General features: G+C 44.8%; 4 protein-coding genes and 1 long non-coding RNA gene across 12 annotated transcripts; 2 read left to right on the plus strand and 3 right to left on the minus strand.

Annotated features, from left to right (window-relative positions):
• Window positions 1–238: 238 nt before the first annotated feature.
• Window positions 239–9,356, minus strand: FAM167B (family with sequence similarity 167 member B). The gene is made up of 2 exons (XM_081334443.1): window positions 9,000–9,356; window positions 239–1,469 (listed from the first exon to the last, which is right to left on the minus strand). The coding sequence occupies exons 1-2, from the start codon at window positions 9,306–9,308 to the stop codon at window positions 1,206–1,208; spliced, it is 573 nt and encodes a 190-aa protein (XP_081190569.1). The 5' UTR covers window positions 9,309–9,356; the 3' UTR covers window positions 239–1,205.
• A 10,335-nt stretch (window positions 9,357–19,691) lies between these two features.
• LOC308672396 (myotubularin-related protein 9-like) lies at window positions 19,692–37,669 on the plus strand. 5 transcript variants are annotated; one of them, XM_081335314.1, is made up of 12 exons: window positions 19,692–19,864; window positions 21,445–21,661; window positions 22,545–22,604; window positions 24,393–24,501; window positions 26,426–26,551; window positions 28,554–28,727; window positions 30,598–30,815; window positions 32,618–32,779; window positions 32,934–33,075; window positions 33,748–33,968; window positions 35,518–35,660; window positions 37,035–37,669. In XM_081335314.1, the coding sequence occupies exons 2-12, from the start codon at window positions 21,465–21,467 to the stop codon at window positions 37,241–37,243; spliced, it is 1,761 nt and encodes a 586-aa protein (XP_081191440.1). In that variant the 5' UTR covers window positions 19,692–19,864; window positions 21,445–21,464; the 3' UTR covers window positions 37,244–37,669. The 5 variants fall into 5 exon arrangements, with proteins under 5 accessions (XP_081191440.1, XP_081191443.1, XP_081191441.1 ...); XM_081335317.1 differs by lacking the exon at window positions 22,545–22,604; XM_081335315.1 differs by lacking the exon at window positions 19,692–19,864 and having other exon boundaries at window positions 21,389–21,661.
• Window positions 28,360–33,040, minus strand: LOC308672400. Of its 3 annotated transcripts, XR_014027410.1 has the most exons (4): window positions 32,947–33,040; window positions 31,880–32,171; window positions 31,628–31,758; window positions 28,360–28,705 (listed from the first exon to the last, which is right to left on the minus strand). It is a non-coding gene; the product is annotated as an uncharacterized lncRNA (long non-coding RNA). The 3 variants fall into 3 exon arrangements; XR_014027411.1 differs by lacking the exon at window positions 32,947–33,040 and having other exon boundaries at window positions 31,880–32,773; XR_014027412.1 differs by lacking the exon at window positions 32,947–33,040 and having other exon boundaries at window positions 28,360–28,702; window positions 31,880–32,768.
• Window positions 37,670–37,802: 133 nt separating the features above from the next.
• EIF3I (eukaryotic translation initiation factor 3 subunit I) lies at window positions 37,803–47,164 on the minus strand (the record flags this gene model as incomplete). Its single annotated transcript, XM_081335320.1, has 11 exons — window positions 37,803–38,120; window positions 38,212–38,304; window positions 38,489–38,562; window positions 39,031–39,120; window positions 40,321–40,431; window positions 42,624–42,751; window positions 42,847–42,996; window positions 44,378–44,443; window positions 45,097–45,184; window positions 45,867–45,959; window positions 47,090–47,164. 11 exons carry the CDS (start codon window positions 47,162–47,164, stop codon window positions 38,039–38,041), a joined length of 1,050 nt encoding a protein of 349 aa, XP_081191446.1. The 3' UTR covers window positions 37,803–38,038.
• Window positions 47,165–47,422: 258 nt separating this feature from the next.
• On the plus strand, window positions 47,423–54,653 carry TMEM234 (transmembrane protein 234). Of its 2 annotated transcripts, XM_081334953.1 has the most exons (6): window positions 47,423–47,928; window positions 49,638–49,882; window positions 50,440–50,591; window positions 52,072–52,138; window positions 53,289–53,381; window positions 53,511–54,653. In XM_081334953.1, the coding sequence occupies exons 2-6, from the start codon at window positions 49,870–49,872 to the stop codon at window positions 53,585–53,587; spliced, it is 402 nt and encodes a 133-aa protein (XP_081191079.1). In that variant the 5' UTR covers window positions 47,423–47,928; window positions 49,638–49,869; the 3' UTR covers window positions 53,588–54,653. The 2 variants fall into 2 exon arrangements, with proteins under 2 accessions (XP_081191079.1, XP_081191078.1); XM_081334952.1 differs by lacking the exon at window positions 49,638–49,882.
• Window positions 54,654–55,488: the final 835 nt, after the last annotated feature.

The raw sequence follows: 55,488 nt of genomic DNA on the forward strand, positions 1-55,488 counted from the left end.
TGTTCTCACACCCTAAACAGAGCAGCTTTCATAATTAAAACACAATCAGAAAAAGAGAAAGCCGCTCTGAACTGGGACCGATTGGTGCTCATTTCCTGCTCCATTTTAGAATTCGTAAACAGAGAAGAAAAGGGGAAAGCTTTTAGAAATACCATAGAAGACCAACCGGTCTAAAGCTGAAGTGGAGCTGCGCTGAGGCAGAGCGCAAAGGTACACATTCATAAACAATACACAATGCTCAAGTGACGCACCTTTATTGCTGTTTTTAAAGTGTTTAGCTGACTGCAGCTTCTCAAAGCCACATCAACTGACTTACAATAAAAAGTAAGCAAGCTTTTAAAACATACATGGGCAAAATAAATGAGGAGCAGTGAAGGGGTGATCAGCCTTCCAGTTAAAAGAGACACAGCAATTTTTTTTTTACCTTGAGGTCCCCTTTTTTCATGCATTTTTATTTATTTATTTAATTTTTAATCCCATTTATATCCCGCCCTTCTCCGAAGACTCAGGGCGGCTTACAATCTAAAGCACAAACCAATGTGCTTAGCAATAGCCTTTATTCTATGTATATGCCTGCTTATTAGGGCTTTCGCCCCCCCCCCCCCGTCAAGTGGCATTTTTACAAAGTCAGCTTATTGCCCCCAACAATCTGGGTCCTCATTTTACCTACCTCGGAAGGATGGAAGGCTGAGTCAACCTTGAGCCTGGTGGGATGCGAACCTGCACTAATTGCAGGCAGCTGGTGTTACTTAAGGAGGCATTAGCCCACTGCTCCACCAAGGCATGCATCGGCCCTTCTCTGAACCTGCAGACTGGAATTTGTTCTCCTCCACACCCTCCTTAGGCCTGTGAATCACCAAAAGGACACCAGTCGTCCTTCTTGCTCCATATTGCTCTCTGCTTTTCATCTCCTTTTCCTAAGAAGCAAAACTTCCCTTCCTGAAAGGTGCCTCACCCAAAGGAAGGCTGCCCCAGGCAGTTCCCTAGACTTCCTACTTTCTACTAGGATGTGTTTTGTCTACCAGCTCACATCCCTGAGGTTGCCTATCCGGATACGTTTCTGAGCCCAGAGCAGATCAGCCAGGTGAGACACCGGTTGCTCTACACGGGCACAAAATCTACAGGTGCAGGCAATGGGGGCCAAGATACTCCCTGGTTGCAACAGCCACAAGCACCAAGCAAGCATGCAAAGGGGTGAAGGTCCATCAGCACAAGGAGAAACGGCGGGAGTTTATATTCATGCGGGTGACTCCAATGTGCTTGAGAGGGGTGGACAAGAGGAAGGCCATCTTGGGGGGAATGTTGCAGAGCAGATCCGAGTCCTCCTCGCAGCCCTCCAGTTCGAAGGTGGCGTCATCCAGCATCTCTTTGTGGCGGTGGCAAGCCTGCTCCACCTTCAGCTGGTGGATCTGGGCCCGCAGCCCCATCAGCTGCCGTGCCAGCTGGTGATCCAGGGCCTGCATCTTCCTCTGGAACAAGAAGCAAGAGAACATTGGCCTGACATCAAATTTATTTAATTATTTATTAGATTTTTATCCAGCCTTTATTATTTTTTACATAATACTCATTTACATAATGCTCATGAATGAAGGCAAATCTACTGGATCTCCTGTGTGGATTGCCCCCGGGACTCTGTAGGACAGACAGGGAGGAATTAACTACCAGATTGCAAGAACACAAGTGAGCGGACAGACAAGGAGGCCCCAACTCATTGGCAGCCTCACATTGCAATGAACAAGGACAAAACATTTAATTTCGCAACTACTACCCTAAGATTGTTGGCTGAGCTGATACAAAGATGGCCAGGGAAATGATTGAAGCATGGGAAACGGGCCTCTTGTCAGTTAACAGGATTGCTGATGTACCACCTGTTTATCAGGTACTTAGGAGCTGAAGAGTTGCGAGCACAAGGAAACAACAGCCAATTGCCAGCTACCAATATACCAATTAACCAACAGGAAGGCACCACATAAATACGACTCACAGAGTAGTCTAAACTAGCAAATATTCCAGTAGAGAGAAATTCTCTGGAGACGGGCTCCAGCATGAGTCCAAAAGCTTGGAAAAGTAAACCTCTGGACCCAGTGACGGGATGCCAGACCTGCCCCAATCTAATCCCTTAGGAAAGAAAGACCCTCGACTCCATTAAAAAAGGTAAAGGTTCCCCCGCATGTGCGTGCTAGTCGTTTCCAACTCTAGGGGCTGGTGCTCATCTCCGTTTCAAAGCCGAAGAGCCAGCACTTGTCCGAGGACGTCTCCGTGGTCATGTGGCCAGCATGACTAGATGCCAAAAGCGCACGGAACGCTGTTACCTTCCCACCGTAGTGGTCCCTATTTTTCTACTTGCATTTTTACGTGCTTTCGAACTGCTAGGTTGGCAGAAGCTGGGACGAGTAACAGGCGCTCACTCTGTTACGCAGCACTCGGGATTCGACCCGCCAAACTGCCGACCTTCTTTTTTTTTATTAAAAAGTTTTACAATACATTTTTAAATACAAAAAACTCCCTCCTCCCCCTCCCCTCTCTCCTGGGCTGACAGTTCGGGTACATACTTGCTAGTTTTTTAGGATCTAAATGCCACCTATAAAACATTTTATAAAAATTCTCTCTTAAATTTTGGGCCTGTGTAAATTTTACATTTCTAACCCAAATCTTTTCCCAAGTATCCATTGTTATAACCTCCTGAAAATTCTGGGCCCACTTTATCATACAATCTTTAACAAGTTCCGTTTCTGAGTCAATTTCTATCAATGCATTATATATCCTTTTTATATGTGCTTGACCTTGATCTCTAATTTGTTTTACCAAATTTTCATCGGTTATGGAGAAACCAACTTTCTGATCCTCTTTCCATCTTGCCTGTAACTGCCAAACTGCCGACCTTCTGATCGACAAGCTCAGCGTCCTAACCCACTGAGCCAGGTTGAAGTAAAAGGTTCTTTTACTGAAGGAAGCTGGTTGCAGTAAAGTCAGGCTAGCTTTAAGATTTTCCTGCATTTAGTTTATTGTTGTTTGCATAAGGTCGATTATGATTGTTTGTATTTTTATACCTTGTATTTAGCTCTGGGAAGTTGGGGAGGGGGGAGGGGGAAGGGAGGGAGGTGTTGGGGAGGGTTGCGGAGGGGGGAGGGGGTTGGGAGGGGTTTTGTTTTGTTATAAAAAATGTATTGTAAAACTTTTCAATAAAAAAAAAGATTTTCCTGCATGAAAAAGATACAGAAAAGGTTCCTGTCTCCATTCCCCCCCTTGACCAGTCCACGTTTCACCAATCAGAGATCGCCAAAATGTTATGAGAACACTGAGATGCTGTGGGCAATTCACAGTCCTTTCCCAGGGTGCCTGGCCTTGGTGCCTCTGGCACAAACTGGTTCCGGGCTTCTCTGATCTTCATCACCTGTCATTTGCCCCTCCCTATTTCCCATCACATGCACACAAACGTATTGCCCATTTGTCCATCCCCCCTCCTCCTCCTCCTCCAGCCTTTGATGGCAAGAACTGTCAGAACCTGACACCGACCCAAATTCAATTTTACATAATACTCTGTCCTGCTCCTATTTCCTCTTCAACAACAACCCTGTGCGGTAGGCTGGATTGAGAGTGTGTGACTGGCCCAAGGTCACCCAACCAGCTTTCATGCCTAAGGCAGGATGAGAACTCATGGTCTCCTGGTTTCTGGATCAACACCTTAACCACTGCACAAAATTGGGTCTGAATGTATTGTAAGACAGAAGTACCTAACTTCCATCCCTTCACTGATGAAAGAATTCCAAAATGTCTGGATTCTAGCACGGGGCTCTAGAAGGAGGAGAAGGCAAAGCCAGTGACATTACACACATTGTGATGTCCTCCCACATATGATTAAATTCTATAATTGGTATTAAGTTGACAAATTGCCTGATGATTCCACATGACCTCACTTGCCCCCCCCGCCCCCCTGCAGACACTCAAGGTGTTGCTGGGACTGCAAAGGAGAGCAAATGGCATCAGCTGCGACACAATATCTTTGCACAAAAAGGGTTTATGTGACCTCATTATGCTTCTATTGGACCCCTGTAGATTCAACAAATTAAAACAACTTGCATTTCATTAATACACTTTACAATTTGATTTAAAACAAAAAGATGGAACCAATCAAATGGCTGATTTGTTCCACCTGATTAGTAGAGATCCTGTTTGCTCAGGTTCAGCCTATGTCAAATGCTGCTGATAGATGAAGTATCCTTTGTTACAGCGCATGTAGCTAGGTTTTATGCAGCAGTAGGGAAGATCCGTTGCACCCTGATGTTTTGCTAGCCAAAGGTAATTGCAATTCATCTTTTTTTTTGGGTGGGGGGGATTGATTTTGTTGTTGCTGCCACAGAAGGTGGCTTAGGGTTTTTTATGAATTGTTATTAAATGATGGATTTTTAAAACTTTTGTGAGCCTCCTGGGGTCATTTATGTGTTGAGTTGGGCAATTATATAAATAGACAGGTGACAGAGACTGTTAGACGTTTTGTGCCAGCCATTGGCAGTTACCCAAAAGGGTCATCAGATGGAAGCAAAGAGGCTTCTTTGCTTCCACTGATGAGTCAGGGGTCCCAGACCCCTACATCCCCATTGGCGAGAGAGTTTTATGGTTAGGGAGGGGCTGAGACCCCCCCCATAAATACCTCTGCTCAAGGGGCTGCTTTCTCTCTTCAGTTTTGTTCTTCTTCTGTTCCAGTTATGCTATGCTAGCTTGCTTTCTTTTCTTTTGTTCTCTCTCACATGCAGACATGAATGCCTTCATGCCAAGTAATTCTTTCTCTCTAATCTATCATTGAATAAAGCTTCATATGATTGCATCTCTGCATGATGCCTTTTACTTGGAAGCACTTTAACGATCCATCGACCTCGTGAGACCATCCCACAGAAACAGACAGAAACACAGACAGATACAATTGGTAGATACAATAGGTAGGTGGTATATGAGAGAGAGAGAGAGAGAGAGAGAGAGGGGGGGGGGCTTAAAGTCAACCAGGCGTAATGCAGATAGGCCAGTGAGCAGCCAGCAAAACCAAGGGTTACCAAAATAGCCTCTAGGGACAGGTAATAACCTGATTTCTTGATCTGAAGGAGGCTAACCAAATATCTCCAGACCGAAGAGTGAACAACTGCTAAGCCCACAAAGAGGTTGTGGCCAAAAATGTCAAGGTAGTGGCTTTCACAGCTGAAGTTTCACGATGTACAGAAAAAAGAGGGAGAGCGTTTTCATTGCACTATTGCTGCTCCTACCGTCCCTTTCCTGACCCAGCGGACACACCTGTCTATAGAAGAGCAAGCAAACACAAATGTAATAAACATCCACCTGTTCAAGTTTCTCTTTCATGTAGTTCACAACAACTTCCCTTTGAAGAGTAGAATACTCAAGACAAAATTCACCCTTTCATTTTCACTGCAGCAGCATTTCCCAGCCTTGGCTTTAAGATGAGTGGACTTCAACTCCCAGAATCCCGGAACACGTCTGAAAGCTGGCAAGCTTAAGAAACATGACTGTGTAGGCTAAGAAAACTATACATTTAGTCACCAGGGGTTGATGTATAGACTTAGTAAGACCGGATGAGAAGTCTGCTCCCCCAAAGTGGCTCTTGAGCTACAGCTCTAGGTGTTCTGTACCAGCCTGCTACCGGCCCTGCAGAAAAGGCAGGGACAACCCCTTTTACAAGAAGGCAAGAGGCTGGAATTACGCCTGCCAAATTTATTGCTACAAAAACAAATAGAACAAGACACGAACCAAGAAACAGGAGCTTTTCAAGTGGTTGCCTTCAGCAAACCAGCCCTCCCACGCATTCCCCCTTAAATACAGTTCAGGGCGTGGCTTCTCTCTGCCTCCTTCCGAGGAGCCCCATTGCCTTCCTCTGTTTACTCCTGATTGACTGCCTCCTGCGTCGGGCGTCCTTGAACAGGGCCAGCTGTGGGTCATCTTCATCCACGCTGTCAGGCTCACACAGCTGGGTCTGCGTCATGACCAGGTGGGAGGGGCCTGGCTGAGGACTCTCATCAAGCTGTCCAACCCCCTCAGCAAGCTCTTCAACACCCCCCTCCTCCTCCTCCTCTGAGTTGTCCGACCCAACTGCTGAACCCACAGGCTGACCCTGAATCACAACACTAGGAAAGGTCTCAGCCTTCCTCTCACCAGCTCACAACAGATACATCGTCACTGATGCCAGCTACCTTACACAACTAGAAACATCCAGCCGTTGGAGAGCTTTTTCTGTTGCCCAGTGCCATGCTCTCCCCGCTGCAGTCTCAGATAGTAAATATAAAAAGTACCATTCGCTGAAAGGCTTTGTGCCTACTCATGGAGTTAGGTTTTATGCAGCAGGAGGGAAGATCTATTGTGCCTTGATGAGCCCATTTTTTGCTAGCCAAATGTAACTGTAATTCGTCTAAATCAGGGGTCCTCAAACGTGGCTGGGGAATTCTGGGAGTTGAAGTCCACAAGTCTTAAAGTGGCCACGTTTGTGGATCCCTGATCTAAATTCTAGATGTTATCACTTTTTGACATTTTAAATGATATTACATGCAATACAATTTTAGTGTCTACGTTATAATTTAATGTAGGCTGCATCATGGATCTCATTCATAGCTGTTAGTTAGGTTGGCTTAGTTTGGTTGGTATTTTAACTTTATCTGAAACTTTATTTTGGTTTTTTATCCATTTATCTAGCTTTGTCCGGAATGCTATAGGGCAGGTGTGTCAAACTCGCGACATCACGCAATGCCGCATGATGTATCGCAACTTTTTTCCCATTGCCGGAGCTGGGGTTGGCGTGGTTTTGGCGTGACGCATCCGGCACGGAGGCCGACAGTTCGACATGCCTGCTATAGGGTCTCCTACTTGAGCGGGGAGTTGGATGAGAAGATCTCCAAGGTCCCTTCCAAACCTGTTACTCTATGTTCTTCACAGAGCACTCTGCTTCTATTGGTCTAGAACTGTAATAAACTGAAATGTATAAACTGTCTAAATAAAGTGGCTAAAATTGCTAGGGAAATAATAATAATAATAATTTAATTTTTATACCGCCCTTCTCCCGAAGGACTCAGGGCGGTGTACAGGGCAATACAGTAAAATACAATATATAAAAATTAAAAGAAATATTAAATACAATAGCCCAATTCAATAGATTAATACAAAACGTTAAAATACCCCTAAACCCATCAGACCAGGCCGTCTTGTTCAAATAAATATGTTTTTAGGTCACGTCGGAAGGAGCGAAGGTCGGGAGCCGTCCGGAGCTCCACCGGTAAACGGTTCCAAAGGTCTGGCGCGCCCACAGAGAACGCTCTCCCCCTGGGGGCCGCCAGTCGACACTCTTTGACCGACGGCACCCTAAGGAGGCCCTCTCTGTGGGAGCGCACTGGACAAAGGGAAGTTGATGCCGGCAGCAGGTGCTCCCGTAAATAATCCGGACCCATGCCATTTAGGGCTTTATAGGTCATAACCAGCACCTTGAATCTTACCCGGAGGACAACCGGAAGCCAATGCAGCTCACGGAGTAGAGGTGTTACATGGGAGTATCGGGAAGCCCCCACCACCTCGCGCAGCTGCATTCTGCACCAGCTGGAGCCTCCGAGTAGTCCTCAAGGGCAGCCCATGTAGAGAGCATTGCAGTAGTCCAAACGGGAGGTCACGAGTGCATGAGTGACTGTGCGCAAGGCATGTTCAGGATGGCCACGGATTTGCCATTGCTGAAATATATTGTTCCCTTTCTTCTTTTTCTTAAAATATGGGAATGCAGCCTGACTGCATTCAGTATTGAGAGACAACTGCTGAGTTTCACATTACTGCAAATTATTTACCCACTGAATATTGCCACATTTTAGAAAATACGTTGATAACTAACTAAGGCTTCATTTGTGTCTTTGTCTTTATTTTTCTTTATTCATTTGTTTATCTGACTAGCAGATGCACCTAAAATCCATCATAATAAAATTCAACACTAGCAAAGATCCTAGAAGGAACAAAAAAAATATTTAACACTTTTAAAAGACCTCAGCAATGTTGGGTAATATTTGCTGCCACGTCCTCAGAGTTGTTAGGCAAAATTTAGCAATATTATAGTCAACAATGGCCATACAATCTGCCAGAAGAAAAGATGTTAGTGCTGTCAACTAATAATTTACAAGCAGCCAAAGATTCTAATGTAGTGTTATGCACACACTTTCTCCAACATGGCCAACTACTCCTTTGCTAGGACAATGATGGCAAAAAGTTGGAAGCAAAACTAAAAGAAATGATGTATATCTATCACAGTCACCATAGAATGGCTCAAAAATAGAACTTTATGGCCACAGTATTAGGATCTGTCCTCTGCTTTTGAAAACTTTCAGTTATACTCAGCCACTTGCCCCAACTTGTCAGGAGGGTACCAAGTGAGGAAGCCAGTGCCAAGATGGACTTAACAGGTTTCAAAGCATTTCCCTTCCAAATGCTTCCCACTTCTAATAATCAGAGGAGACCAGGAGTGTCAATGATGTCACATGTGACATACCATCATCATCATCACAGTGCAATGTTGTCATAGTGGCTTCAGCTAGAATCAGAGGTCCCCAGCCTTGGCCATTTTATGACTTGTGGACTTCAACTTCCAGAATTCCTCAGCCATCTTGAGCTGAGGGTTGGACAAGAGAATGGCTGGCTGAGGAATTCTGGGAGTTGAAGTTGAAGCTACTCGCTGAGAGGTAGTCCTTGAAAGATACTGACCTAATGGGTTTTTTTTCCTCTGACTACATTCTTCAGAAGCCCACTGCCCAGAAAAACAGCAGAGGTTAACTTGAAGGGATGAATAGCAGATGCTCCTGGTTAGAGATTGAAAAACCAGGATTTTGCTGCCCCATCTTCCATTAGGTTCCATTGAGATTTATTATAATTGCCCCAAATGTAGCTTCCTGTAGTCCTACCAAATAGATGGTAGGACTGTCTGATTATCGGAACCTTTTAGGCCAACTTTTCCTGAGCTCTTAAGGGCTACTTACCAGTTCCACCCGAAGCCATTCAAAAGCCATACCAATGGTGGGGAATCCACAAACAGACTTCAAGGGTCCCTGGGCTTGATTCTCTTCTCCCACTGCCTCTTCACCCTGTTTCTCCAGGTGGGTCTTCAGTGCTCCAGCCCGCAGCCCATTTCTCCAGGAGGGGCTTTGCACATGGGCCTTCCATTCTAGGTAAGATGGGCGCCGTGTCTGTAGCTTCAACTTTGTTGTCAAGGCCTTGACGCTGTCTAGGTTCTCTTCTTCTAAGTTCAGTTCATCTTCCCCCAATTCCTTGAACCTCACCAGGGCCATGGCAGAGGTGCCGAGCACAGTGTGTCTTTACAGAGAACCAAATAACAAACTCACTCTCCTTCTCAGTGTGCACGCTGCATATACGTGTGCGTGTATAGACGAAAGCTGTTTATTCTTGAAACAATAAAGTCATTGGAAATATAAAAAAGAGCAGGAACTTTAATTACCCAGAGGTGAATGGCAGAGGTTTTTTTTAAAAAAGTAAACTATTATTGTCTCCAGCTGGGAGGAGACACCCTATTCTTTGAAAGGAAGTTTCAAGAGGAACATAAAAGTCAGCAAGAGTGTAAAGCAATTTATCCTGTGCAGGCACTGCTTCCTTTTCTTATCATTAGCCAAGAAAAGTTGTGAATCCTCCACCCAGGTCTGAAATGAGTTGGAAACATGAAAGGTCCAAGGGCAATTTTTTTTTATTGAGCCAAGTTAGGCTTTAGATAACCAGAGGCCAGGAGACCTTGACAGGGGCATCTTCTCTGCCCTCTGGGCCTGCCCAGTTTTCCTATGACCTTGCCTTGTCCTTTAAGCACAAATCCCTGGGACAACAAGCAAGGTAAAGCAGCATCACCTCCTATTGACTCTAATAAACCAACCATGTGATGCACTTCAGTATAGTGTTGGATTCTCCAGTAAATTCCATGGACTGATGGCCATGGAAAGACACATTTATTGCAGGCAGAGGCAGGATGCATATTAGAAAGTCACCAAGGCAGACGCAGCAGTTTCCAGGATGGTAAGAAATGGGAGTGTCTGCAGATGGTGGTCATAATGGGGCAATCAAACCCTGCTTTGTTCTCATGTTAAATGTAATTTCTATCTTTACTTTTGCTGACCTGGCAGATCCCCAAGGTAAGAAAACAGAATAGTCTTTCTGCCTTTTACCCATCTTTGAGAAAGGAAAACCCACACGCCATCTTTGCCATCCATGCCATTTACCAACCCTGACCATCCCTGAACCCCAGACAATAAGAGAAAGGACCTCTTAAGCTTTTGGGCTTATACTGACACCTGGGCTGAAGCTGACAAAATGTGTTTTTCACTAGGGGAATTGGCAAATATTGGCAACTCAATTAAAAATATTAAAGAAAGTCCCTTCAAGACATGCAACTCTCTTACACACATAATAAGGTTCCTCCAGCCCTGGATCCATCACCCAAGGTCAACATCTGCACACACACAAAATGAAAAATTATATTTCCTTCATGGTAGGAAAACTACATTTTCTCCTCACTAGATTCCTGTGTGCCCCTCAAAGGCAAATGCATCAGCAAGCTTGTTCACCCACACCTTAAACAACAGGTAGACTTTCCTATCAATATTACTGTTTCGATGTTCTAATTTGTGGCCAACTTTAATTGCTGAACTGCCTGTTACACTGCTGAATAAATCAGCTTTAGGCAGTTGTCCTGTGTGCTCATTGGAACCTGGCTTGGAACAAACCAAAACACATCTTGCTCAGTACGGATATTTTTTTTTAAAATCCCATTTATATCCCGCCCTTCTCCGAAGACTCAGGGCGGCTTACAATCTAAAGCACAAATCAATGTGCTTAGAAATAGCCTTCATTCTATGTATATGCCTGCTTATTAGGGCTTTCACACACACCCCCAACCGGCATTATTACAAAGTCAGCTTAATTGCCCCCAACAATCTGGGTCCTCATTTTACCTACCTCGGAAGGATGGAAGGCTGAGTCAACCTTGAGCCTGGTGGGACTCGAACCTGCACTAATTGCAGGCAGCTGGTGTTACTTAAGGAGGCATTAGCCCACTGCTCCACCAAGGCTCTTTTACCAAAGGTGTGCTATTTTTCTGCTGTTAATGGGGGTCTCTTTTAAGATTAAGTGTTGTTTTTTTCTTTTCAGCTGCTTAGGGTTCCAGGGGTTGTCACCAAAGGGGAGGGGGGTTGAATTTTCCCCATCCCACTATTTAATGTTTGCCTTTATTGGGAGGTGGCAAGCTGCATTATAAATCCAGTTTGATTTTAAAACAGGCCAAATCCCATGCAACAGAGTAAAGCAAACACCAAGGAAAGGGCAATACAAAGGCTGAAGTCCAAATACAGAACATTGCATAGTACCTTTTGAATGAAAGTGGTTCTCGAGGATTCACAACAATTGTATAAAACTGCAAATGAGGAACTTTCTTCTCTAAGGCCCTTCCTGACCCAGATGTGCGGTCAAGTCATTTTTGACTCCTAGCAACCGCATAGATAGATGTTCTCCATGACAATTTACCCCAACCTGGTTTTTCAGGTCTTCTAATGCTGCAACCACCCCCACTGCAACTGAACCCATCCACCTGGCTATTTTATTTTTCTTACCCATTCATAAATGCCGGTTGGCTTACAAATAAAAAAAAAGTACAGTACATGTTTCTTCCTCTGAAGTAAACTTGGTATGATGCCCAGGGTCACCGCTGCTTTCCTACCTGTCTGGGATTTTCAATCCAGATCCAAAGTTGCTGGACAAATCGTTGCTTTATTGAATGAAGGCTGGCTTTTAAAAGAGAGAGATGGCAGCACTTTTTTTTCTAGGCACTGCCTTTACATAAAAAATTGCAGTAGCAATAGCATTTAGACATAGCACTTAGACTTACATACTGCTCCATAAAGCTTTACAGTCCTCTCTAAGCGGTTTACAGAGTCAGCAAATTGCCCCCAACAATCTGGGGCCTCATTTTACTGACCTCAGAAGGATGGAAGGCTGAGTCGACCCGAGCTGGTCAAGATGGAAAGACCACCTCTCAGTTTGGGCTCCTATTTTTATTTTGATGATGGTGATGACGACCTCTGTGGTTTGGAGAACCCAAACACCATTCTTATATCTTAGTAATGACTTACAAAGTAATGACTTACAAAGCCCTACATGGCATGGGTCCGGATTACCTACGGCAACACCTGCGGCCGGCGTCAACTTCCCTCCGTCCAGTGCGCTCCCACAGAGAGGGCCTCCTCAGGGTGCCTCCGATCAAAGAATGCCGATTGGTGGCCCCCAGGGGGAGAGCGTTCTCTGTGGGCGTGCCAGACCTATGGAACCGCTTGCCGGTTGAGCTCCAGATGGCCCCCGACCTTCGCTCCTTCCGGCGCGACTTAAAAACATATCTATTCGAGCAGTCTGACCTGGTCTGATGGGTTAAAGGTAAAGGTAAAGGTTCCCCCGCACATGCATGCTAGTCGTTTCCGACTCTAGGGGCCGGTGCTCATCTCCGTTTCAAAGCCGAAGAGCCAGCGCTTGTCCGAGGACGTCTCCGTGGTCATGTGGCCGGCATGACTAGACGCCAAAGGCGCACGGAACGCTGTTACCTTCCCACCGCAGTGGTCCCTATTTTTCTACTTGCATTTTTACGTGCTTTCGAACTGCTAGGTTGGCAGAAGCTGGGACGAGTAACAGGCGCTCACTCTGCTACGCGGCACTCGGGATTCGACCCGCCAAACTGCCGACCTTCCGATCGACAAGCTCAGCGTCCTAACCCACTGAGCCACCGCGTCCCTTACCTGATGGGTTAGGGTAGGGGTTTTAATATGTTTTAATACTGTTTTAAACTGGGCTAAATATTTAATCGTTTTTTTAACTTTTGTATTCCGCTTTTTTATATTTATTGCTCTGTACACCGCCCTGAGTCCTTCGGGAGAAGGGCGGTATAAAAATATAATAAATAATAATAATAATAATATCTAGAAACCAGAAGGGATCAGAAAACCAAGAAAGAACCAACTGATCAAAGCCCTGTGCCTTTTTTATAAGTTTTTTTTTAAAAAAAGATGGAGCTTTCATCAGAAGGCTGCCATCTTGACCTTCTGTCCCACCAGTATACCCTAGGCCAGGGGTCAGCAACCTGAAACAGTGAAAGAGCCACTCGGAACCGGTTCCCTCACAAAAGGAAAAACTGGGAGCCACAAAAAATGTGTGCACATGGATGTACATGCGTGTACATGCGCAGAACAGGGTTTGACTGAAGAATGGAGCCAAGGTGAGATATGCACCTACCCTGCATATTTGAATTGATTGGTTGAACTTTTTTAATCCTTTTTTTTGGGGGGGACTGCACATGGCAGAGGACTGGGAGCCACAGGAGACGGCTGAAAGAGCCGCATGCGGCTCCGGAGCCGCGGGTTGCAGACCTGTGCCCTAGGCACTGCTATTAGAAACTTTTGCTATTACTTCTCATGATTTCTGTTTCAGCTTCCTGTAAAACTGGTCAGTTCCCTATCCAATGAGGATATTGCAGAGCAGTATTTCTCAATCTCAGTTGGGGATTCTGGGAGCTAGAGAATGCTGGGAACTGAAGTCCACATGTCTTAAATTTGCCAAGGTTGAGAAACACTGCTCTAGAGGCGGAGTAGCTTGCTTAAACTCCCCAGAAAGAAAGGACATAGGTGGCATGTAGGAGTCCCTCCCCCAAATCAATTTTATGGGGGTTTCTTCATGCATAATCCTATCATAGGTTTACCATGGAGAACTCTTATTTTCCGCTGCCCCTGGGAGCACTTCTCTGCTGCCACAGTCTCATTCCTGCACTGCATTTAAGGTGGAACCAAACAACTGGATTGCCTAAATATATTTAATCACTCTGGCCCAACCAGACACCTTCCAGATGTCTTGGGGCTGGAAGTTCCTAAATACCCAGCCAACCTGTCTGTAGGGTATCAGTTTTGCTAAGGCTTCATTAGAGAAATGATATCTGATTCTGGTAGAATGCAGTGGTTCCTCTTACCTGGCTGGAGGCCAAGATAGCCCTCAGATCTATTTTTTCAAGGATCCATTGCTAAGCAGCTAAAAAGGGAAAACGTGTCCTTCAAACAGAACACCCAGAAGAGGCAACCCCATCTGGGCAGGTTTTAGAGGTTTGTTTTGCCACTCCGACACCTGTGGGAGGTTTGGAAAAAGAGATGCTATCTGCACCCTAACTGCCCACTCTGAGGATAAAACTGCATTAACAAAGTTCTCTCAAGCATTTCAAGCAGACAAATCATTCCATTCCTGGCCTTACCTGATTTCCTTTGAAAGGTGAAAGTCCGAAGGCACAGCAATTGTTTAGACTATTGTAAAACCCAAACAACAATGTGCCTCATGGCACCTTCAAGGTGAACCACCTTTTGATAGCAGAGAACTCTAGTCCATGAAAAACTGCTTTCTGTTGATCATGATGGCTGTGGACTATGGGTTTAATTCTGTAACTCATTGGGTCATTTTTGAGAGGAGGGTAGCACAGTCTGTAGTAACCAGAAGAAACATTAAATTCTAAGCTGACAATATTGTTTTTTACTCCAGTGTTGGATAGTCCTGTGATTATCTACGAAATATACAGTATATCATGAACAGAAAAATAATAGTGTCAAACAGGGGTTGTTCCTCTGTCCTAGTCCTATTAGATCTATTAGATCTGTCAGCGGCTTTTGATACCATCGACCATGGTATCCTACTGTGGCGTCTCAAGGGGCTGGGAGTGGGAGGGACCGTTTTACGGTGGTTCTCCTCCTATCTCCTGGGCCGCTCGCAGTCGGTGTTGACGGGAGGGCAGAGATCCCTGGAGTTCCTCAGGGGTCGGTTCTCTCGCCTCTCCTGTTCAACATCTACATGAAGCCGCTGGGTGAGATCATTCATGGTTTCGGGGTGGGGTATCATCAGTACGCTGATGATACCCAACTTTTTCTTTCCACCCCGAACCAACCCAGCGATGCCCTCGCCGTGATGTCCCGTTGCCTGGAGGCGGTCCAGGTCTGGATGGGGAGGAACAGGCTTCGTCTCAATCCTGCCAAGACTGAGTGGCTGTGCATATCGGCATCTCGGGTTAACCAGACCATTCCACCTTTAACGATGGGGGTGAGGTGTTACCCCCCGTTGATAGGGCTCGCAACTTGGGCGTTCTCCTGGATTCACGGCTCAATTTTGAAGATCATATAGGAGCCGTGACCAGGGGGGCTTTTGCCCAGGTTCGCCTGGTGCACCAGTTGCGACCCTACCTGGACCGAGATGCCCTACGCACAATCACTCATGCGCTCGTGACCTCCTGTTTAGACTACTGCAACGCTCTCTACATGGGGCTGCCCTTGAGGACCACTCAGAGGCTTCAGCTGGTGCAGAATGCGGCCTCGCAAGTTGTGATGGGGGTTTCCCGATACTCCCATGTAACACCTCTACTCCGCGAGCTGCATTGGCTCCCGGTTGCCCTCCGGGTGAGATTCAAGGTGCTGGTGATGACCTATAAAGCCCTAAATGGCTTGGGTCCGGGATATCTGAGGGAACACCTGCTGCCAGCATCAAGTTCCCTTCGTCCAGTGCGCTCCCACAGGGAGGGTCTTCTCAGGGTGCTGCAGGTAAAAGATTGCAGGCGGATAACACCCAGGGGGAGGGCCTTCTCTGTGGGTGCGCCTGCCCTCTGGAACCAGCTGCCAGTGGAGCTTAGGACTGCCCCCGACCTCCGTTCATTTCGCCGGGACCTGAAGACCTGGCTCTTCGAGCTCTCTGGCCCAGGCTGAGAATGTTAATTTTAATTTTAATTTTAATTGGGGTTTTTATTTTTTCAGGGATTGATGTATTTTTTTTAATTGTTTTTAACTTTTGTATTCCTTGTTTTAAATACCCTGTAAACCGCCCTGAGTCCTTCGGGAAAGGGCGGTATATAAATCCAATAAAATAAATAAATAAAATAAACAAACTTCAGTGATGAATCAACATTTGCTTATTTAAACAGATAAACAGAATGACCACATTCAGGCAAAAAAACAAACAAACAGTGGGATTGGGAGTGACTTCTGACTTCCTGCCAGCTTCCCCATTGACTTTGCTTGTGGGAAGCTAGCAGGGAGCATCTGAAGTAAAATCACCTGTCCCTGGGGATGCTGCAACAGCCACAACTTTGTCAATAAAACTGGTCTGAACATAGTGGAAATTTCAATTCCACCAGAGTAATAGGTCCTGGATTTTTTACATATTTTTAAGTTAGTGGTATAATGCATTGTTTGGGTTAACTTGAGGGTACAAACAGACAAATAAACACAGTAAGAGTATTAATAGTGTATACATTCCTAAATTATGCTGTAAGTTTGGCTTGCATGGGCTCTTTCCAGCACTCTGGTGGTGGGACAAAGTCTTCACAGCTGGTGCTTGCATTATAGCTGTTGCCTTTTCACCTTTGACCCTCAAAAAGTCCCCTCCTTGAAAGGCTGGCCCCCAGATGGGTGAGCAGAAAGCTGGGCATTGAACTGGGGTGAATGAACCCTGGGGGGAAAGGCAGAAAGCATCTTTCACTTGTTTTGAACAGCTCAAAAATAAACTCCCCATTATCTTTTGGAAGCATTTTATCTTGATGAATCCAATGTTCTGGGTTTGTGTGACATACTGAACTTCACACCACCCACCCAGGTTGGATTCCCACAGCACAGCTGCTTGTCAAACATTCATTTCCCTCAAGGCAAGGAAAAAATGTGTTATTTATTAGTTTCAAAGGAAGCCCTGCATTTTAACCCCAACAACCCCCCCCCCCCGTTTGAAATTTAGAATCCTGTAGTTTTGATGAGGGGAAATCCATGTGGGGAACAGAGGGAGAGGCTCATTTTGTCACAGCAGATGAGGGGAAGATCTAAGAGAAAATGTAACTGGCTACAAACATTTTTGTCTTCAAAATCTCCCCTGTGTACATCTGGAGTGTGAGGAACAGCACCCATCTTGACAGCACCCACAATGCTTCATCAGGAATGAACCATCTGGAGTCTTCCAAGTATTGTGGACAAGACTCATCAATTGCAACCCTTTGTTGTCAACAGCAAAGGGCTATTAGAACTGTCTTCATCTGGAGAACATTAGTGCCTTATCACTATTTGTTTGTTTGTTTTATTAAATTTATACACTGTTCAAGCATCTGCAAAGCCACTCTTTATTTCAAAGCCACTCTTTATTTTCATTTAATCTTGATTTAAACATAAGAACTTGTCAATGAAAACACAGCAGATCCTGACATTTCACAGGCTTACTGATGTAAAACCAAAACTGCTTGGGGGACATCAGGTGGTAAAACACAATAGTTCTGTTTTTCCCTAATGTAAATAAGAAATTACCATTCCTATTACTGGACAACTGATCATTGCGGAGTAAAACATACAACTTTTAAAGCTGAAGATTTTGTAATCTAAATTTAGATTTTTGTAATCTAAAGCAATACATGGAATGAGCACTACCTAAGTTACAAATGGATTCAGAACAGACTTTCAAGGTCATGTTGTCTAATGCCGTTTCTTAAACTTGGCAACTTTCAGATATCTGGAACTCAACTCCACACTGGAATTCTGGGAGATGAACTCCACACATATTAAAGTTGCTAGGGGTGAGAAACATGGATCTAATGTATAATGGAAGAGGTGAAGGAGTTCCAGAAGAGATTATTTTTGGCTTTATCAATTTTACAAGGGCTTTTGGCTGTGTAAAGCACAATCAAATGTGAATAGGTCTCAAAAGCATGGGTGTGCCAGAGTTACTGAAAAAATCAGAAGAACAAAAAGCCACAATTAGAATGGAATAGGGAACAACAAAATGGGTTCAAAGATGGGAATGAGCAGCTTCATAGTTACTGTTACCTTATTTATTTAATAAATATGCAGAATATATAATGAGAAATGCTGGATTAGAAGAAATAGGCAACTAAAATGGTTGAGGAAAGCATCAACAAACTCAGTTCTGCTGATGATACTACCTGGTGATCTGAAAATGACATGGAAAACCTCTTGTTGAAGCTAACCTGTTCCTCAAAATTTAAAAAAAACCCCTAATATTATGTCAGCAAGTGATACTAACTCTATGCAAGTAGTGAGAAGTTGAAGTAGAAAAAGACTGTATCTTAGGCTCAATTCACTGGGAATGTGACTGTACTTATGAGATTACAACAGATCTAGACAGACTTTTAAAATGCAGAGACATCCCACCGGCTCCAAAGATACCTATTGTGGAAACAATGCCTTTGAGCTGGGATGTCAGAGAAAGCAATTGGGAATACCTTGGTCCAATGTTTCTCAGCCTTGACGTTAAGATGTGTGGACTTCTGCTCCTAGAATTCTGGAAGTTGGAAATCCACACATCTTAACATTGCCAAGGCTGGACAATTTGTGGCACTGAAGTCCACAGGTCTTAAAATTGCCAAGGCTGGGAATTCTGGGAGTTGAAGTCCACACATTTTAAAGTTGCCAAAGCTGGGGAAATACTAGGAATTGAAGTCCACACCTCTTAACATTGCCATGGTTGAGGAACACTGCCATGGACAAGAAGAACAAATCATTCAATTGCAGATCAAGCCAGTCAACTGCCCAGAAGTGCTACTAAGAGAAGTAAAACGTAAACACTGAGGGCGCCCTGAGCCAAGGGAAAAGTCACTGGAGAAGACCCTGATGCTTGGAGAAATCAAAAGTTGTGAGAAAAGACAGAAGAAAAAGTGCGTGAGCCAAGCAGACACTTCCAAGAACTCAAAGAACTAACTACGGGCAAACCACCCTAGAGAAATCATAGAATAAGAGAGTTGGGAGGGACCTCAGAGGTCATCAAGTCCATCCTGCTGGAGGACATTAGAATGCCTTTCAGGTTGTCCTTAGCGATAGGAGATGGCAAAATAGAAAGGGTTGAGCCAGTCTTCCCCAACAGTATGCCCTCCTTTCAGTTCTATGGCAGGGATTTGGGGGGAACTAGGTGGACAAAGCTGGTCTTGATGCACAAATCAAGTCCTTCGGGAATAGGGCGGTATATAAATTCAACTAATAAATAAATAAATAAATAAATTTTAAAAAATAGTATAGGAGGGAAGGAGGGATGGAGAGACAGAGGGACAAAGGGACTTTTGTGGATATCTGCTTTTTATATCTGCCTTCTTGGGGATTACAATACTGGCAGATATATTTTCCCCCCCTCTTTTTAATTTACTTTTGCACTAGAGCGCAGCCCTGTGCTTCTCCATGGAAATACCTGATAATTAAGTGCCTTTTCCTCTTGCTCATGAAGCACAATTCTGCACCTCCGTCTTGTTATCACGCAATGAATCTCTCCCCCCCCCCCGCCCCCAGTTTCAATTCCTCCAATGTTCCAGTAATTTCATGCCTCTCTTTTTCTCATCATCTGCCCTAGCAAACAACAAGGCCACCGAATGTCTGGCTGTTGTTTATCACAGCGATGTTTTATCTGCTATCTTCACACATCTCTTCTAGTTCTTTAACAGTGGGGGGAAAAATAAACTGAAAACAAAACAAATTACAGCCGGGCTACCTTAAGCGACACATCCTCTTTCTCTCTTTCTCGCTCTCTCTCTCTTTCTCTCTCCCTCCCCGCTCAGCCTCTCCCTCCCTAAGTGCTGTGCAGTTCCTGTTCTACCCTTTCACAATATAAGATCCAGCTTGAGCTCCCAGCAACACAACAAACAGCGGTTGCAAGGTTTCTCCACAACTGCCAATATCGGCTGGCCGGGGCATGAAGGGAGGGACCAATCTCTGTTCCCTCAGCCTTTGCCACTAGGTGGGCGATCCTGTTTCCCGGATCCCTTGGCAAGTCCCAGAAGAGATCCAGTTCCCCATTCAACTCTCAGGTATGGGAAGTGGGTGCTCTCGGCTCTTTGGCTTTCTCCTCGGTCCAGAGGAATACTTCCGTGCTGGGAAGCGGGATCCTTTTACTGAAACGTTCCTGCCAACCAGCCAAAGATCTGGGCCTCTCTAAGCTGTGAAACTACAATTCAGCAAAGCTTAGTTGCACCAGATGGTTTGTTGCTAGGTAAAGGGGCAGTTCCTGGTCTGCCTTGACAGAAGTGGGGTTATTAGAAGCAGAACGGAGCTCACTTTTGCAGATCTGGCATGCACTGTGGTCCACCCCAAAGTTAACAGAATGCTTCATTTGGGTTGCCAATTGTTCATCCTGGCCTCATAAGAGCAACTTTTCACCACAGTGAGCTGTGCTGCTTATAGTGAGGCCTGTTCCTTCCTTACTATTCAGATCAAAAACTTTCCCCTCCAAGTGCAATCCAAGTGTTCGTTAAAGGCACAAAAATAAGCTCACTGTCTTTGTCCTGGTCAGTTGGCAACTGCCACTAATGTTGCCTAGAAAGCAGAAAGGGTTAAGAAATCTCTTGCTGTTTCTGCTGCTTGAGTAGGACTGGAGGGGGGATGGAGACAGGGAAGGCCCCCTGGGTTTGGGGGTTTGCAGAATGCCGAATTCTGGGCAGAGAAAGGGTAATGCGATGCAATGTAAGTGTACCGGTTTGGTCTAACAATCAAGGTACTGGCCTAGAAGCCAGAAGACTGTAACTTCTGTTCCCATCTTAGGCATGAAAGCCATCTGGGTGACTTTGGGCCAGTCGCTCTCTCTCAACCCAACCCACTTCATAAACCTTAGTCTCACTTTCGAAGGATTACCCTCTATTCCAGACATGTCAAACACAAGGCCCAGGGGCCGGATCCTGCCCGCGAAGTGGTTTCATGTGGCCTGCGAAGCCATCCTGGAAACAGTGAGGGAACGGCCCCCACTGCCTTGGCCCTGGCCCAGAGACCCTCCTCCTGCCAGAGACCCTCAGATCTGTCCCACTCCTGCCCAGGCCCCCATAGGCACCCTTGACGCCAATGATGTAGAGCTGGCCACGCCCACCCAGTAGGCCATACGCACTCTGGCCACGCCCACCCAGTAGGCCATTCGCACTCTAGCCACGCCCACCCAGTAGGCCATGCCCACCCTGGCCACACCCACCCGGCCCCCTGAGGGCAACCGCAATGCTGATGCGGCCCTCAATGAAATTGAGTTTGACACCCCTGCTCTATTCATTCTTGACCTGGAAAATGTAGGCATCTCTTTACCAAGCAGATCTCTCTATCATCCATTCATTAATAGATTGGTAGTCCTCAACTTCGAACCATTCATATTTTTTTAACACTTCTGTGATCTGTGTAACAACCGAGGCAGTTTGCTTAATGAACACAGCAAAAAAAGGTTGTAAAATCAGGCATGACTCACTTACCACCTTACTTAGCCACAGAAGTTCCTGTCCCAATTGTGCTCATCAGCCGACATAACCCTGTCTTGAAGGACCAGAAAGCCTTCCTGACATGCCCTTTCTCAGCTTTCTTCCCAGTCTTCCAGCTTCTCCTGAAATAGCTTTCCCCTTTACCGTCACATTTCCAGGACGCTCCGCCACCCCCACCATGGAATTTGCCGAGCTGATCAAGACCACCAAGGTAGACGATGTGGTTCTCTCATGCCCAGGACTCCAGCCCATCCGAGGGACCCTGGCCATCACCAGCCATCATTTACTGTTTTCATCCCAGGCGGAAGGGAGCGGGGAACACAGAACAACTGAGTTGTGGCTTCTGATTCGCAGTGTGGATGCCATTGAAAAAAGGTGAATAGCTTTGCCTGGCATTGCTGGGCTTCTCATCATGGTTCCTCTCCACCACCCCAAGCCCAGTTTGTGGACTTCATCTCCCAGAATTCCCCAGCTACCATGGGGAATTCTGGAGTTGACGTCCATACATGTTAAGTTGCTAAGGTTGAGAAATACCGGTCTAGGCAAATGTAGCCTAACAGAGCTTAAACTGCACTATCAAACTTCACTGATTCATCTTGAACAGTTAAAAGGATATGCCACTGCAGTTTTAAACTCTCTCATTTGCAATCTAGACTACTTGCGTAAACTGTTCAGACCCAAATGAAGGAGATTGGCCCACCCAAATATTATCACACACTCTCGAGAGTTCTATCAAGTTCCTTCACACTCAAGGATGGTGAGATCAGAAGCAAAGATCTTCAGATAGGCAAGGAGGCCAAATATTGGCTGGCTTGGGCTGGGGCTCGGGTGGTGGGAGTGAAACAATGCGCTCTTCTTACTCTAATTGCTCATGGGTTACTTTTGTTCTCTGCTGAAGCTCCATCTTGCACCCTTTTGCTCCTGAGCTCTTCAAAAGGCAGCCAAATGTGGGGTTTAGAGGTGACATTTTCCTGCAACACTTGGAAAGAAGCATCGCCCGCTCAGAATGTTCACCGAGGGAGGGCTGCAGAAGAGACCAAAAGAAACAAGGCATCTTACACCTTCCTGGGGCTCCTGGGAGAACATTGCCAAGGCAGAATTGGGGTGGCCCACATCCCCCAGAGTGGCAGAGTGAAAAGCGAGCTGGAAGAGGGAGGGCACTGCAGTTGGCAGCAGGTGTTCTCCATCTCAGTGCCAATTAACCTCTGCATTTCGGGCACGATGCTAACCTTTCTCCTTTCCTTCCTGTGACTCTCAGCATTCAGAATTTAAGCTGGTATCAAAGCTCCTGGACTAATGGCTCCCTGCCAGAGAACAGGTTTGCCTTAACCCTTTTCACACCGCAAGGCATGCAAGCGAGTGAGGTGACAGGTTGGTTGCGTCATCGACTTTCGGCTTCCGCAGCTGCACAGCCGGGGAGGGGGAACCCAACTTTCCAGGCCTTGCTTCAGGAATGAAAGCGTTGCCCAGACAGGTGAAGAATGACCTTTCAGCCATCCTGGTGCCCTTTTCCTACCTGCTGGAAAGCAAGGCCAGGACAGCTTGATGGAGGGGGAAGGGAGAACTGGCAACAGGCACCCTAATCAGAAATCCAGCTTCTTGCCAGATGTTGCCCAGATTTTGCTATTATATGAACTGCGAGCATATTTTTAAGCATGCACAGAGTGCTTGTCTTCTTGGCCTTGTGCCTCCTTTCCATAGGCAGTTGAGATATTGTGCTTTAAATGCATGCTGATTGCCAAATTTCGATCACATGACCATGCGCATGCTGCAACAATTGTATTTTTTCCAGTACTGTTGTAACTTTGAGCAGTCGCTAAATGAACAGTTGTAAATTGAGGGCTATCTGTAGATTTCAAATAGTAGTGAGATTTAGGATGGTTTGAGAAAGGTTTGAGGTGGGGTCAAGGACCCAAGGCCTTTTGTTGCCTCCCACTTCCCTCTGTCCTAAAAGCCTGGAAGTCTAAATACCCCTTCCTTTTTCCAGGGGTATCACCAGAGGGGGAGGCTGCTCCTTGGAAGATCAGAAGGTCACCAAACATTGTCCCGAGATGGATGCCAGAAATTCTGGATAATTCTCAAAGCCGTTGTTGCCTGGCCTTTGCAAACCTGTACAGTAGTTTGCAAGAACCAAACACGCTGGTTATTCCAGATTTATTTTATCTGGATGGAAAAGGATGTACAGCAATACAGGTAGTCCTTGACTTACAACCATTCATTTACAGACCATGTGAAGTTACAATGACACTGGAAAAAGTGACTTATAGCAGTTCTCGCACTTACAACCATCCCAGCGTCCCCTTGGTCACATGATCCAAATTTAGGTGTTTGACAACCGCCATGCATTTACAGGGGTTGCAACATCCCGGGGTTCATGTGATCACCATTTGCAACCTTCCCAGCTGTCCCAAAGGCGCCTTTTCAAGAGACAATTGGACTTTCTTGTTCTTCCTGGAAGATGTTTTGCTTCTCATCCAAGAAGTGAAACGTTTTCCAAGAAAAACATGGAAGTCCAATTGCCTCTTGCAAAGGCGCCTTTGGGACAACCATGACCTGGATGACTGAGACTCTCCATAGAGTTCCCAGCTGGCTTCTGAGAAGCAGTGGTGAGAAGCCAGATTCCCTTAACGACGGGAGCGATTTGCTTAACAACCATAGCGAAAAAGTTGTAAAATTGGACGTGACTCACTTAACAACCACCTGGCTTAGCAGCAGAACCTCTGGTGCCAATCGTGGTGGTAAGTCTAGGGCTACCTGTAAGGAGGCGATAAGAGAACAAGCACACTGGCAATGATGTGAGTCATGTAATCAGCATTAGCTGCATCAGTTGTATGATGCACACGATCTTGTGGGAGGCCGTCACAGCTTTGCTTGTCCTCTGCTTCTCTCTCTCTCTTTCTGGGTTAATGAGTTGCTCGCTTCCTGCTCATCTGCAAGACCATCTTTCGGATTGTGGCTGGTGGGCTGGGAAGCTAAGGTCTCCATCGTTGGTGCTGCTCCTCCCTTGCCACAAACATGAGGTTCTTTCTGCTTGCAAACTGCCGGAAGTTGCCTGTGGCCTCCTGCAAGGCAGCTCCCACAGACTGTTTTCTCCCTGTTCCCACAGGCTGGCCAACGCCTCTGGCACCATCACTCTCAAATGCAAAGACCTGAAAATTCTGCAGTTGGAAATCCCTGGAATGGCAGAGTGCCTGAACATTGCCAGCTCCATTGAGGTAAGGTGAGCCTGTCCTGATTTTGGCAGAACCCAGCTGCTGCCAGATCATTGGAAGAGGAACGTGTGCCGAGTGCCTGTTCTGATTAATGGAAGGGTGCAGTTTAGGACCAAGGCCACCTGGTTCCCACCTACACTGTCTTCAGCCACAAAATCTCCAATCCGATTTTAGCCTGGTCTTGTAGGTTGTGCAAATTCAGCCAGTGCTTCATCCAGGATGTATCTTGACATACATTTTCTTCTTTTCTTTCTTTTTTTAAACTATACTGTTCTGCAGTTGTGGGAAGCAGTTATAACCAGATATTAAAACTCTTCTGTACCCAGCAGCGTCTTCCCCTGGTTAAACTCATGCCCAAACTCAGCCAAGATGCTTCCAAATGTTGCAGCTTTAAGGATAAAGGAGGAAGAGGAGGAGAGAAGGAGGGGAAGACGTTTTCCCAAGGCCTTGTCCCTTGCTGTTCAACCCCCTTCTTTTCAATCATAAGAGGGAAGTCCTCCCCCTCCCCGTGCTCTCCATTTCCTGTTGATTCATTTTGCGTAGGAAAGAAGAGGGAGGGTTGCAAAAGAAGTAAGAAGCAGATGGGTGGCAGAGAAGCCTTGTGGTGCTTGGCAGTTTGGCCAACCCAGCCTCAGCTGTTGCGTTGAGTTCTCAGAAGGGGCTTAGCTGGGACTGCTTCCTCCAGTTCCCTATGGGGGATGAAACTGGCTTCAGGCCCACCTGTGCAGGGTGAGCCCCAGTTCCTCACACACAGGTAAAAGGTGCTTGAAGAGATCTGCTTGGTTCAAAGACTTGCAGACCAGTGCTATGTTCACACTGCCAATTAAAACAAATATTAGACCAACCAAAAAGGGCAATTCAATTTAAACACACACACAAACGTATATAAACCATCATAAAGTATTTTAACTCTCAGCCAAGGTAATCCCCATTGATCAGTGCAGCACTGCACCAGCTCCACCACACCCCTGGGTTCTCCTTCCTATTGCCAAGGCCAGCTAGGGTAAGGCTATGGAGGATGTGGAACGTGTCTGGAGGATGCTGTTCCGCAGGGCAGGCAGAGAAAGCTCCCTTCCTGGGTCTCACCAGATGATGTTCCTCGGCTGATGGGACCTGCAAAAATGCCTCTCCTGCTGGACCTCAGGAGATGGGTGGATGGAAGCGGTGGGAAGCGGTCCATCAAGGAACCTGGTCCCACGCCAGGTTCCCCTCTGTAGGTATGGTCTTCTGCCCACACTCACTCAATCACCTAGAAGCCTCTTACAGCTGGTCGGGAATAATGTTTTCAGCTCTTTAATATCAGTTAAATGTTAGATGGCACAGAAAGACTGATGAAACATCAGTTTTCCCAGATAGATTTTAATGCAAGTAGTCCTCAACTTACAACCACAATTGGGACCAGAATTTCTGCAGCTAAGGCTAAGCAAAAGGGTGGTTAAGTGAGTTACACCTGATTTTATGCTATTTTTTTGCCACAGTTGTTGAGTGAATCCTGTGGTTGTTAAATGATTCCTTCTTCCACCATTGACTTTGCTTGTTAGAAGCCTGCTGGGAAGGTCACAAATGGGCAATTACATGACCCTGGGGCTCTGCAACCGTCGTAAATACATGCTGGTTTCCAAGCATCCAGATTTTGATCATGTGACTATGGGGATTCTGTGACGGTTACAAGTGGGAGGACTGGTCGTAACTCACTTTTCTCGGTGCCGTTGTGACTTTCAATAGTTGCTAAAGGAATGGCTGTAAGTTGAAGACTTCCTGAGTGGCTGGGCTTTAAGGATCAAGAGCAGCAATGCAGGCTGGGTTATTTGGGGAATTGAAGTCCACACATCTTAAAATGTCTTCAGCTTGGCTAAGAGACACTGCAAAGTGGAGAACGTCACGTGTATCTGTTGCTAACCATGTTGGACCAACCATGTTCCCACAGGCCCTTTCTTCTCTGGAATCGGTGATGATGGCGTACCCCTTCTTCTACAGACCCCAAAACACAATGCTGGGCACTGGGTGGCCGACGCACATGACTGAACAGTATTACAAGCAGATTGCAACTGACGTGAGTAGAGGCCGATGATGATCTTCATGATCTTCTGAGCATGGGCTAGTGGGCTGGCAGAACTGGCAGCTGGACCAGGGCATTTTGTGGCCTGGTGTCAAGGACATTGCATGTTATTGATAACAAATATCTATCAAAACTATTTTTTTTTAATTTTAAAGGACTTAACAAGTTGTTCTACTATCTCTGCTGTATCAGAAGTTGAAAATGATGCTGTAATTGTAGATATTGCCATTGAGTTACATCTCATAGATGATATTTGTCTTGTAGCATGGAATACAGGTAGACCTCAACTTACAACTGATCACTTACCCAACTGTTTGAAGTTCCAATGGATTGACCGGGGGGGGGGGGGGTTACTTACAATCTGGATTTGAAGTTCTGACAGTTGCCCCCCCCTTGTGGGGACATGACCACACTTCAGGCATTGAGCAACTGGGCCACATTTACGGCCATTTGTAACGTCCCGCAGCCACATGACCATGTTTTACAATGGTTTTGCCGAAAACCAGTATTTACTTCCAGTTTTTGGCAAAACCACACCCATAGCAAACCATTGGTTTGTTTAATGACTACAGTATCCTCTTAATGACCACAGATTCACTTAATAAGAAAGGTCATAAAATTGGGTCTGTCACATGACAGACAGACCCCCTTTATATCTATCACGGGTTACATGGGGCAGGCTCCATTATGGTCATAACCTGAGGACTATCTGTTTAACAAAACTTCATCCTCATCATCTGTCAGTTGGTCGAAAGTCTACGCTGTATCCCTGCTTCCACCCAATTTTTCCAGGTCACCACTTTTTCCCCCCAATATCAAAGCTGGGTTTTAAAGTCAATGCAATTATTTCCCTCTGTGTTTGTGTGCGGGTGTGTCTGTGCTGTCCATAGATATCAACAACCCAGGAAGTGGGAGCATGTGGGAAATGTGAAACATTGAAAGCTTTGTAGAAAGAGAGCCATGTTTGTCTATAGTGGCAAAAAAAATCAAAAGAAGTCGGGTAGCACCTTAAAAAGTTGGTGCCTTTTAAGAAAATGTATGAGTCAGAAAAGGCGCCACGTGATTTCTTCCGAACAACTGAAGAAACTTCTCTTGCATTATATTTTAACAGATTAGTTTTGCTGCCTGTAATTAACAAATATTAACCTTTCTGATCTACCCTTTGGGTGAGACTCTCTTTCCGCCTGATGTTCAGTGGCATTGCGTCCGTGGACCCTTCCTTTTAAGAAAGGCCAAGAGGTAGCAGATGAGGGGTTGTGTGGCACATGTGGGTGGGTCTCTCTTCCACAACACAAAGATTCCTCAAACCTCCCATTGCTTCCAGCTTTTTCAGGTTGCTCAGTAATTGCCCAGTAAGGAGGGCTGAGGAAATATCTACAGATGCATCACATCCTGGACATAAACTGTTTCAACTCCTCCCCTTGGGATACAGCTATGGGGCATTGCATGCCAAAACAACTAGACACTGGGAGTTTTTTTCCTTGTGCCAAACACCTAATTTTCACTGTACTGTCTTATTTATATGTGTATTTCCCCATGTTGTATGGCTGTAGTATTATTATCCTCATCTTCTCTACTACTTCCTTTTATTGATAGCGTTATTGTGATTATTACTCTGTTGCTTTGCATGTACACTGAGATCTTTTGCACCAGAGACAAATTCCTTGTGTGTCTAACCACACTTGGCCAATAAAGTATTCTCCTCTCCTCTCCATTCTTCCTCTCCCCTCCCCTCCCCTCCCCTCTCCCTCTCCTCTCCCCTCCCTTCCTCTCCTCTCTCTTCTTTGCACCAACCTGGCTCCTTCACCCCCCACTCCACAACCAAGCCAACAGCTTCCTCCCCAAATTTGGGACTTTTGAAATGCAGTCAGGTCAACAGATGTCATCTGACAGGATAGATGTTCAGCAAGAAGATTGTATATTGGAGGCAGACAGCCTCACCATAACCAGAGCTTGACCTGGCTCTTCAAACACCTTCATTCTTCATCCCTCCCAGACAGGGGCTTGGAGGCTGAGTTCTATCAATGCAGACTTTGGAGTCTGTCCCAGTTATCCACCAGTTGTGATCGTACCGGCGAGACTGGATGATGCAGCCCTTCAGAAGAGCGCCCGATTTCGTCAGGGGAGGCGATTCCCAGTTCTCAGCTACTATCACAAAAGAAACGGGACGGTGGGTCCAGCTCCTCTCTCATACTGCCCCTTTCACTTGCGGCACCCAATTTCTGTTCATAAACCAGCCCTGTGGTTAAATATATGCTTTTTCCTTTCCGTTTCCCTGTTTTTATTCCATCCAACTCCAAACCCTCTCTTTCTTCTCTCTTCCCCACAAATTCTGTTTGCATGCTTAGCTGTTCACCCCCATAGCTGCTCTAGTGCAGAGGTCCCCAAGCCCTGGTCCGGGAATTGGCACTTGGCTGCAGCATGCCAGAAACCAGGCCACGCAAAAAAGTGAAGCCCCATCCACAGGATGTAGGCAGCATATGAAACCACACACCCTCCGGTCCAAGGAAAAACCTCTCTCCACGGAACTGGTCCCTGGTGCCCTAAAGGTTGGGGGGAGGGGGGGCGCTACTCTACTGCAGTGTTTCTTAAACTTGGCATTTTGATGAAGAGTTACTTCAATTCCCAGAATTCCCCAAAGCTTCAAGTTGTCAAGGCTTAGAAACACTAGCAACAGCAATCTTTTCCAACCTGGAGCTCTTGCAATGCTTAGAAACTCCCAGCACTCATATCCTCCAAGGAGGGCACGAGATAGGAGAAGACAGAGATGCCCTCCAGTGGCCACCTTCCTCATCTGTACCAGGAGATGCTGGGAACTGAACCAGGCAGCTTTGGCACACCCAATGGATACTCTAAACATGCCGTGTCACTTCACCAATCTGTACAGAATTCTTTTCATGCATAAAAAGGTTGGAAGGAACCTTGGGGGTCTTCTAGTCCAAGCAGGAGACCCTATACTATTCCAGACAAATGGCTGTCCAGTCTCTTCTTGAAAACCTCCAGTGATGGAGCATCCACAGCTTCTACAGGCAAGCCGTTCCACTGATTAATAGTTCTCACTGACAGGAAATTTCTCCTTAGTTCTAGGTTGAATCTCTCTTTGATGATCTCCCACCCAGTTACTTCTTGTCCTGCCTTCTGGTGCTTTGGCGAATAGGTCAACCCTCTCTCCTCTGTGACAGCTCTTCAAGTACTGGAAGACTGCTATCATATCACCCCTAAACCTTCTCTTTGTTAGGCTAGACCAGGAGTAGGCAACCTCGGCTCTTTTATGACTCGTGGACTTCAACTCCCAGAATTCCTGAGCCAGCATAGCTGGCTCAGGAATTCTGGGAGTTGAAGTCCACGAGTCATAAAAGAGCCGAGGTTGCCGACCCCTGGGCTAGACATACCTAGCTCCCTTAACCGTTCAAGGTGTGGTTTAACCTCCAGACCGCTTTTCATCTTCACCAGCCCCATCAAAAGGAATTTGAGCATCACCAAGCAGACAGCAGGCAAAAACAGACCAAGCACTGCTTAGGAACTGAGAATTCAGAAAGAAATGACTGTATCACTGTCATTAATCAGTTCAACAAGAATGTAAAAATGTCTTTCATTTGCCCCAGAAGGGGAACTTTCGGAATTTCGCTTTTTCAGACCAATATGCAGAAACCTAGCCATTATTCAAAATTCATAGTTCTCTGACTTTTGCAACACAGGTCAGCAATATTGTCATTTTAGAAAATATATCATCAAGAAAAGTCAGCTTTAAAAAAACCAAAAGCTGTATGAAAAGTTCTACAATAGAAAAAAAATGGTTTGCAAAAACTGGGCATGAAACAGACTTACAAACAAAAATTCTTACATTAAGGAAAGCATATCCCAAAATACATTCAATTTCAGGATGAGCTTTTCAAAAAAGATCAAGCTTAAGGAGATGTACTTGACCAAGGGCCACAAGGTGACATTGGGAGAACCCCAAATTGATCAGTTTGCACCCCTCCCAGGAGCCTCCCTCCCTTTTACTCTCCTCCATCCATCTCCATCCTTTGCTCGTACAGGCGATGCTTCGCAGCAGCCAGCCCCTTGTGGGGCCCAACCGGAAACGCTGCTATGAGGATGAGCTGCTCTTGACCGCCATCCTAGAGGGCGGGGAACGTGGCTTCATCCTGGACACCAGGTCGCTGCAGGCTGCAAAGCAGGCCCGGGTGATGGGAGGTGGCCTGGAGCAGCGAAGCTGCTATCGTGGCTGGAAGAGGCTGCACCGACCTCTAGAGAGGTAAGTCCCTCTATCTATTCATGCCCATCCATGATGGGAAGGTATCAAAAGAAGCCCCAGGCAAGGCACATCTGAATAATGTGCTGAAAGCACTATGGAAGCACTTTTCCCCTTTTAAAACAGACGTATGTTGTGCTTTCAGCGTATCATGAGCAGGAAAAAGCAAAATTAAAACAACAACCACAACAGGGAACTCTGAACAAAGATGGCCATTAGTCAAAAGATACCCTGGGAAATTCCTTAACTTTGGTGTGACCCACGCTTCTGATGCTAAGCAGGGTGAACCAGCTTAAAAATGATTCCTTCCTCAATTAAGTCAAGGATGATCTGTGAAAAACTGGTACTGTTAAGAATTATTTAATAATATTTTTCCCAGTCAGCACTGAAATCTTCCAGAAACAGAGAATTGTAGACCAACATATCTGCAGGGCAGTAGGTTAACAAAATATTTAGTACTGTCCCTGATTAATTATGGGATTCTTCTCCATTGTTAGAGAAGCTGTGGAAGAAACCAGCCTGATAACCCCCAATCAATGCTCTTTGCTTAAAGTGAAAGGACTATTGCAGAAAACAAATGCTTTTTTTTTTTAGTTAAGTGACTGCCCAGGAAAGAGATGAAAATTCTCTAACTCAGGGGTGTCCAATCTTGGGAACTTTAAGACCTGTGGACTTCAGCTGTGGACTTCAATTCCCAGCTGGGGGAATTCTGGGAATCGAAGTCCACTGGTCTTAAAGTTCTCACGTTTGGACAACTGTGCTCTAACTCATGCCTGGAACAACCTGACTATACATATCGTCCAGGTGAAACTGACCTGTAACAATTCATCTGCAATTCTCTCTCATCACAGATCCCCCCTTTTAGCTAGCAAGAGGGTGAGTAAAATTCTTCAGTCCAGTAAAGATTCTTGTGCAGATTTTCAACATCACCAAGCCCTTCAGCATGCTGGAGGATTAGTAAAGGAGGAAACAACAACAGCAACAACAAACAGTTGGAGAAATGCAAATACCGGTGTTTTGGTTTTTTCCCCCCATAATAATAATAATAATAATAATGGAGACAGTACCTACTCAAAAGGGCTCGATCATGTACTGGCAGCCTCCTTCAGCTTGTGCCTTAACTCTGATCGGTAGAAATTTTCTAGCGGCCCATGCAGTGGTGGCATTCAGCTGGTTTGCACCACTTCGGCAGAACCGGGAGCTAATTTTTCGTTGCCCAGGCCCAGAATGGACTTCCAGAAGCGGCATCCACACAGGGAGCTGGTTGCTCACCTACTTGAATCCTACCACTGGCCTCATGTTAACAGAACATTTGTCCAGCCCAGCAGTCGAGAATAAAACATAAAATAAAATCCTGATCTAGAAAGGGAATAGAAAGCAGGAATAGAAAATCAAATGCTTTCAGCCAGATTTTTGCTTTTTGCAAGAAAGGGCGGTTTCTGAAGTTGAGGTTCTGAAGTATTGGCATTTGGTAAGTGCTTATATCTCGGACAAGCGCTGGCTCTTCGGCTTTGAAACGGAGATGAGCACCGGCCCCTAGAGTTGGAAACGACTAGCACGCATGTGCGGGGGGAACCTTTACCTTTACCTTTTATATCTAAATGGCTCATAAGAATTATTTCGTATATATTTTCCTATGGAGAAAGATGGACAGATGTGAAAGTTTAAACCGGCTTCCCCTATTAACTGCAACTCACTCTCTCCAGCCAGACAAGTCTGGTCCATGGGAGAGGCCCCTGACTACGAGCTGCAGGACTCTCTGACCAAGTCAGTTCTCCTTCTCCTTCTCCCTCCCCACCTCTCAGGGGTCGCTCCCTCCAGGAAAGCTTCATCAAACTGGTGGAAGCCTGCAATGACACTTCTCCTCACATGGACCGCTGGCTGAGCAAGCTAGAAGCCTCCAGGTGGTTGTCCCACGTCAAGGAAGCCTTGAATGCTGCCTGCCTGGCAGCCCAGTGCCTGGAAAGGTAGTGTTGCATTTGGTCCCTCCCCCGGAAAGGGTCTGGAGAGGAGCCCCCAGGAGAAGCTGTTTGGACACATCCCCTCTGCACCCCAACCTTTCGGGATGGGCTAATGTCAGGGAGGAGGTCGTGTAACCAGAAACCTCGTGTCTTGATCCAGAGAGGAGGCTTACGTCCTGGTGCATGGAGCTGAAGGGAAGGATGCCACCTTGTTGGTCACGGCTCTTGCCCAAGTTATCCTGGATCCAGCCTGCAGGACATTGGCCGGCTTCCAGGGACTGCTGGAGCGGGAATGGATACAGGTACTAGCGGGAGGCAGTTCAAAGGGGATTGGCATGCTGGCTGGGGAATTCTGGGAAACGAGGTCCACACTTCTTAAAATTGCCGTAGCTGGAAAACAAGAAAGTATATCTTGTTCTTTTTTTATCTCAATAGTTCCTAGTAGTAATACAGATAGAATTTCAAAATTGGAAGTGATTATAATTCTAAGCACAGGCATAGGGTTTTTATGCTATACGTTACTCATCAGATTCTAGTCAGCATACAAAATGGAAGGTAAGGATTCCTTAACCATGGCTTAGTGCGGTGTGATAACACAGCCACTGAATATTATCATCAAGCCAGTGCAGAGAGCCTCTGGCTCTCCAGATATGGCTAAAGTGCAACTTCCATCATCCCAAGCCTTTAACTCCCTGCTGGGAATTGTAATTTAGAAACTTCTGCAGCACCTCGGACTCCGCCTCTCATCAAACACAGACAAACAGGCTGATATGACACAGGTGTACCTTTGATCATAAGGAGGAACAGTTTATTTCTTACTAATATTTATGGGGTCCTTTGATTGACTTCGTTGAGCTCTGTTTCTTGTTGAAAGCATTGTCTCCTGCCCTTCCCTCTCCCTGGACGTTACTGCTAGAAGCATGAAGAAGCAGAAAGCTCCATTTCTGCTTCTAGTTGCCTTTTTGCTTTTCCAGGCCGGGCACCCCTTCCAGCTCCGCTGCGCCCACTCTGCCTACGGGCACGCCCGGCTCAAGCAGGAGGCGCCTACCTTTCTCCTCTTCCTCGACTGCGTCTGGCAACTGGGGCGCCAGTTCCCCTTCTCACTGGCATTCAATGAGCATCTCCTGCTGGCACTCTTTGAGCATTGCTACGCCTCTCCCTATGGCACATTCTTGGGCAACAACGAGAAAGAAAGGTAAAGCAGGAGTAGGCTACGGAGGGGCAGAGCAGGGTTGAGGGTGCCAGCCTAGGAGAGCAGGGCGAACTGAGATTATTCAAAGACTCTGACCAAGGGCTGGGAATGTTCTGCCTCCAGCCTTGAAAGACATAGAGGGATGGCCTTGCACTTAATTTGGCCTCTTCAAATATCTCGGGTGAAGAAATCTGAAATCTTAGAAATCACAAGAGATACTCTTAGTAACCTTTCACTGCTAGAACTCTCCCTGCACTTTCAAGAAACGAGACGCACAGGATTTTAACCTCAGGACATGATGTTCTCCGGGAGAAAATCAACCTGGGGAAGTGGAAAGGTTTCACTTGCAAGGAAACCTCACAGCAGCCATTTTTGCAGGGAAGAGGATACCAAGATTTCAGAGCCTCCCGACTGGTGGTTCTCATCACTTCTCCCACAGAAATGGCTGAACCAACCATGATAAAGCACTCAGGTGTGTGTGTGTGTGGGGGGGGGTTCACAGGAGTCTGCAGTGTGTGGTCAAGACGGCAGTCACATCAGTGAGATCAAAGTTCCCATATTTGTGTACATCTTACGTGTACTGCAGTTGGAGCTTCAATCATACCTTTATAGCCACCATGTTGACTTTTTCCACAAGACCTTGCGGGCATCCCTACCAAAGCTCCTTGCTTGTTGCTCCAGTTCGACATAGCATTAAATAAAAACAAATCCAGTTTAGCCAGTCTTCCTTGTAGCTTGGAGCCCTATTCATAAAAAAGCAGTAGGTGAAATTCTGGTTTATCGATCTGAGTCAGTTGAGGCTACTGGGGAGAAAAGTACAGGTAGTCCTCCACTTATGACAAGAATTTGAACCAGAATTTCTGTGGGTAAGCAAGGTGATTGTTAAGTGAGTCACACCCAATTTTTACAATCTTTTCTGCCACAATTGAATCACTGCGGTTATTAAGTGAATCATGTGGTTGTTAAACGAATCTGGCTTACCCATTTCTGATTTTGCTTGTCAGAAGCGGCTGGGAAAGTCACAAATGGCAATCACATGATTCCAGGAAACCGCAAGTATCATAAATACATGCCAATTGCCAAGTGCCTGAATTTTGATCACATGACCAGGGGGAATATGCAAGGGTCATTAAAGCGTGAGGGCTGGTTCTAACTACTTTTTTGAGTGCTGTTGAAGGGTTGCTAAACAAATGGCTGCAAGTCGAGGAGTACCTATAATTCTTTCATGCTTTTACATCTCCAACAACCCGTTTGAATCAAGTTGTACCCTCAAGAGGAGAGGGGCACCTCAAAGCTACAAGGAACAGAGTCTAAAAATGTTAGATTGCATTTGCTTCCGTCAGCCTTCCCGAAACATCCCATTGCAATTTTTGTGGAGCATCTGTTGTATTCCTTCCCTAACATGGCGGGCTCCTGGTTGGATGTGGTGATTGGAAAGCTGGCTAGGGACTTCTGGGAATTGAAGTGCACACATCTTCAAGTTGCCCAGGCTGAGAAACAGTGCTCCAGGCCTACCCAAGGAGGGACTAAAATGCTACTGACTTCCCTGCAGGAGGTTGTGTGAAGTGAGGGGGAAGACCCACTGCCTCTGGCCCTGGATAAACCGTGTGGAGAAGTACCTGAATCCCCTTTACATGTACAACCCCCTGGTCATCTGGCCCTCCGTGGAACCACAGAGTGTGGTGCTCTGGCAAGGTAAATTCCATTTACCATGTAAAATACAAGCTCACACTGTCCACCGTTCCAGAGCTTTCGAACAAAGCACTCACATGCCAGCAACTGTAATTTGGTTGAAATTAAGCCTTCCAGATTTCAGTTTCACAGGCCAACATTGGTGATAAGTCTGGAAGTTGAGTCATGGCAACTGGACTTATTTTCTTGTTGGTCTGAAATATTTCGCTGTTCATCCAAACAGCTTCCTCGGTCAGAGCAAGTTGGTTAGCCAGAGTTGTTGGCACTTAAGCAGCGAAACATCTCAAACCAACAAGAAAATAAGTCTTACCTTTACCTGGATGACTAAGAATCTTCATTATGCTTTGCTCAGGTTGATACAATAATTCCAGAAATTTCAGTTGATACAGAAATCACTTAGGAGGTCTGGATGATATCTGCACATATGCATTGCAGAATTTTGTACAGGGATTCCTGTGTTAATAGGGATCAGAAAATTTGTTATTAAGCAAGGTATCACGTGATCACAATTTGTAGCCTTCCCTGCTGGCTTCCCCATTAATTTTGCTAGTCAGAAGCTGTCTGGGAAGGTCACAGCTGGTGATTACATGATCCCCAGAACACTGCAACTATCACAAATATGTGCCAGATGCCAAGCACCCAAATCATGATTATGTGATTGCAGGAATACAAAACCAAATTGTGATTATGTGACTGGAGTGTCACAATATTCCTCAGTGCAAAAACCAGTCGTAACTTTTTTCAACACCTTCCTAACTTCAAATGTCACTAAACGAATGGATATAAGTCAAGGACTACCTGTAATACAGCCTTACTAAAACCTGTTTCAAAAATTTCCGCTGTCTGAATATCAGCAAATTTCCAAATAACATCTGGTGAATAGAAACTAAAACCTTGCCCACCTATCCACTTTGCTCCTCATTTCCTTTATGTGCTTTTAAAATACACATGTAAGAAACAAGCCCAACAATTTTTCTGAATCCTGGATCTTCAGAGGACTGTTATTTCAAGTTCTCTAGATACAGATTTGAGAATTTCAATCTACTGCTAAATATATTTGCAAACTTGCAGATTTGAAGGATATCTAAATACTCTGAGCACCTTAAATGTAAAAACAGGATATGCATGTTCCATTAGCAGCCCGTTTTTCTGGGGTTATTATGAAAGATGTAGCTGTCCCCCTAGATCAGGGGTAGGCAACCTCAGCTTTTATGACTCATGGCCTTCAACTCCCAGAATTCCTAAGTCAGCATAGCTGACTCAGGAATTCTGGGAGTTGAAGTCCATGAGTCATAAAAGAGCCGAGGTTGCCTACCCCTGCCCTAGATGTTTGTCCTCGTGAAAGAGATGGATAACTGGCCATTATTCTCCATGCAGGTTTATTTCTCCGCTGGGTCCGTTCGTCCCACCATCTTGATGAAGCTTGGGCAGAAATTCAGCAAATAGCAACAAATAGCCAAACTTACAACAGTTGCACAGAGCCATGTGAAAGTAGACTGCAACACCCCTTTTTAGATGAAGGAATCAAAGAATTGGCTGGTAAAGGTCACCACCCCAAAAGAGGACAGCTGAAAACAGAGTGCTGACACCCCTGGAGCCACCAAGGAGAAATGAAGCTCTTCATCTGTGGCACAGAGAACACTGTGAACATGTCGATGTATTTCCCAGACCTATTTTTTAACTATTACAAATAAAATACAGCTCTTTAGATCCACGTTTCAGATCGAAGAAATCCAGAACACAAGCTCAATCTTCCTGGCAATGAGTCATCCAAATGCTCATATGTAGCCACCCCAACTTGGAGCCAATAGCTATGTTTAGACAATAAAGTTGACGTGGCTTTTAAAATGTTAATATTAGTCAAACCTAACCAGTGCTGGATGGGGAATTCTGGGTGTTGAAGTCTACACAATCTAAAGTTGCTAAGGTTGAAAGATGCTGCTCTACTCCAATAAGCTGATCCAATAATCTCACAATATATTGTAAAACTTGGAGTTTGTATGACCTGGGCTTTACTTAGCAGAACTGTCAATATGGAAACCCCGAATGATATAACACTGAATCCTGAAGCCAACAAATCATACACATGATGGAAATAGTAATAGTAATCTACTTGTACCTAGCTAGCACATTCATTCATACATATTTCTTTTCATTTTTGTAAAGGAAGAATTTATTATCCCTGTCTCACATTATAAATATGGCAACGGGAGCTGTTCCAAGAATGTACAAGTAGAGAGATTCTCCCACAGAGAACCAGCAGCTGCAGCAGCAAGTCATCCTTTGCTTCTTGCCCTTAAGCATCGCTCAAGGCAAGCAAGATCTCCGTCCTGAAGGAACTGCAAAGACCAACGAGGCATCGGAAGACAAGGAAGCAGCACTCAAGCTTCAAACTCAAATTCAAAGTACTGGGGGTCAAAGTAATGGATGCGGACGTAGCCATCCTCTCCGCCACTGCTGTAACTAGAAGCAGAAGAAAAGGAGTGAAATTCCTGGTGCTCTTGGTCCTAAGTCTTGATGAAACCAAACAGCCAGAAATATCTATGATGCTTACCTCTTCCCATCAGGGTGGAAAGCAACGCTGTTAATTGGCCCAAAATGGCCTTTGACTCTTCCAAATTCTTCCTCAACGCCCAGGTGGAAAAACCTAGAAACGTAGGTAAGATGCAAAGAGATAACCACCATTAGAAAGGAACGCTGGGCAACTCTTCAGTGTAACTTGGTCATGAAGTGATGGCCTTACTCTCTAGAAAACAGTTGGGTTTCATGCGAACACAGTAGAGGAGTGAATCATTGCCACATCCCTCATATCCAGAACTAAACAAGCTCACCTGGCCTCAAACTTTCCAATTCTGGTGGAGGTGGTTGTCACATCCATGGCTTCCTGTCCACCGCCCAACACCACCTGCCAGAATAAAAATAAAAGGATGAGACCCATTCCTTTGGTTAGGAGCAGATTTACCAACAGATCCGTTTACTGCCATGGCTTAAGATTTGGTTGTCCTACTTGGTTACTCATAAGAAAACTGACCATGTTTTGATATTCCATGCCAACTCGAAGAAAGGAATAAACACTCTAAATTTTAGACTATTCGGGAAAACCCAAACTGTATAGATATAGGACCTCTACGTAAGAAAACATTGCTCGTGTGCCAAGTTTAGAGCTCTGCCACTTGATCTCTCAATATTTTCCCATTTCCTGTACAGCAATCAAGCAGGGCCCAGAAGCTGTCAAGAAGCAAAGCATCCAGAAGCTAACACAGAGACACTTTCATCTCACAGACAATTTTACCTTTCTAAAGGACCTGCACAAACCACACAACTCTCATCCTAGGCAGATGTCACACAAAAAAATAATGGGGGAAAAACATACATGATCAAAGATGGGGGAAAGCGCTGCGGAGTTCACCGGCCGTTCTGTTCGGAAAGTCTTTAGGTGGTCAAGATTTGTAGAATCAAAGAGCTGCAAGAGAAATAGATCTATCAGGGCTTTGGGGGGACTTCCCCAGTATCATCTGGAAATGCCAATTACAACATCAGCCCCAAGCAACACAGCAGTCACTTCCCAGTGTTGTGGACAACTGTTCCAACAAAACTGTGCTTGGAAGCTGAGTAGGGCAACTAGAATAAGCCCTGGAAATCAAAAACAGGAAAAAAAACAAACTCTCCCTGAGTTCTGGTGAGAGTTGAAAAAACTTCCTGGGACCGCTAATTTGTGTGCCGATGCTTATATTTACGATTTGTAGGAAGGATGCCGAAGATAATAACATTAAAAAAATGCCAGTACGGCAACAAATGTTTTAGAGAAAGTTTAAGAAGTTGTCTCCAGCCAAGAGGCCCATCCTCAATTTGCCAGCTGAGCCCAAACAACTCCTTTGAAATTTGAGTCACAAAAGGAAGGCTCTTGGGGGCCAGATTTTATGGCCCTGCCACCTCCCCAACTCCAGATTCGCTGTTTAGGTGACAGCAAAGGAAGGTTAGATATTAATGAAAATTACCACCAAAAAGGGAAATAATGATCTGATTGATGATAGAGCAAAAATGTTATTACCTCAAAACTTGCACTGGCATGGGTCCGGATTATCTCAGGGAGCACCTGCTGCCAGCATCAGCCTCCCACCGTCCTGTGCGCTCCCACAGGGAGGGCCTCCTTAGGGTTCCGCCGGTCAGGGAATGCCGGCGGGTGATTCCAAGGGGGAGGGCCTTCTCTGTGGGTGCGCCTGCCCTATGGAATGAACTGCCGGTAGAGCTTCGGACTGCTCCAGACCTTCGCTCATTTCGCCGGGACCTGAAAACTTGGTTATTTGATCTTTCTGGCCTGGACTGAGGGGTTTTTTAATTTAATTTTAAATTTTAAATTTTAATTTGTTTTAATTGTGGGCTAGTTTTTATTTAATTCTATTTTAAAGTGTACTTATTTGTATTGTTTTAACTCGCCCTGTAAACCGCCCTGAGTCCTTCGGGAATAGGGCGGTATATAAAATCAAATAAATAAATAAATAAATAAATAAATAAATAAATAAATAAATAAATAAATAAATAAATAAAGTGATAGGAAGAGCTAACTTGTCTAAGCAGCCTCTCTTTCCAGAGGTTAATTGAAAAATGCAGGTCACAGGACACCACCTTTTGCCAGCAATCAGCAGCAGCAGGAGAGACTCACCTTGGCAGTGTTATCCTTGGAGGCCGTGACAAACATTGTCATGTCTCTGGAAGTCTGGATGTCATTGATCTGTTTTGTATGCTCTTTCATGTTCATGAGGACCTCTCCTGACTGGAAGAGAAGGAAGTGAGCACAGGAGAGAAGGAAAGACATTGCTACTTTACTCCAAGCTTGATTAGTCTAGTGCAGGGGTAGGCAACCTCGGCTCTTTTATGACTCATGGACTTCAACTCCCAGAATTCCTGAGTCAGCATGGTTGCCTACCCCTGGTCTAGTGGTTAAGGCAGCAGGCTAGAAACCAAGAGACTGTGAGTTCTAGTCCCATCTTAGCCACGAAAGCCAGCTGGCTAACTTTGGGCCAGTCACTCTCTCTTCTTCTTGTAACTATCAGTCAGCAAGAACCTCCAAAAGGGATGGTCTGAGGTCACATGAAATCACCACCTTGATGCTAAATTAAGCAGGGCAATAATAAAGCACGATGCCCATTGAGAATTCTTGGTTCAGTCCTTGAATCCCATGTTGGATAAATGTCCTCTAAGATATCCAGACTAAAAAACATAATGGCAGGATTATCGTCCTCTTTTTGAAGAATACAGACTCAGCTGAGAGAATGCTATCTTGCTTAAGGCAACAAAAGGGAAATCAAGTCATACTTAATAAAATAACAACGTTGTAAGGGACCTTGGAGATCTTCTAGTGACTAGTCCAACCTCCCTGCTCAAGCATGAGTCTCCATACCATTCCAGACAAATGGTTACTTTTAGTTACTATTCTCCAAGAGCTATTTGGCTGTTCCCAAAAGTAGCACTGGAGGTGGAAGGTCGAAACTACAGAGAAATGAAGAAAAACCACCAGCTGCAAATGACACCAAAAATTCAATGACACCCAATGACACTTGTCTTGAATAGCTTATTCTTCAAAGGCAATCTTATCAAAGTAGTATCAAAGACCTGCTTGAACTTGAAAATGCCCTTCATCCCTTAAGCTTGTTTAACCAAGATGGATGACCCAGGAGAGGGTCCCTTTCTCAGAATTATGTCCCCCTTCGGTTTCACGTTGGCTGGACTCATCAGTCAAGAGTCTAAGAGTGGGAGACAAGATGCCTGTGTCACCACGAATCACTAAAGGCTCTGCAGATCAACAGAGGCTCTGGTTAAAATTGGGCTTTAAAGAATAGATGGGTTAGTTGCTGGGGTGATGCCCTCCCTCCTACTTCCTGATCTGCTGGTTTTCATGACCAGAGACCCCAAGACTTTTGCTTCTTGGGAATTTCAATTTGCTGCCTAGTGATGTCGAGTCCAGGAAGTTCAGGAGATGATGGCCTCCATGGCAACCATTGACCTATTCCAGGTCAGGGAAGGCCTGATATATTCCACTAGCTAAACTCTAAATCTATCTTTTGTCTATGGGGAGTTGCAGTGTGATTTGGCACAGGAAGGCAGTCATCAGTTCACTGCCACCGAATTACTTCCCAACTCGGTCACCCTACCACAACCACCAGGTAGGAAGACAAGGTCCACTTGATCATCCTAGGCAGCTGATAAGTGAAACATGGGGTATTCACTGAAGATCTGGTGGATAGCTCAGCTAGGGGCTCTTCCTGGACTTGCAGCTGCTGCTCCAAGAGCAGGTGACCTTGTCCAAGAGGGCTTTGGCCCAGCTCCATTCAATATACCAGTTGCACTGGAAGGATTGGGAGGCTCTCCAGTCACCTGTGCTCTAGCCACCTCGTAATTAGACTATGCAATGTGGTTTATTTAAAATCTACCAGAAGTTACAGCTGCTCCAGAATACTACGGCACAAACAGTAATGGGAATGTTTTGGTATACACATGTGACTGCACAAGTTGCACTGGTTACCAATAAATTTCAACAGCAGAGTTAAAGAGTCGTCACCTATAATACCTTTTACGGCACAGAGCAAAAGACCACCTATCTGCTACGGTTTCTGTCTCTCTCTTAAGATTGGATAGAGTTGGTGAGCTTTAGGTCCCCGTGATCAAAGAATGTCATCTATTGAGACGCACAGAGTATGTTTTCTCTGTTGCGGTGGCTGCTGTCATTTGGCTACAACCCTGTTGATGTTCCAGAAGTTAAAAATGTATCGGCCTCCCAGGCTTTGGCATAGGGTGACTGTGGTGTCCCATTTTTTTTGTTTTTGTATTTGATGTTAGAGTAAGTAAACTGGAACCTTCTGAACCCACTGACAAAAACATGATATCGAAGACAAACTCGGATCTGCCTGGCTGAGGCTGGTTACCTTCTTGATGGGACACAAATACCCTTTATGAATCCATACCAACCTTTGCACTGAACTGGTTCAGCTCCCCATTCTCATGCCCAACAATGATGAATTCTCCAAGGGGACCCCAAACCGCACTGGTAATTTTGGACTCACTGCAGGGGACCTTCATGTACGGTTCATTGTCCTCTGGAAACAAGGTACAAAGTTGGTAAACACCGACTTTGAAGGAGGACAATTTCCCCACCTTAACTTTGATTCTAATCTACACCTGAAGGTCTCACCAAGCTGGCTGGAGTCTCGAAGGTCGAAGAAGTTCACAAAACATTGGTAGCCCATTTGCTTATCTGTGGAAAACATGATGATATTCCCTCCAAAGTCAAAGCCACAAGTCCTCACAGCTGAGTTGGTCTTGACTAAAGCAAGTTGCTTTCCTAAAGAGGGGATGAAACACAAACAATAAGTTCAACCTGAGAGACCCACTGCTCCCTCAAACTCAGAATTATCTCCTCCAGGGGTCTCTAAAGCTTCAGGTCTACAGAAAGTGTCTACAGACAACTTATATAACCTAGTCAGCTACAGACATAAGAGATGCACACACACACAACTTCCAAAATATTAACTTAGGGTTACTTTTCAGTGGCTGAGCATGTTGTGCAACCCCAGCTTGTTTGACTTCATTTATGGTTCATGATTATGATTATGAGAATCCTGGAAATGGGCTTTAATCCTGTAATCAGACTGAAATGTGTCAGGTGTATCCAGCCATCCCTGCTTCTGACGTCTCTTGGAATTAGAAAAGTTGGGAGTCCAAACACTGAAACCACATGCCTTTAAAACCACTTTGTTTTCCTCATCACCAGACAATTCTTCACCCCAGGTACATTTAGATTCATCAATGGACTGCACAAAAAGATGCCTTCAATGGATCTGAGATTCTTAGATATAATCCTATGCCTGAGGATATGGATCTCAATAGCTCATTCTCGCTTTAATTGGAAGAGGAGACAAATGTTCCTAATATTTTCATGATGGGAGGGCAAAAACAAGGTACTTCTTAGCCAATTGCTGGAAAAACCACCAGCAGCAAATAAGAGAAAGTACAATAACAATACAAATAGTCCTCAATTTATAATCATTTGTTTAGCAACCATTTGGAGTTTGGCACTGAAAAAGGTGATTGATGACCAGTCATAAATTGCACTCACAAGTGTTGCAGCATCCCCATTAACATTTCGGGGCTTGGCAACCAGGATGTTATTTATCACAGTTGCAGCGTCCTGGGTTCATGTGATCACCATTGGCCACTTTCCTAGCTGGTTTCCAACAATCAAGGTCAATGGGGGAAATTAGATTAACAACAACTGCAGTGATTCTCTTAACAACCATGGCAAAAAGGTAAAATTCTCACTTAACAACTGCCTTGCCGAGCAACAGAAATTCTGGTCCCAACTGTGGTTGTAAGTCAAGCACTACCTGTACTCTAAAAAGGCAAGTACAGCGAGAAAAACCAAGTACTGCAACATTAGCACAAAAGCAAAGAGGTCTACTTTTCACCCAGTGAGATCAGCATGCTCCTTTGCCCCCCTCCCCTGGCTGCTCAATAGATGTTGATTCAGGTGAGACCTACACTTCAACTTGTAAAAATGTTTACACTATTCACACATGAATCCTAATTTTGACATGAGTTTCCAGATACAAATTCTGTATCAGTACACACAGGGAAAGCAGTCAAACTCCATTCTCCTCCCCTCCCAACATGACATTTTTCACCCTGCATAATCAGAACATTCTTCCTCATGCATTGAAGTTTACCTGTTTCACAGTCCCAGAGCCGACAAGAGTTGTCTGCTGAGCCGGTCAAGACATGTTTTGTGTCCCCTGAAAGAGCAGTCAAGGAGCCACACAAAATAAATAATGAGCAGCAAGAAACAGAAATGAATTATGGCAGAGTTTCAAAATATAAAGCCTGTGAATTAAATACACACACACTATTAAAACTGTGTAAACTTTAACTGGGCAAAACAGTGTAGCGTACAGCAAAACCTTTTCAACCAAGGAACCTCCAATGGGTTAACTTACAGAATGCATCCAAAAGCTGGAACCCATGATTCCTGTGAAACTGACCTTTGGTAAATTATGTTATGACAAACAGTATCATAAAGCATTTTATGACAGAATGCAAAATAAAATAAAATATTTCTTGTGATCAACTACTGTCATTTGACTGTGCTATACAATTCAACATGGGTTACTTCCAAGACAGATAAATATCTGAACATGTCCTTGAATTTTTAAAAACTTCTCAATACATCACAAACTCTACCATTGTTGAAGGCATTAAAGAATCTGGTAGGAAAATATCTCTGAAACAATAACACAATGAGTCATGGGTTGCTGAGTTTGTGAGAGAGAGAAAGAGATCTTTCTACTCTTGTTAACTGAAGACAAGAGGATCATTTCCAATATATACATGAGCTATTCTCAGGCAACCTGGAAAAAATGTGATTTTGTACACTACAACCAAAGGATACAATCAGCATCCACACACCAGACTGCGCCAGTGTGGCCAGTGTATGTGCCAAGTCTCTCACCATTGACAGAGTACCAAACATTAACAATCTGATAAAAGAAAAATACAATCATATCAAAATTAGTACATAATAATCATTCTGATTAAATTGGACCATTAGTCAATAACGTCTAGACAAGATACATTGACTTGAAATTGATTATATAACACACTGAGTAAAATTAGAAAGTAGTAAGATATCAATTAATGATGAATGAAGGAGAATCATTAATACAACTAAATCCACTGACAAATAGGTGTCACAAACTCTTGATTATTAACTCTTGGATTATTACAGGTTGTGAAGAATATTGTGAACAAATCATTCTGACTAGATTTTAATAGACTATGATGACCAATATTCACTGAAATAAAACCAAACCACCAAAAGTTTTAACTGTGGCTGACACAGTCACCCTACAAACAGCTTTGTTCTTCCACCACATATTGTTTAAATTGTCTTTCAAAGACAGTCATATGGCCAATGCATCATATGCACCTTTCTTTAGGGTGAGAGAGATTTAAAAATCAGGGTGCCCAAGTTTCATGAAAGGCAAAAGATACAGATCCATTGTTGGCATATAGATGCAATTGATTTTGAAAAAAAGTTGTCTTATTTTTCTTCCTTCCATTTTTCTCTCCTATCTATTAGGATAGTAGGAAGAGATACTCTGTTAGGCTAACTGGGGGGAAAAACAAGTAATCTAAGGTAACCATTCAAAGATAACATACCGGATCTTTTGCTACTGTAAAAAGCAAATCACCTTCCCGATTATACTTGATCTGAGTAATTGACCTCTCATGGCCTTGCAACAAAATAGGTTTCTGTAAAGAGAAATTTTTAAAGATGTTAACACTGCTTACTTGCCAATGACAATGTTAGAAAATATTCCTGTCATTTATAATGCTGCAGCTGCTATTCAGCTGTAGAAAGAGGGATAAAATAATAACATGTTAGGGAACATAAAGTAAGGATTGAAATTCCAACTGTTGGTTTTAAGGAGTGAAACAGATGACAATTATATTTCTTCTATAAGAAAATAATAAAGAAATAAAATGAAAAAATAAAATGAAATATCTGCCGCTACCTAGGATCAAACTCGCCTGAGTTCCACCTCAGGCCACCATGCCACTCTAAAGACGTACTGTAATATCTTAAATTTATTTATTTCAAGCATGAAGATCTGGAGATAGATGCTGGGGCAGGTGAGAAAAGATGAGATCATTCAAGTTTAAAAGAAAAGCTAAGTATCCCTTAAGAGGTTTAACAACTGAGAAACCAAACTGACCATACATTTACTGTGAATTTAATAGGATGTAATTCCTAGTAAATAGGCCAAGAACTACAACTTGGGTATAATGAACTTCTCTTTTCGTGTGCATTCTTTCCCTAATAACAGGAATGAGATGCCCAGGGATGTACAAGACACTTCTAGCATACAGATGTACACACACAATAGCTTATGACATTTAGATTCGTTATTTTTTGTCATTATTTCTTTGAGCTACCCTTAGGATATAAAACAAATCCAGGATTAATCTTTCAGGCTATCGTTATACTGCTTTCCTAAACAATGAGTCTTATTTCTCTGTTTTCTATTTTTATGCATTGGTTTCATTGAGGCAGTTCTAATTAATTTTATTTTACTGCAAGCTACTCTGAATCGAAGCACAGATACAACGCTTATAAAAATGTCGATTTAGCGCCAAAGCGAATCGTTCTCTCTTTTTAGGGAACGTTTCCACGTACTGAGGACCCCGATCCGGGGCACGTTTACACTAGCTTCCCGTTGACTTGTGAGATCTTTTCCCAATAACTTTTTGAGCCCAGGAAAAGCAGCAGGCCCACCGTTGAGAACCGACCGACGTCTGAATTAATTATCTGACTTGACTACATAATCGAGATAACTAATTATTTATTCGCATTGAGGAATCCAAGAGACGCAGAGACTCACCATGGCTGCGCAAACAACGCCGGCAGCACGAGCGGAAAGCGCAAAGAACCATTTCCGGGGTGAGGCCGAAGGCATCACTTCCGGGTCAAGCGGAAAGGAAAAGGCCCTGCAAAGCCTAGAAAGGGAGAAGCGTATTGGCTAGACTAGGGGTAGGTAACCTCGGGTCTTTTATGACTCATGGACTTCAACTCCCAGAATTCCTGAGTCAGCCATGCTGAGGGGAAAGAGAGAGGTTTCCAAGCTGAGCCATGCTGACTCAGGAATTCTGGGAGTTGAAGTCCATGAGTCATAAAAGAGCCGAGGTTGCCTACCCCTGGGCTAGACATTCACTTCCGGTGCTGTTCAGAATGCCGCCATTGGCGGGGCAAGTAGGATTTCCTATCAAGAATGTGTACTTTTCAAGGCTAATAATTCTGATCTGCCCCGAGGACAGATGGTCCTAGCATAACGCTTCGCTGTCCTCCAATAGCTTTTTATTTGAACAAAACAACTTGGAATGGATCGCATCCTTTGAGATCTAAAAGGACCATTGCGTTGGAAATCTTCCACCTTCTCTCTCCATAGAAAGGTCAACCTCATTCGCCCTCAGCCTGGGCCTCCAACAAAAAACCGGAAGTTTGACAATACATGACCGGTTGATTCTCTTGGGGCGCGAAGGCCGCTGCTCCCCACCCCACCCCCCAAAAAAAGAAGCGGGCCTTGAATCTTAAGAGAGCAAAATGGAGGACTGAGTCAGAGAGATGCCGAGAGCAACACCCTCCCTACGGCTGACGGCTGTTTTCCATTAAGAAATGCTTTGCGGGACTCTATGGTTGCCCCGGTCGCCATGGCGTCGCTGGGTAAGGGAGCCACTTCCGGTGCCTCAGAAGTTCGGGTGGGGGGAGGGGAGGAGAGGGATAAGAGGGGAAAAAAGCCCTTAAAAAGGAGAGTGTTACGATTGCTCCTCGCTGGAGGCATTAGGGATTCTAATAGTAAAGGTCCTGCTAGCGGGGGATGATGGGAGCTGTAATTCCAGCGCCTGAAGAGGTCACTAGGCCGAAGCGAGTCAGCTTCGTGCCATTGCCTCACGCCCCCCCCCGAGAAACTATTACGGCTATGTATATTGTCCTCTTCGCCCCCCCAAAAAAGGGAGCTCAGAATTGCTTGAAAACATTGGGAGGAGTGGGGGGAGGGCTTCTAGAAGTTGGGGAGGGACACTGACCTCCCCCGTCCCTCCGGGTTGGCAAAGAAGACTTGCTTGTCAAACTCAATTTCAGTGAGGGCCGCATCAGCATTGCGGTTGCCCTCAGGGGGGCTGGGTGGGCGTGGCCTACTGGGTGGGCGTGGCTAGAGTGCATATGGCCTATTGGGTGGGCATGGCTAGAGTGCATATGGCCTATTGGGTGGGCGTGGCTAGAGTGGGTGTGGCCTACTGGGTGGGCGTGGCTAGAGTGCGTATGGCCTACTGGGTGGGCGTGGCTAGAGTGTGTATGGCCTACTGGGTGGGCGTGGTCAGCTCTACATCGTTCGCATCAAGGGTGCCTATGGGGGCCTGGGCAGGAGTGGGACAGATCTGAGGGTCTCTGGCGGAAGGAGGGTCTCTGGGCCGGGGCCAAGGCAGAGGGGGCCGTTCCCTCACTGTTTCCAGGATGGCTTCGGGGGCCGCATGAAACCACTTTGCGGGCCGGATCTGGCTCCCGGGCCTTGTGTTTGACATGTCTGATAAAGGAAGAGGCGTAAAGAGGGAGTTGGAAGGGTCCTCAGAGGCCGTCTCGGCTTAGGATCTTCTCCAGTAAATCTGGCCCTTTTCTCGGCCAGACCGAGCATGAAAAGCAAATGTTTTGTTCCAGAGCTTCAGTTCAGAGATTGGGAGTCCCATCTAATTAGCCCAGGATTATTGACCCGTGCGAATGGGTTAGGATTTCGGGCAATTGAAAGTTAACATTTTAACAGAATAACAAGAGTTGGAAGGGACCTTGGAGGTCTTCTAGTCCAACCCCCTGCTCAGGCAGGAGACTATGATTTCAGACAAATGGTTGTCCAATCACTTCTTAAAAACCTCCAGCGTTGCACCACCTGTGATTTCTGATGGGAGGGCATTCCACTGATAACAGGTAGTCCTTGACTTACAACAGTTCATTTAGTGACTTCGAAGTTACAAGGGCACTGAAAAAAAGTGACTTATGACCGTTTTTCACACTTCAAAACATTGGGAGGGGTGGGGGGCCTTGTGATCAAAATACAGCCACTTGGTCCACTGACTCATATTTATGACGGTTGCAGTGTCCCGGGGTCACATGCTCCCCTTTTGCGCCCTTCTGACAAGCAAAGTCAATAACAAAGCCATACTCACTCAACTGTTACAAACTTAACAATTGCAGTGATTCATTTAACAACTCTGACATAAAGGTTGTAAAACTGAGCAAAGCTCAACAATTCAGCAACAAAAATTTGTGGCTCAGTTGTGGTCATAAGTCGAGGACTGCCTGTACTTATTCTAATTGTCCGATGAAAGTTTGGACAGGCTTCACATCAGATCCTATGATAGTGTCAATTTGCATTTTCACAGCAAGAACTCTGGCTCTGGGATGCTCTTCTGGCAACTAAGGACTGGACACCCAAGGTCAACTTCTGGACATTGATTGGGGGGGCAGGGAGCTGGACCAAGGCCTGTCCAACTTCCCTCACCAAGTCTCGGCAGACCGAGGCAGATCTACTGCCCAATAACTCAAAAGGGGAGCGTCTGAGAAACTGCACATGTGCACCTGGTCCGGCCTTTCCTCTCCATCTCACCCAAAGGAATGACTAAGTGCTGTGAATCATTTTTCATTAATCTTTGTGGGGTGTTTGCCTGTCTGCAAAATTTAAAAGTGCAGCCCTAGATCCCTCATTCAAGAATGTCTGTTTTTGTACCACTTGCTCCTTGATTTTATAAATAAAGCTCACTAATTTACAGATAGCCCTTGACAGACAACCTTAATGGAGCCTGCCTGCCCTCTACAGTTGTAAGTCATGATGATTGTAAAATGGGCCAGTCACATGACCAATGTGATTTTACAATCTTTTTAAGCAGTCATTAAGCAAACAAAGCAGTCAAAGTCTCAAGGAAGGTTTGTAACTTTGAACAGTCGCTAAACAACTGGCTGTAAGTTGAGGACTGCCTGTAATAGGATTTAATGCTAAGATGCAATTTAATTAATGCAGGTTAAAATCTACAAAACATCAATATATTTGTATTGAAAGAGAAGGGAAAGTTAATTCATAGATTAGCTACTGTCTTTCTTACCAAGAAATACCATCGTAATGGATGAATAACACCTGCTGTGAGTATTTCATTAAATAATTTCTCATGGGATGTCATCTTCTCGCAGGTGATGTTGCAGCTTTGGTTTTGGTAGCAATTCTTTGGGGAACAACCAATCCATTTTTGAAAAGAGGAACTGAGGGTCTGGAGCAGATAAAGAGAGAAAGCAGACCTCAGCAGGCGCTGGCAGAAATAAAGTTCCTTTGCCTGAATTACAAGGTATTTGCCATTTTACACAGCACTCTTCACACTGCTTTTTCTAATCTTAGCTACTTTAAGATGTGTGGCTTTCAGTTCCCAGAACTCTCCAGCTGGTTGAACTCCACACGTCTTAACGTGGCTAAGTTTAGAAAACCCTGTTCTAGAATGCAAAACATTCCATCAAGGAATTCTAAGTAGTCCTATGCCGAGTGTCCCACTGTTTTGAAATCAGGCCACTCACGGAGCCCAGTCCTTATTAATCTGGGCACCCCTGCCCTTACCCAAATCTCCTTTGCAACAGGAGTCTGAATTACCTGAGCCTGGGGCCCTCAACACGGCACCTTTACGCCTGCAGATGTTTCTTTTTAAATGCTCATTAGACCATCCCTCCTGCCTTTTTTTCAAAACAGTCTTAATTATAACATGGAATTGGAAGCTGACTTGTCCCCCATCTCTTAAAAAAAGGAAGAAAAACTAGAAACAGGAACTAACTTTCTGGGGCACAGGCCCAGAGGGGATGATTTATGAATGGCTATGCCCTTCATGGTAGACATTATCTCTTCATGCCCATGAAACAGATTCAGTATGTTCCCATTCACCCAAGAAGTGATCCCTGGGCAGGTTTGGGGGAAGGAAATACTATGGAAGATAATCTGGACTGCACCAGCCTGTTCACATGCACAAGGGAAATTATTCTAAAATTGAGTTGATTTTTTCTAAATCTTACGTTACACTGTAATAAGATAGTATTAAATACTAGCAGGGGGTTGGACTAGAAGACCTCCAAGGTCCCTTCCATCATCATCATCATCATTATTGTTATTATACTTTTACTTGATACTATTCCAATAATAATCAGGTTTTGATTAACTGCTTCTAAATGCCAGATAAATCTTTAGCATTCTGATTCAGGGTATAGTAGCTTTCTGAATGGAGAGGTAATTCCTTGTTTCTATTTCTTTTTCTCTTCTCTGTAAATAAGAATCTTTGAGAAAAGTATTTTTTTTTAATTTATTTTTTATTTTAATTCCATTTATATCCCGCCCTTCTCCGAAGACTCAGGGCGGCTTACAAACTTAGCAGTAGCCTTCATTCTATGTATATGCCTGCTTATTAGGGCTTTCACACACACCCCAAGCGGCATTATTACAAAGTCAGCTTAATTGCCCCCAACAATCTGGGTCCTCATTTTACCTACCTCGGAAGGATGGAAGGCTGAGTCAACCTTGAGCCTGGTGGGATGCGAACCTGCACTAATTGCAGGCAGTAGTGTCCATTTTCTTCTCAGACAGAACACTGTTCAGAAAGCTATTAGTTAGCAATGATCTTTTAAAGTAGTTTCGACCCAGGAACATATTTAAAAAAAAGAAAAAGAATATAAGATGCATTACAATAACTGGAACACTAGGGACTGCATTGGCCCTGGTGATCAGAAATTGGTTTATATTAAGTAATACTGAAGCTCTCACCATCCAACTGTGGTTTTTTTTCCTTGCAGTACATGTTGCCATTTATAGTGAACCAGTGTGGCTCATTCATCTACTACCTTGCATTAGCATCCACAGGTTGGTCCTCAATTACTGACAGTATCTATAAGATTTGGGGAGGTGATTTAAAGTAGAAACTCTGATCATTGTGGGGAATTACTGAGACACCTACTGCAGAAAGACATAATTTTAAAAAACTAATTTTTGTGACTGTATTACCAAAATGGGAGTGACTCAGTCCTTAAATAGATTTCAGAGCAGAATTATCTTCATTATAAAAAAAAGAACACTGAGAATTCTGGTGCACATTCAAAAGGAGCAGGGTTTTAATCCCATGATCAGATACTATCTAGACTTCTTTGAGCCCCACTATGGACTGCTCTTTAGAAGGCCAGATCTTGAAGCTAAAACTCAAATACTTTGGCCACCTAATGAGAAGGAAGGACTCACTGGAGAAGAGCCTAATGCTGGGAAAGGTTGAGGGCAAGAGAAGAAGGGGACGACAGAGAATGAGGTGGCTGGATGGAGTCACTGAAGCAGTAGGCGTGAGCATAAATGGACTCCAGAAGATGGTAGAGGACAGGAAGGCCTGGAGGAACGTTGTCCATAGGGTCGCGATGGGTCGGACACGACTTCGCAACTAACAACAACAACAAGCTATTGAATGTACAAGTAGTCTTGACTTACAACAGGCTGCTTACAACGGATCTACCTGGGGCTACCTGAACCCCAAAGTCACAAATTGTGATGATCAAGCCCTCCCCCAGTCACCTGAGCACACTTCGGGTGCTCAACACCTGAGCCCCGCTGTCCATAGGGTCGCGATGGGTCGGATACGACTTCGCAGCTAACAACAACAACAATGGACACTTTTGGTGCCCTCAAGATATGTTGATTGCAGTTCTTGAATTCCAACCCAACGTGGTTGGAAGAGGCCAGTTAAGGAAGAGGTTTTCCCCAAGTGCCCAGATAAATGAAGCTTGCTAGACAGTTGCTGCAGAACAAGCACTTGTCAATATTGTCCTGTTTGAAAATCCCTGAATGTGGAGATCTAGCTAATGTGCTTTTAGGGAGAAAGATTTCCTACCAGAATTATTCCCTAGCTATGAACCAGCCAAACATAACCTTCAGGTGGAGTTTCCATTTCACTAGAGTTATTATCTCCTCAGTGGTTATTGTTTGTTCGGATCAAATGATTCTACATTAAATACCCCACTTTCTATTTCAGACTTAACCTTGGCTGTGCCTCTTTGCAATTCCTTGGCCCTGGTCTTTACAGTGGCGACAGGGAAAGTTCTTGGAGAAAACATAGGTGGCACAAGTAGGTGTCTAATGCCTTGATCAAATGCAAATCCTGTCCTCCTTATTGCCATATAATACTCCATGTTCCTCTCTCCAAAGAACAAAGTCTGTAGCTTTTGGTTGATTTCCTGCTTTTTCTCTTCTGTAGGGGCTGCCCTGGGAATGCTCTTGACAGTCTTGGGCATTGCCATCTGCATCGCTGCGTCTGGGCACAAAAATCCGTGAGAGATCTCCAAAGAAGAGTGGAAATTCTGTGGAAGACCATTCTTATCTGTGCAACTGCTGATGCCACTCTCAAGAGTTGCAGCATGGGGTAAAGAAACCCACGGCTCCATGCTAGAGAGAGCATGGTTCTTCATTTCCTGGCAATCGCTCCTTCACGCTCTTGGTTTCCAAAGAGCTCTGGGTTCCTAGATCTTGTCTTGATCTTCCTGTTAGCCAGAAACCTTGGAGACCCTGAGAAGCAGCAGGATCAGGAGCCTTTGAAGTGAATGCAGAAAGATCTCAAAAGCGATAGGAGTTGCCCAGACAGATCTGATTTAAGATCAGGATCAATTGCTACCATTCAAATAGGGTCTGTGTTGTGAAGGACGAAGGAGCACGTTTTGGCACAAAAGTCTACAACTAGCATTAAGTACTGTTTACATGGCTCACGCCAGATTGATACCCAGAAATACAGTTTTGAAAGTCTTAAGTTAGGCTTCAGAATCCCTCGTGATTCTTTCATTACAGAATTCCTAGTCCTCTAGTCTGGTGTTTCTCAATCTTAGCAACTCGATGATATGTGGACTTCAATTCCCCAGCTTCCCAGGGCATTCCGGGAGTTAAAACCCACACACCTTCAAGTTACCAAGATTGAAAAACACAGGTTCATTTTATATATGAATAATGTTAATTTGCGTGCATGAGTGGCGTGGTGGCCTAGAGGTGGAGCTGTTGCCTCACAATCAGGATCCTGGGTAGGGGCAGATATTTCTCTGGGCACAAAGAGGAGTTCTGCGTAGGCGTCAGGAAGGGCATCCAGCCAGTAAACGCTCAGCTCCATTCACTTGCCCCAACTTCACCCTGATGCAAGTGATCACAGGACTGTTAAAAAAAACCAATGTGGATGGACAGTATTTAATATTTGTTATGTATATGTAGGGGTGTGGGTCTATACATATGTGTATATAGTATGGTTAGATGTGTGTCATATATGTGTTCCACTTTGAGAGTGGGCAACTGAATTTCATTTTTGATGTGTGCTGTTGTGCCCACAATAAAAAAAGTGACAATAAAGGTTATCTAATCTAAAAAATGGCAGTTTTACTTGCATAAGAAGCTCTTTATCAATCTAAGATCTAAAATCTGTTAACATGGCCATGAGTTTGCCTCTTTTAAACTTGTAACCTTTGTCAGCCCTTGGTCAGCATGCCCCCCCCCATCAGCCCTTTCCCAAAATCTTGTCTCGGATAAGTACAGTATTTCAAATCAGAGATGCAGCTGGGGTTTCTACATTGATTGTAAGAAAAAATTCTGTAGAGTTATAACAAAATCAATAGAGTTATAACGCTGATATGAATAAAGTGCACTTTCCCATTATATAGCAATCATTTCAATAAGTAAAATGAGGCATCTTTAATATATTTTAAAAAGAAAGTAACTTTTAAAATCTGTAAGCAGAGCAAAACAAATAGGATCACATATTACAATTTTTTCGCAGCATATTTGGGGTTTTCTCTCCCCAGAAAAAAAGGATCTTGTATTTTTTTCCCCTCTTCCTTCACAATTTATGAACAGAAAATGGAGTGATGAGGTGGCTTGGTTGCCCATCACTAGTACCAAGCAATCAACAAGGAAGAATGTGGTTCCCCCCCAAATAACAGACTCCCATCATTGACTTCACAGGGAAAAGCAAAAACAATGGAACAGACATACAACATTTCTATGGAGATTCTCCATCATCCAGATCATGGTTGACCCAAAGGTGCTTTTTCAAAAGGCAACTGGACTTTCTTGGGTTTTTTTTTTCTTTTTTCCCCTTGAAAACATTTCACCTCTCATCCAAGAGGTTTCTTCCGTTCTGACTGAATGGTGAGGAATGGGAGGATTTATATTCTTTGCAGCCGTCATTAGCTCTCTGAGAG

The sequence above is a fragment of the Vipera berus genome (assembly GCF_964194415.1).
Source record: "Vipera berus genome assembly, chromosome: 9".
Classification (NCBI taxonomy): domain Eukaryota; kingdom Metazoa; phylum Chordata; class Lepidosauria; order Squamata; family Viperidae; genus Vipera; species Vipera berus.

Excerpts from the sequence above, each read along its gene's own strand:
- LOC308672396 (XM_081335313.1), top strand. The coding sequence starts at position 24,118 with ATGATGCACACGATCTTGTGGGAGGCCGTCACAGCTTTGCTTGTCCTC. Across the intron at positions 32,780-32,933 it reads GCAGCCCAGTGCCTGGAAAG|AGAGGAGGCTTACGTCCTGG; the intron begins GTAGTGTTGCAT and ends GTCTTGATCCAG. Across the intron at positions 33,076-33,747 it reads TGGAGCGGGAATGGATACAG|GCCGGGCACCCCTTCCAGCT; the intron begins GTACTAGCGGGA and ends TTGCTTTTCCAG.
- TMEM234 (XM_081334952.1), top strand. The coding sequence starts at position 47,898 with ATGGTTGCCCCGGTCGCCATGGCGTCGCTGG. Across the intron at positions 47,929-50,439 it reads GGTCGCCATGGCGTCGCTGG|GTGATGTTGCAGCTTTGGTT; the intron begins GTAAGGGAGCCA and ends ATCTTCTCGCAG. Across the intron at positions 52,139-53,288 it reads CCTTGCATTAGCATCCACAG|ACTTAACCTTGGCTGTGCCT; the intron begins GTTGGTCCTCAA and ends TTTCTATTTCAG.
- FAM167B (XM_081334443.1), bottom strand. The coding sequence starts at position 9,308 with ATGGCCCTGGTGAGGTTCAAGGAATTGGGGGAAGATGAACTGAACTTA. Across the intron at positions 1,470-8,999 it reads AATGGCTTCGGGTGGAACTG|AGGAAGATGCAGGCCCTGGA; the intron begins GTAAGTAGCCCT and ends TTCTTGTTCCAG.